The 72089-nt window shown below is 40.2% G+C and overlaps 6 protein-coding genes across 7 annotated transcripts; all 6 read right to left on the bottom strand.

Moving 5' to 3' along the window:
* Positions 1-18804: 18804 nt before the first annotated feature.
* LOC119800620 (small proline-rich protein 2G) lies at positions 18805-19089 on the bottom strand. Its single transcript, XM_038310770.1, has 2 exons — positions 19042-19089; positions 18805-18987 (listed from the first exon to the last, which is right to left on the bottom strand). Exons 1-2 carry the CDS (start codon positions 19087-19089, stop codon positions 18805-18807), a joined length of 231 nt encoding a protein of 76 aa, XP_038166698.1.
* Positions 19090-27726: 8637 nt separating this feature from the next.
* Positions 27727-27954, bottom strand: LOC119800624 (small proline-rich protein 2D-like). Its single transcript, XM_038310774.1, has one exon. The coding sequence runs from the start codon at positions 27952-27954 to the stop codon at positions 27727-27729; it is 228 nt and encodes a 75-aa protein (XP_038166702.1).
* A 6982-nt stretch (positions 27955-34936) lies between these two features.
* LOC119800642 (small proline-rich protein 2D-like) lies at positions 34937-35191 on the bottom strand. Its single transcript, XM_038310795.1, has one exon. It carries the CDS (start codon positions 35189-35191, stop codon positions 34937-34939), a length of 255 nt encoding a protein of 84 aa, XP_038166723.1.
* A 6800-nt stretch (positions 35192-41991) lies between these two features.
* On the bottom strand, positions 41992-42370 carry LOC119800608 (small proline-rich protein 2G-like). Of its 2 annotated transcripts, none has more exons than XM_038310757.1 (2): positions 42306-42370; positions 41992-42190 (listed from the first exon to the last, which is right to left on the bottom strand). In XM_038310757.1, the coding sequence occupies exons 1-2, from the start codon at positions 42368-42370 to the stop codon at positions 41992-41994; spliced, it is 264 nt and encodes an 87-aa protein (XP_038166685.1). The 2 variants fall into 2 exon arrangements, with proteins under 2 accessions (XP_038166685.1, XP_038166686.1); XM_038310758.1 differs by having other exon boundaries at positions 41992-42142; positions 42312-42370.
* A 12195-nt stretch (positions 42371-54565) lies between these two features.
* Positions 54566-55059, bottom strand: LOC119801161 (small proline-rich protein 2G-like). Its single transcript, XM_038311649.2, has 2 exons — positions 54818-55059; positions 54566-54752 (listed from the first exon to the last, which is right to left on the bottom strand). The coding sequence occupies exons 1-2, from the start codon at positions 55057-55059 to the stop codon at positions 54566-54568; spliced, it is 429 nt and encodes a 142-aa protein (XP_038167577.2).
* Positions 55060-65949: 10890 nt separating this feature from the next.
* On the bottom strand, positions 65950-66207 carry LOC119800625 (small proline-rich protein 2D). The gene has a single exon (XM_038310775.1). It carries the CDS (start codon positions 66205-66207, stop codon positions 65950-65952), a length of 258 nt encoding a protein of 85 aa, XP_038166703.1.
* Between the last annotated feature and the right edge of the window lie 5882 nt (positions 66208-72089).

Genomic DNA, 72089 nt, shown 5'->3' with positions numbered 1-72089 from the left:
GAAGCTGCTCAGCTTCAGGAGGTCCCATTTATTCAATGTTGCCCTTAATGTCTGTGCTGCTGGGGCTATACATAGGAAGCGGTTTCCTGTGCCCAAACGTTGTAGAGTACTTCCCACTTTCTCCTCTAACAGGTTCAGTGTGTTCAGATTGATATTGAGGTCTTTAATCCATTTGGACTTGAGTTTTGTGCATGGTGATAGACACGGATCTACTTTCATTCTTCTACAGGTTGACATCCAGTTCTTCCAGGACCATTTGTTGAATATGCTTTCTTTCTTCCATTGTGTGCTTTTAGCTCCTTTATCAAAAATCAGGTGTTCATAGGTTTGTGGGTTAAGATCTGGGTCTTCTATTCGATTCCATTGGTCAACTTCTCTATTTTTATGCCAATACCAAACTGTTTTCAATACTGTAGCTCTGTAATAGAGTTTGAAGTCAGGGATGGTAATGCCTCCAGAAGTTCCTTTATTGTATAAGATTGTTTTGGCTATCCTGGGTTTATTGTTCTTCCATATAAAGTTGATTATTGTCCTCTCAAGATCTGTGAAGAATTTTGATGGGATCTTTAAGGGGATTGCATTAAATCTATAGATTGCCTTTGGTAGTATTGCCATTTTTACTATGTTGATCCTCCCAATCCAAGAGCAAGGGAGATCCTTCCATTTTCTGGTATCCTCTTCAATTTCTTTCTTCAAAGACTTAAAGTTCTTGTCAAATAGGTCTTTCACTTCCTTGGTTAGAGTTACCCCAAGATATTTTATGCTATCGTGAAAGGTCAAGCTTCTCTGATTTCTTTCTCTGCTTCCTTATCCTTTGTATATAGGAGGGCGACTGATTTTTTGGAGTTGATCTTGTAACCTGCCACGATAATAAAGAAGTTTATCAGCTGTAGGAGATCTTTGGTGGAGTTTTTCGGGTCGCTTATGTACACTATCATATCATCTGCAAATAACGAAAGTTTAACTTCTTCCTTTCCAATTCGAATCCCTTGATCCCCTTGTTTTGTCTTATTGCTATTGCTAGAACTTCAAGCACTATATTGAAGAGATAAGGAGAGAGTGGACAGCCTTGTCACGTTCCTGAATTTAGTGGGATGGCCTTGAGTTTCTCACCATTTAATTTGATGTTAGCTGTCGGCTTGCTGTAAATAGCCTTTATTATATTTAGGAATGACCCCTGTGTCCCTAATCTCTCCAAGACCTTTATCATAAAGGGGTGCTGAATTTTGTCAAATGCTTATTCAGCATCTAATGAGATGATCATATGTTTTTTTTCCTTCAGTTTATTTATATGATGGATTACATTGATAGATTTTCTTATGTTGAATCAGCCCTGCATCTGTGGGATGAAGCCTACTTGATCATAGTGGATAATTTTTCTAATGTGTTCTAGGATTCTGTTTGCCAGTATTTTATTGAGAATTTTTGCATCGATGTTCATGAGTGAGATTGGCCTGTAATTCTCTTTCTTGGTTGGGTCTTTGTGTGGTTTATGTATCAGGGTAACTGTAGCTTCATAAAAGGAATTTGGCAATGACTGTTCTGTTTCTATATTATGAAATACCTTAAGGAGTATAGGTATTAGGTCTTCTTGGAAGTTCTGGTAGAATTCTGCATTGAACCGATCAGGTCCTGGGCTCTTTTTGGTAGGGAGATTTCTGATAACAGTTTCCAATTCTTCGCGACTAACAGGACTATTTAGATTGTTTACCTGGTCCTGGTTTAACTTTGGTATATGGTACTTATCTAAAAAAAAGTGTCCATTTCTTTTACATTTTCCAATTTTGTGGCATACAGGCTTTTGTAGTAAGATCTAATGATTCTTTGAATTTCCTCTGTGTCTGTGGTTATGTCCCCTTTTTCATTTCTGATCTTATTAATTTGTGTGTTTTCTCTCTGCCGTTTGATTAGTTTGGCTAGGGGTTTGTCAATTTTGTTGATTTTCTCCAAGAACCAGCTTTTTGTTTCATTGATTCTTTGGATTGTTTTCTGTGTTTCTATTTTGTTGATTTCAGCCCTCAGTTTGATTATTTCCAGTCTTCCACTCCTCCTAGGTGAGTCTGCTTCTTTCTTTTCTAAAGCTTTCAGGTGTGCTGTTAAGTCTCCAATGTGTGCTTTCTCCGTTTTTTTTTTAAGTGGGCACTTAGTGCTATGAATTTTCCTCTTAGCACTGCTTTCATAGTGTCCCATAAGTTTGAGTATGTTGTGTCTTTATTTTCATTAAATTCAAGAAAGACTTTAATTTCTTTCTTTATTTCTTCCTTGACTCAGGTGTGGTTCAGTAGTTGACTGTTCAGTTTCCATGAGTTTGTAGGCTTTCTGGGGGTAGCATTGTTGTTGAATTCTAATTTTAATCCATGGTGATCCGATAAGACACAGGTAGTTACTAATATGTTTTTGTAACTGTGGAAGTTTGCTTTGTTACCGAGAATGTGGTCAATTTTCGAAAAGGTTCCATGAGCCGCAGAGAAGAAGGTATATTCTTTCCTGTTTGGCTGGAATGTTCTATAGATGTCTGTTAAGTCCATTTGGTTTTACCTCTATTAAGTCTCTTAATTCTCTGATAGGTTTCTGTCGGATTGACCTGTCCATTGGTGAAAGAGGAGTGTTGAAGTCTCCCACATCAGTGTGTTTGGTTTGATGGCTGTCTTGAGTTCTAGTAATGTTTCTTTTATATAAGTGGGTGCTTTTGTATTAGGGGCATAGATATTCAGGATTGAGACTTCATTCTGATAGATTTTTCCTGTAATGAGTATAAAGTGTCCCTTTCCATCTCTTCTGATTGATTTTAGTTTGAAGTCAACTTTGTTAGAAATTAGTATGGCCACACCGGCTTATTTCTTATGTCCATTTGCTTGATAAACCTTTTCCCAACCCTTTACTCTGAGTAGATGTCTGCCTTTGTGGTTGAGGTGTGTTTCTTGTAAACAGCAGAATGTTGGATCTTGTTTTCATATCCAATCTCTTAGCCTGTGCCTTTTTATAGGTGAATTGAGTCCATTGATATTAAGTGATATTAATGACCAGTGGATGTTAACTCCGGTTGTCATTTTTTATTTGGTAGTAGAGATTGTGTGTTTCCTTTCTTTGCGATGTGCTGGTGAAGGGTCGCTAGATGTCTGAGTTATTTTGGGCAATGCTGGACTCCTTTGTTTGTGAATTTCCTTCTATTACTTTCTGTAAGGCTGGATTTGTGGCTATGTATTGTTTAAATTTGTTTTTATCCTGGAATATTTTGTTTTCTCCATTTATAGTGAATGAAAGCTTGGCTGGGTATAGTAATCTGGGTTGCATCCATGGTCTCTTAGTTTCTGCAAAACATCTATCCAAGACCTTCTGGCTTTCATGGTTTCCATAGAGAAGTCAGGTGTTAGTCTGATAGGTTTACCTTTATATGTTACTTGACCTTTTTCCTTTGCAGCTCTTCATATTCTTTCTTTATTCTGTATGTTTTGTGTTTTGATTATAATATGGCGAGGGGATTTTTTTTTTGATCCAGTCTATTTGGTGTTCTGTAAGCTTCTTGAACCTTAATAGGAATATCTGTTTTTAGGTTTGGGAAGTTTTCTTCTATAATTTTATTAAATATATTTTCTGAACCATTGAGCTGTATTTCTTCTCCTTCTTCTACGCCTATTATTCTTAGGTTTGTTCTTTTTATTGTGTCCCAGATTTCCTGAATGTTTTGTGATGAGAATTTGTTGGATTTGCTCATTTCTTTGATCAGTGCATTTATTTTCTCTATGGTATCTTCTGAATCTGAGATTCTTTCTTCTATCTCTTGTATTCTGTTGGTTATGCTTGTTTCTGTAGTCTCTGTTCGTTTGCATAGATTTTCCAAATCCAGTTGGCCCTTGGTTTGTGTTTTCTTCCTTGCCTACATTTCAGTTTTCAAGTCTTGCACTGTTTCCATTATCTGTTTGATTGTTTTTTCTTGGTTTCCTAGGATATCATTTACGGATTTACTCAATTCTTCAAACTTTTTGTTATTCTTCTTGTCCATTTCCTTAAGGGAGTTTTTCACCTCCTGTTTAAGGGACTCTATTACTTTCATAAAGTCAATTTTTTCTACTTCTTCTTGATTAGTGTGTTCAAGTCCTCCTGTTATAAGTTCGCTGGGTTCTGGTGCTTTCATGTTGTTTTTCAAATTGTTGGAGGAATTCTTGCATTGGCGCCTGCCCATTTGTTCCTCTGAATAATCCCCTTTGGGTCTTCTTTTAGAACTTCAATTCACCCCAATGAATTAAATTCACTCACCCCAATGAATGATGATCCTCTGGCAGACTTTCAGGTCTCCTTGCAGGCCAAACAGCTCACTGACAAAGGGCCTACCTTGCTGCAGGCAGACTAATGAAGGAGGGGACCTCCCACCGGCCTGGGTGCACTCAATTCCAGGTTCCCCCGGCGCCCAAACAGGCTGAGCCGTGGGATTTTGTGGCCCCCAAGACGGGAGGATGAGGCGGGGGGGGGGAGGGTATTCTGGGTGCAAGCTGGGAAGGGACAGGAAGAGAGAGGCAGTATCCCGGGAGAATAACCCCTGCAGGAAGAGCAGGAAGTAAGGCCCCAAAGATGGGAGGATGGGGGGGGGGGCTAGATAGTCTTGATGAATCCTGGAGGCAGACTCTTGATAGATTTTCTTATGTTAAACCATCCCTGTATCTCTGGAATGAAGCCAACTTGATCATGGTGGATGATTTTCTCAATGTGTTCTTGGACTAGGTTTGTCAGTATTTTATTGAGTATTTTTGTATCAATGTTCATGAGTGAGATTGATCTGTAATTTACTTTTTTGGCTGAGTCTTTGTGTGGTTTTGGTATCATGGTAACTGTAGCCAAAATAAAAGGAGTTCGGCAATGTTCTTTCTGTTTCTATTATGTGGAACACTTTACGGAGTATAAGTATTAGCTCTTCTTGGAAGTTCTGGTAGAATTTTGCACTGAAACCATCCAGCCCTCAGCTTTTTTCTGTTTGGGAGGCTTTTGATGACAGCTTCTATTTTCTTACAGTTTATACATCTATTTAAATTGTTCACCTGGTCTTGATGTAATTTTGGAATATGGTATCTATCCAGAAAATTGTCCATTTCTTTTACATTTTCCAATTTTGTGGAGTACAGGTTTTTCTAGTATGTATGACCTCATGATTATCTGGATTTCCTCAGAATGTGTTATTATGCCCCCTTTCCATTTCTGATTTTGTTAATTTGGATGTTCTCTCTCTGCCTTTTGATTAATTTGGATAAGGGTTTGTCTGTTTTGTTGATTTTCTCAAAGAACCAGCTCTTTGTTTCATTGATTCTTTGTATAATTTTCTTTGTTTCCGTTTTATTTATTTCAGCCCTTAATTTTATTATTTCCTGTCTTCTACTCCTCCTGGGTGTATCTACTTCTTTTTGTTCTGGAGCATTTAGGTGTGCTGTTAAGTCACTAGTGTGAGCTTTCTCCACTTTCTTTATGTGAGCACTTAGTGCTATGAACTTTCCTCTTAGCACAGCTTTCATAGTGTCCCATAGATTTGGTGTATTGTGCCTTCATTTTTATTGAATTCTAGAAAGTCATTAATTTCTTTCTTTATTTCTTCCTTGACCCAAGAGTGTTCAATAATTTACTGTTCAATTTCCATGAGTTTGTAGGTTTTCTGAGAGTAGAGCTGTTGTTAAATTCTAATTTTAAACCATGGTGATCCAATAAGATACAGGGGGCTACTCAAATTTTTTTGTACCTGTGGAGATTTGCTTTGTTATTGAGTATGTGATCAATTTTAGAGAAGGTTCCATGAGGGGGACATAACAACAGACACTGAGGAAATTCAGAGAATCATTAGATCTTACTACAAAAGCTTATATGCCACAAAGTTGGAAAATGTAAAAGAAATGGACTTGTTTTTAGATAAGTACCATTTACCAAAATTAAATCATGACCAGGTCAACAATTTAAATAGATCTATAAGTCTTGAAGAAATAGAAGCTGTCATAAAAAACCTCCCAACCAAAAAAAAGCCCAGGACCTGATGGTTTTAATGCAGAATTTCATTAGAACTTCCAAGAAGAGCTGATACATATACTTCTTCATGTGTTTCACATAATAGAATCAGAAGAGTCATTTCCAAACTCTTTTTATGAACTACAACTACAATGATTCCAAAACCACACAAAGACCCAACCAAGAAAGAGAATTACAGACCAATCTCACTCATGAACATTGATGCAAAAATTCTCAATAAAATTCTGGCAAACAGAATCCAAGAACATATTTAAAATATTATCCATTACAATCAAGTAGGCTTTATCCCAGAGATGCAGAGTTGGTTCAACATACAAAAATCTATCAATGTAATCCATCACATAAATAAACTGAAAGAAAAAACCATATGATCATCTCATTAGATGCGGAAATAGCATTTGACAAAATTCAACACCCCTTTATGATAAAGGTTTTGGAGAGGTTAGGGATACAAGGATCATACCTAAATATAATAAAAGCAATATATAGCAAGACAACAGCTAATATCAAATTAAATGGAGAGAAACTCAAAGCCATTCCACTAAAATCAGGAACAAGACAAGGCTGTCCACTCTCACCATATCTCCTCAACATAGTTCTTGAAGTTCTAGCAATAGCAATAAGACAACATAAGGAGATCAAGGGGATTCAAATTAAAAAGGAAGAAGTCAAACTTTTGTTATTTACAGATGATATGATAGTGTACATTAGTGACCCCAAAAACTCTACCAAAGAACTCCTACAGTCCTTTGGGAGGAGGTGGAAATATTTAATAAAATTTTTAATAAATTAAAAAAGAAAAAGTAAAAAGATTTTGTTGGATTTAATGTTTTCTTTGACCAATCAACCGATTTCCTCTATAGTATCTTTAACACTTGAGATTCTCTCTTCCATCTCTTGTTTTCTGTTAGTTATATTTGCCTCTGTAGTTCCTGTTTATTTACCCAGATTTTCCATATCCAGAGTTCCCTTAGTTTGTGTTTTCTTTATTGCCTCTATTTCAGTCTCTAGGTCTTGTACTGTTTACTTCACCTGTTTGATTGTTTTTCCTTTGTTTTCTGGGGTTTTTTGAGGGATTTATTAATTTCTTCCAATTTTTTGTTTGTCTTTTTCTCCATTTTTAAGGGAGTTTTCATTTCCTCTTTAAAGTTCTCCATCATCTTCATTAAGTTATGTTAAAGTTGTTTTCTTCTTCTTCTGGTTTAGGATAATTAAGTCTTTCTATTGTGTGAACATTGTGTTTTGGTATTACCATGTTGCATTTTAGGTTTTTGGATGAATTCTTGCATTGGCACTTACACATATCTTCCTTCAAATGATGCTGGCAGTGTCTTTCCAACTTGGCCCAATCCTTGCAGTGGCTGTTTGTGTCTTTGGGAATTATTTTTGGTCTGGTCTGCTCTGTACTGTCAATGTCTGTGTCTCAGGGAGCCACATAGGTATCCCTTAGCCTGCTCTCATGGTCTTCTCGGTTCACTCTCTTGGTCCACTCTGTGCAGTCACAGTTTGTGCTATAGAGTTTTTCTCTTGGTCCACTCTCTTGGTCATCTCAGCAGGAAACTCTCCTGCTGGTGACTAGATAAGCTGAGGCAGGTTGGGGAGGGACCCGGGGTTTTGCCCACTATGGAGGTCCAAGAGAGTAGGGCGTCCTGCCGGGTGACTGCTCACTCATCTCTATGTTCTCTCTGTGTTGTAGTAAGCTGTGTTTCAGAGTTCCACTGAGGTTGCAGGAAGATATACAAGTTTGGGGGCAGGATGGGGCTAGTAGCTTGCAGGGTCTGGTGGATGGGGCTGGGTATTGGGGCAGCCTACTTGTAAAAATGGCTAGAGAAAGCAAGGCAGTTGCAGAGGGGCCTGGGGTTTTGCCCCACTATGGAGGTCCTAGAGGGTGAGGTGTCCTGCTGGGTGGCTGCTCATTCACCTTGGTCCTCTCTGTATTGTAGCAAGCTGTGCTTCAGAGTTCCACTGAGGCTGTAGGAGGTTAGGTGAATTTGGGAAGAACTATTTAATTTTTTAAAACAATAAACACAGCAGGATGAAAAGTTAACTTTCCATAATCAGGAAGAGAAGATAAATATTGTGTAATTTCAATCATATTTTGACACTAAGAAGTTGATATCACAGGGATAGATAGGAAAATGTTGGTTTCCATGGAAACATTGTTGATGAGAGATAGATATGGAACGTTTTCTTATAGGGCACTAAGCTGCAAATGGATGCAAAAATAAGCTTCATGATTTATTTTGCATTATAAAAGCATCACAAGAAATAATTGTAAGTATTCTCACCATAAAAGATAGAAATTATTTTAGGTGAGAAACAATGACCTTGGTTTGAATGTTCAGCAATGTTTGCATTCATCATGGTACCCCTTGATATGTACAGTATAGTGTAAATTATGCTCACAAATTAGAAGGAAATCTTCAAATAAAAGGTTTCAGATGTCTATGTTGATGTTTTTGAAAAGACTTCACACACAATGATATCAACACACAGAGGTGAAAGAGTGAAAAAATGATACTCCAAACAAGTGGAATCAGAAGGAGTCCTCGAGTGGGTGACCAACATCTGCAGCAGAAACACAGAGGGTCCAAGGAGTCACTGCTAGTAACTAAAGGAAACAACCCACTAAGAAGTCACAGCTGCAAGTGTATGCACTGAGTGCTGGCTCACAAAATTTCATTAAGTAAACATTGATATGAAGAAAGAGATTCGACCACGGATAAGAATAAGTCTCTTGTATATATGACTGTCAACTATAGATAATATTTCAGACCAAAACACAAAAGGAGCAACAAGGAAAACCTTTCAGAATTTAATTGTGTCATGGAACTCATTTATGTAACAAACATCCACCTAATAAACTACACAACAACCATAAATTGCATTCCCTTCTCAGGTACCCATGTAGTTTTCCTAAAATACATAATATTTAAGGACACAGAACAAAACTAACAAACATAAAAAATAATATTCTCTGTGTTTTATCATTCTGTAATGAAAATAACCAGAAACCAACAGAAAGAGAAATATATTATAAATTATATAAACACATTGGTATTGAACATTTCACATTTAAATTATTAAAGATCAAAGCAAAGGATAAAACTTTAAGTTCCTAGAAATGAATCTGTCAGAACACATGAGATATAGTGCAGGGAGTTTATTGCTAGATATACCTACAACATCCAACAAGGGATTAATATCTAAAGCAAACAGAGGAGAACAACAACAAAAAAAACTTCAAACACTAAGAGAGATGGCTCAGTGGTTAAGAACATTTAACTGCTCATGTAGGGCATCCAAATTTACCTCCCAGGATGCACATCTACCAAACAGCAACTTCCTTGTCTCCACCACAGGAATCTGGTACCCTCTTATGGCCGCCTTAGGAACTGCACTAACATGCCTGAAAACACACAGGGACATATACAGATACACAAAATTAATGGAATAATAGGGAAGTATCACTGCTTGGGGAAGAGAGAGGGAGGTCAAAAAAGAAGAAGGAGGGACAACGGACAAACAACACCAAGGATTTTTACAAACCCTCAAGTAATCATATTAGTTTGTACTGCACAACTGTACAACTTACGCTGTGTGGTATCTATGCGTGTGTGTGTGTGTGTGTGTGTGTGTGTGTGTGTGTGTGTGAGTGTGTGTGTGTTACATCAAGGACACAAGAATCTCATGGTTCCAGCCATATCTGAAAGGAAAGCCTTGTGCCAGTGCAGGACACAGTATCTGCAAGGGAGCCTGGTTCTGCTTCATTTGAGCCCCTTGCTCCTTCCTGTCCATCTGACGCAGCAATGGGGAGAATCCATTCAGTCATATTCCTGTGGGACAGATCAGAGATGAGGACTTGGATGGAGGAGTTTCAGTTCACTTTTCAGAAGTCATTGCCCATAGCTCTGCTGGATTCTCTGGCATGAGCACCAGTAAGAAGCTCTGCAGACTGCGCAGCTCAAAGAGCCAGGATTTGTTTCTCCCACCTCAAAAGGTCACACAAAGTATGCACTGTGGCCCAGACATGACCATCTTTTCTTTGTCCCTCCCTTGAGTGTCCCATGTCTCTTTGTGCCTTACATTTCTCAGGTGGACAGCAGTCCAGCAGGATGGGTACCTGCCCATGTGACATCAGATTACACTAGTCTTCTCTCTGAAGACCACACCTCTAAGTACAGGTGCTTTCTAGAGATTTGGGGAAAATACCCTCAACATTCAAGTTTCTGAGGTAAACATGCCATCCCACAAGAAGTGTCCTTCATCTTAGGTTCAGTTTCTAGCACAAACTATAGAAAATCTGGAGACCATGATTTGATGACGTTTTTGCAAACTAGGGTTATTCCCTATGCTGTGCCAGCTGCTCTATGCTTCTCTCAGAGGGAGAAAAGTACAAGAGATGTGTACTTTTTCTCTGTATTAGGACCAACTAGGCTCTCTGAATGAATTCATGGGTGACATTTGTTTGTCTTGGGAAGTGTTTGGGGCCACTAGCAATGGGACTAGGATTTATCCCTAGTGTAGGGACTGGCTGTTTGGAGTTTCTATTACAATGAAAGTCATTAATTGACCTCAGAAACTTTATCAGTGGGTGTTTCCTTAGCTTCCTTCAGCAGAGTAGAATTTCATAGATCTTCTCAAATATTTGTTTCTGCTGTTCTCTACAAACATAAAAGGCAAATGGTTCTTTTGTGGTCTCAATTCAATTTAAAAATTAAGATGGCTTTGTAGTTGGATCATGGTTCTCTCCTTCTCTAAACCCATGCGTGCTTGCTAAAGGAAAATCCAAAATCTCTGGGACAAAAGAAAACAATTTTTTTCTATTGCCATTAATCTCATCATCCTTTGGTTTCTATTTCATTCTTTAAAATGTTTCTGAAGCTTTTGTTTCAATAGACTGCCTACAGCAAGGTAGACCCTTTGTCAGCAAGCTGCCTGGCCAGCAAGGAGACCTGATTGTCTACCAGAAGATCCATCATTCATTGGGGTGAGTGAGTGCCTGAACCGTGGCAGCTGCCTGGAGATGGACCACAGACATTCCCCAACCCCCTACAATTCCAGGTATTCCTGCAGGGGCTATTCTCCCGGAATACTGCCTCTCTCTTCCTGTCCCTTCCCAGCTTGCACCCAGGACCCCCCCCTTCATCCTCCCGACTTCAGGACCATAAAATCCCACAGCTCAGCCTGTTTGGGTGCTGGGACCAGGTATTGAGTGCAACCAGGCAGGTTGGAGGTCCTTTGTTTCAATAGCCTGCCTGCAGCAAGGTAGGCCTTTTGCTGCCTGGCCAGCAAGGAGAATTGAACTTGTAAAAGAAGACCTATAGGGGATTAGTCTAGTCAGAGGAAGAGATGGGCAGGTGCCAATGCAAGAATTCCTCCAACAATTTGAAAAACAACATGAAAGCACCAGAACCCAGCGAACTTGCAACAGGAGGACTTGAACACCCTAATCAAGAAGAAGTAGAAAAAACTGACTTTATGAAAGTAACTGTCCGTTAAACAGGAGGTAAAAAAACTCTCTTAAAGAAATGGATGAGAAGAATAACAAAAGTTTGAAGAATTGAGTAAATATGTAAATGATATCCTAGGAAACCAAGAAAAAACAATCAAACAGATAATGGAAACAGTGCAAGACTTGAAAACTGAAATGGAGGCAAGGAAGAAAACACAAACCGAGGGACGGCTGGATATGGAAAATCTACGTAAATGAATAGAGACTACAGAAACAAGCATAACCAACAGAATACAAGAGACAGAAGAAAGAATCTCAGATTCAGAAGATACCATAGAGAAAATAAATGCACTGATCAAAGAAAACAGCAAATCCAACAAATTCTCAGCACAAAACATCCAGGAAATCTGGGACAAAATAAAAAGAACAAACCTAAAAATAATAGGGGTAGAAGAAGGAGAAGAATTACAACTCAATGGTTCAGAAAATATATTTAATAAAATTATAGAAGAAAACTTTCCCAACCTAAAGGAAGATATTCCTATGAAGGTTCAAGAAGCTTACAGAACACCAAATAGACTGGATCAAAAAAAAAATCCCCTTGCCATATTATAATCAAAACACAAAACATACAGAATAAAGAAAGAATATGAAGAGCTGCAAAGGAAAAAGGTCAAGTAACATATAAAGGGAAACCTAACAGACTTACACCTGACTTCTCTACGGAAACCATGAAAGCCAGAAGGTCTTGGATAGAAGTTCTGAAGAAACTAAGAGACCATGGATGCAAGCCCAGATTACTATACCCAGCCAAGCTTTTGTTCACTATAAATGGAGAAAACAACATATTCCAGGATAAAAACAAATTTAAAAAATACATAGCCACAAATCCAGCCTTACAGAAAGTAATAGAAGGAAAATCACAAACCAAGGAATCCAACAATGCCCACAATAACTCAGACATCTAGCGACATTTCACCAGCACAACTCAAAGAAGGGAAACACACTATCTCTACTACCAAAAAGAAAAATAATGACCGGAGTTAAAAACCACTGGTCATTAATATCACTTAATATCAATGGACTCAATTCACCTATAAAAAGGCACAGGCTAAGAGATTGGATACGAAAACAGGATCCAACATTCTGCTGTTTACAAGAAACACACCTCAACCACAAAGGCAGACATCTACTAAGAGTAAAGGGTTGGGAAAAGGTTTATCAAGCAAATGGACATAAGAAACAAGCGGGTGTGGCCACACTAATTTCTAACAAAGTTGACTTCAAACTAAAATCAATCAGAAGAGATGGAAAGGGACATTTTATACTCATTACAGGAAAAATCAATCAGAATGAAGTCTCAATCCTGAATATCTATGCCCCTAATATAAAAGCACCCACTTATGTAAAAGAAACACTTCTAGAACTCAAGGCAGCCAGCAAACCACACACAGTAATAGTAGGAGACTTCAACACTCCTCTCTCACCAATGGACAGGTCAATCAGACAGAAACCTAGCAGAGAATTAAGAGACTTAATGGAGGTAATGAATCAAATAGACTTAACAGGCATCTATAGAACATTCCAGCCAAATAGAAAAGAATATACCTTCTTCTCTGCGGCTCATGGAACCTTTTCGAAAATTGACCACATACTCAGTAACAAAGCAAACTTCCACAGTTACAAAAACATATTAGTAACTACCTGTGTCTTATCGGATCACCATGGATTAAAATTAGAATTCAACAACAATGCTACCCCCAGAAAGCCTACAAACTTATGGAAACTGAACAGTCAACTACTGAACCACACCTGAGTCAAGGAAGAAATAAAGAAAGAAATTAAAGTCTTCCTTGAATTTAATGAAAATAAAGATACAACATACTCAAACCTATGGGACACTATGAAAGCAGTGCTAAGAGGAAAGTTCATAGCTCTAAGTACCCACATTTAAAAAATGGAGAAAGCTCACATTGGAGACTTAACAGCACACCTGAAAGCTCTAGAAATAAAAGAAGCAGACTCACCAAGGAGGAGTGGAAGACTGGAAATAATCAAACTGAGGGCAGAAATCAACAAAATAGAAACACAGAAAACAATCCAAAGAATCAATGAAACAAAACGCTGGTTCTTGGAGAAAATCAACAAGATTGACAAACCCCTAGCCAAACTAATCAAATGGCAGAGAGAGATCAAGCAAATTAATAAGATCAGAAATGAAAAGGGGGACATAACCACAGACACAGAGGAAATTCAGAGAATCATTAGATCTTACTACAAAAGGCTGTATGCCACAAAATTGGAAAATGTAAAAGAAATGGATTTTTTTTTAGATAAGTACCATATACCAAAGTTAAACCAGGACCAGGTAAACAATCTAAATAGTCCTGTTAGTCACGAAGAATTAGAAACTGTTATCAAAAACCTCCCTACCAAAAAATCACAGGACCAGATGGTTTCAATGCAGAATTCTACCAGAACTTCCAAGAAGACCTATTACCTATACTCCTTAAGGTATTTCATAATATAGAAACAGAACAGTCATTGCCAAATTCCTTTTATGAAGCTACAGTTATCCTGATACCTAAACCACACAAAGACTCAACCAAGAAAGAGAATTACAGGCCAATCTCACTCATGAACATTGACGCAAAAATTCTCAAAAAAATACTGGCAAACCGAATCCAAAAACACATGAGAAAAATTATCCACTATGATCAAGTAGGCTTCATCCCAGAGATACAGGGATGGTTTAACATAAGAAAATCTATCAATGAAATCCATCATATAAATAAACTGAAGGAAAAAAAACCATATGATCATCTCATTAGATGCTGAAAAAGCATTTGACAAAATTCAGCACCCCTTTATGATAAAGGTCTTGGAGAGATTAGGGATACAAGGGTAATTCCTAAATATAATAAAGGCTATTTACAGCAAGCAGACAGCTAACATCAAATTAAATGGAGAGAAACTCAAAACCATCCCATTAAATTCTGGAACACAACAAGGCTGTCCACTCTCTCTATATCTCTTCAATATAGTGCTTGAAGTTCTAGCAATAGCAATAAGACAACATAAGGGGATCAAGGGGATTCGAATTGGAAAGGAAGAAGTTAAACTTTCGTTATTTGCAGATGATATGATAGCGTACATAAGCGACCCCAAAAACTCCACCAAAGAACTCCTAGACCTGATAAACACCTTTAGTAACATGGCAGGATACCAGATCAACTCCAAAAAAATCAGTTGCCCTCCTATACACAAAGGATAAGGAAGCAGAGAAGGAAATCAGACAAGTGTCACCTTTCACGATAGCCACAAATAGCATAAAATATCTTGGGGGTAACTCTAACCAAGGAAGTGAAAGATCTATTTGACAAAAACTTTAAGTCTTTGAAGAAAGAAATTGAAGAGGATACCAGAAAATGGAAGGATCTCTCTTGCTCTTGGATTGGCAGGATCAACATAGTAAAAATGCAATTCTACCAAAGGCAATCTATAGATTCAATGCAATCTCCATCAAGGTCCCAACAAAATTCTTCACAGATCTTGAGAGGACAATAATCAACTTTATATGAAAAAAACAAAAACCCCAGGATAGCCAAAACAATCTTATACAATAAAGGAACTTCTGGAGGCATTACCATCCCTTACTTCAAACTCTATTACAGAGCTACAGTATTGAAAACAGCTTGGTACTGACATAAAACAGAGAAGTCAACCAATGGAATCAAATAGAAGACCCGGATCTTAACCCACAAACCTATGAACACCTGATTTTCGATAAAGGGGCCAAAAGTACACAATGGAAGAAAGAAAGCATCTTCAACAAATGGTCCTGGAAGAACTGGATGTCAACCTGTAGAAGAATGGAAGTAGATCCATATCTATCACGATGCACAAAACTCAAGTCCAAATGGATTAAAGACCTCAATATCAATCTGAACACACTGAACCTGATAGAGGAGAAAGTGGGAAGTAGTCTACAACATATGGGCACAGGAGACCATTTCCTACATATAACCCCAGCAGCACAGACATTAAGGGCAACATTGAATAAATGGGACCTCCTGAAGCTGAGCAGCTTCTGTAACGCAAAGGACACTGTCACTAAGACACAAAGGCAGCCTACTCACTGGGAAAAGATCTTCACCAACCCCGCAACAGACAAAGGTCTGATCTCCAAAATATATAAGGAACTCAAGAGACTAGACGGCAAAATGCTAATTAACCCAATTAAAAAATGGGGCACTGAACTGAACAGAGAAATCTCAACAGAAGAAGTTCAAATGGCCAAAAGACACTTAAGGTCCTGCTCAACCTCCTTAGCGATGAGGGAAATGCAATTCAAAACAACTTTGAGATACCATCTTATACCTGTCAGATTGGCTAAAATTAAAAACACCAATGATAGCCTTTGCTGGAGAGGTTGTGGGGTAAGGGGTACACTCATCCATTGCTGGTGGGAATGCACACTTGTGCAACCACTTTGGAAAGCAGTGTGGCAGTTTCTCAGGAAATTCGGGATCAACCTACCCCAGGACCCAGCAATTCCACTATTGGGAATCTACCCAAGAGATGCCTAATCATACTATATAAGCATTTGTTCAACTATATTCATAGCAGCATTATTTATAATAGCCAGAACCTGGAAACAACCTAGATGCCCTTCAGTGGAAGAATGGATGAAGAAACTGTGGAATATATACATGTTAGAATACTACTCAGCAGTAAAAAACAATGACATCTTGAATTTTGCATGCAAATAGATGTAAATAGAAAACACCATCCTGAGTGAGGTAACCCAGACCCAAAAAGATGAACATGGGATGTACTCACTCATAATTGGGTTCTAGCCATAAATAAAGGACATCGAGCCTATAATTCGTGATCCTAGAGAAGCTAAATAAGAAGGTGTACCCAAAGAAAAACATATAGTTATCCTCCTGGATATTGGAAGTAGACAAGATTGCCGGGCAAAAATTGGGAACTTGGGGGTGGGGTGGGATGGGGGTAAGGTGAGATGGGAAGAGTAAAGTGTGAAGGGAAGGATGGGGAGAGCTTGGGGGAATGGGATGGTTGGGCTATAGGAAAGGTGGATATGGGAACAGGAAAGTATATATCTTAATTAAGGGAGCCATTTTAGAGTTGGTAGAGACTTGACTCTAGAGGGGTTCGCAGGTGTCCAGGGAGATGCCCCCAGCTAGTTTTTTGGGCAGCTGAGGAGAGGGAGACGGAAATGGCCAGATCCTATAGTCATACTGATGAATATCTTGCACCATAGAACCTTCATCTGGCGATGGATGGAGATAGAGACAGAGACCCACATTGGAGCACCAGACTGAGCTCCCAAGTTCTAAATGAGGAGCAAAAGGAGGGAGATTATGAGCAAGGAAGTCAGGACAGCGAGGGGTACTCCCACCCACCGAGATGGTGGGGCTGATCTAATCAGAGCTCACCAAGGCCATCTGGATTGGAACTGAAAAAACACCGGACTCCCTGAACACGGACGACAATGAGGGCTGCTGAGAAGCCAAGGACAATGGCACTGGATTTTGATCCTACTACATATACTATCATTGAGGGGGGGGTGCTAGCCTGTTTGGATGCTTACCTTCCTAGACCTGGATGGAATGGGGAGGACCTTGGACTTCCCACAGGGCAAGGAACCGTTACTGCTCTTCGGACAGGAAAGGGAGGGGGAGTGGAGGGAGGAGAGGAAGGTAAATGGGAGGCAGCGAGGAGGCAGAATTTATAATAAAAAAAGAAAAGAAAATGATAATTTGAATCAGAGAACAAAGTTTCTGAAGATCTAAACATTATATCAACATTCATAAGATTGTGTATGTATATAAAACCTTTCTGTCGTCATATTAATGGCCATATACAGCATTAAGTGATTCTAGAAATAAGCTTCATCTAGCTTCCTGTACATAACTCCAGACTTTAAAATAAAGCAGTTGACTAGGAACAAATTTCTTGCACCCTGGATTTATTTAAGATTGTGGTCCTTTGACCTATGTTGATGATGATGTGGAGGTTGCAGATGGAAGTAAATGTAGTAGACAGGGTAGTATAAATGACGTGGATCAGCACCTTCTAAATTATCACTTACTTAGTGCTAATTAGGTGCCTCGGATTGTGTCAAATGGCATGCAGTAGTTCAGTTGTGACCAAAGGCAAGACTTTGGCAAGCAAGAGTTTCCACAAGTAACATTAACAAGAAAATGTTCGACATCTTTAGCCATGAGAGAACTGAAGACCAAATTCACTCCAGAAGACCATTCTGCCCATGTAAGAATGAGGACCATCAAAATAATAATAAGTCCTGGCAGAGGTTGGAGGAAAAAGAAGACAATGTCCCACAATGTAAGAGAATAGATTAACCCATCAAATATGGAAATCAGTGTGGGGTTTCCTCCAAAGAAATAACATTAAAGCAGAATGATCATATGATTCAGCATCATCACTTGGGTTCAAATGAAAAAAAAGTCAAATACAGCATAGAATATAGATGTCTGCATATCCATCTATATTTCAGAACTATTCCTAACATGCAAAGTAAATAAGTCAGTACAGCTGCACACCAGAAGTGGGTGGGATAAGAAAATGTGGCACTTACGTGGACTGGAGTAATACTAAGTCTTAAAGAACTGTGATATCATGCCCTCTGCAGGCAAATAAATGAAACTGCATGCCATCATATTAAGAGAACTAAATTCAGTCTTAAATACAAGGTTGGCACTGATCCTTCAAATAATGAAGGAGGAAAACGTAACAAGGGTTGGCTGACGTAGATGTGTAACTATTACATCAGATGAAGGGGACAACTGAGAGCAAAATGCATGGGGTGTGGGGAGAAAATGTGTCCTAAGTACCACACGATTATCTTAATATCACATAATCTTCTTAAATAGCATGAGTTAATAGAGAGATTGTAGTTGTGCAAAATAAAACTCGCAAGCAAACACTAAGAAATCTTTGTTATGACCCAAAATACAGTCAAAATATGCTTACAACAGCATGACCTAGAGATCAAAGAATAAAAAGAATGTAACAGGAGCAAATCAGGAAAGTAATAGAATCAGGTTTAAAAGAAATAAAAGAATTTCATGAATACTATCAACAAGAGTGTAGTTTATTTAGGAAATGAAGTCACAGAGAAAACAACCAAGGGGGAATGCCTTTCATATGATGGGTTATCACAGACACAAGGAGGATGAAGGGTGGAGAAGATCCTTCTGCATCTACAACAGGATTTGAAGTGAGATGGAAGTGTTTCTGTGGAAGTATGGGAGACAGATTTCCTCCTCTTCTCTTGGTCCTGGTGACTGCTGAAGCACTCACTTGCTCTTGGGTGGGCACTTCTGCTGGCAGGGTGAAGGAGGTTGCACAGGAGGGCATTTCTGTTGGCATGGCTCTGGGCACTGTGGAGGAGGACAAGGCTCTGGGCACTTTGGAGGAGGACAGGGCTCTGGGCACTTTGGAGGAGGACAAGGCTCTGGGCACTTTGGAGGAGGACAAGGCTCTGGGCACTTTGGAGGAGGACAAGGCTCTGGGCACTTTGTGGGTGGGCACACAGGAGGAGGCTGGCAGGGCTGCTTGCACTGCTGCTCTTGGTAAGACATCGCGCTGAAGGCTCAGGATCTGAAAGACATTACATGACAGTGTTAGGAGTGATCCACACAGAGAAGATAGATGAAGACCTCCATTTCTCTCCCCACACATGTACATCTTCCCCAATCCTGTCTTAGTTCAGCCTGGCCTTTCCCTTTCCTGTTAGCAATCTGTGATTCTAGTCTTGGGAGACGCCTTCTTTTCATACCTTATTCAAGCAAAAAAAAAAAAAAAAAATACTTTTTCAGTGAAACAAGTAAGGCTGATTTCACACGAAATTCCCTTGAGACAGACAGCCTCAAGTTCTGAAACCCTGAGCGATTTGAGAACCTGTCCTTGTCTCCCTTGTCACTTGTGACATCCCAGCACCTTGTCTGGGGTTGCAGAATAAAGGACAGCTCAGGAAAGTCCCAGGTTCTGATAGCTGCCAATGTATAGGGCTCTGAAAAGCACACCAAGCAATGCATATGAAAGAGAAAACTACTCTGTTCAACCACTGGCCAAATAAATGGAAAGGCCACCTTTCACAGTGGACCTGAGTATCCATTGCTGTATTTCTGATTGCTAAGACGTTGCTGTTCATCCCATGAATACAACTGGACTCATCACACTTAGTCCCTCAAAACTGACTGGAGCACAAAAGCAGACCACAGAGACAGACCAACCCAAGAAACACTCACCAGGGTCTCCAAACTCAGAGTCCAGGACGTGAGCACCAGGAGTCTGCAGTCACACAGTCAAGGGCCTCTTTATAGGACAGGCTGCCCCGCCCAGAGGGAGTGGAGCTGTGATAATGGGCAAGTCCAAGAATTTCCCAAGCAAAATGCAAATCCATGTATGACTGTCTGACTGGGACTCCACAAAATAGGAAATATCCTGTTCCTGGACACCATCGCTGTGAGCCCTGTGACTCAGTGGGCCCTCCTGTCTTTTCAGTTTCAGCAAGACCTCCCCAGTTATCTCAGTTGTTTTTCTTGATTCAAGACAATATCATATTTCTTTACTTTGTTACACCTCCCTTGTATCCTGTTTGCTCTGCTTTGGCTCACTGATAGTCTTTGGTGCGCCGTCATATTTATATTCCTGTGTTCTAGCTATATTCACCTGTGTGCTGAAAAGAGGACAGGATTACAGGGGACCTCAGCTGTGCTTTCAGCTGCATCTTTGACAAACCTCTTCCCAGAGACAGCTCAAGATTCCCGCCTAGGTTTAATTCTTTTCTGTAACCATACAAAATTAAATATGCTGATCATAGGGGAGGCTGTCGGGCTTAGGACTTACCCTGATGCACTTCATAACTGCTATCTCCAACAACATATTTGGGGTATATATTTAGAATCCCCTCTAATTATTTTCATAAGGCTGCTTATCATGACAATAAAGGAAATAAAACCACTTGTGCCCTAAGCATGTTCTTGCTTAGGTGGTCAGCATGAAGACCCATAATATCCCACACTTCTCTTGTGTGAAGAGCTGTTGAGCCCACCTTGGCTTGGTACACACCAGCTGGAGCTCTGGGATCTTCCAAAACACATAGTGTCCTGACTCCTTCATACATAGCACAGTGCTCATTCTTATACATGCACACAGACAGACAGACACGCAGAGAGACAGATAGACAGAGCATAAATCTTACATTTTTATCTACCACATAGCTACATTTATAACTGAACTGATTTTCTAATGTATATTAATGGTTCATTTTTGCATGAAAACTGACAGAAGGAATTAAAATTGGGTGTTTCACAATTCTTGATTGACTTTGAACATTTTGAGGGAGTGTAAGGCTCTGTTTGTGTTGGGGGAGGACAAGGCTCTGGGCACTTTGTGGGTGGGCACACAGGAGGAGGCTGGCAGGGCTGCTTGCACTGCTGCTGTTGGTAAGATTGTGCTGAAATTTCAGGATCTGAAATATGCTATGCGTCAATTCTCAGAATAGATGATCCCCACAAAGAAAAAAATCTCAAGTTTATGAAATATCAAACTCTTCCTCAATCCCACTCCTCCTCCAGACTCCTGACTTCCCTTCCACGTCACCATTCTGTTTCATTAACCCAGAAAACCAACCTTTATCTTCACATTTTCTGTGAGAAAACATCTTTCTTCCAAAGGACAGAGTAAGTGAACTTGCAGAAATCATCATTTTCAAGAAAGATAATCGGAAGTTTAAGTTCTAAAATACTGAGCAACCTCAGTGATGACTGTAACCGGTGCCATGATTATACTAGGGATGTCCCACGACGTAGACAAGGGTATAAATCAAGACCCAGAGTTCAAGAACCTAGAACCTCCTAAGAGGGAGAAATAAAAGAGTTCATAGAACAGAAAAATACTCTCTTTGGTCCAAACAAGGTGCTTCATAATTGGAGAAGAAAGAAGAGAATGAGGACCATGAAGCAAAGCCATTAACTAGTCCCAGCTCTGCTCTGAGAAGCACACGGGTACTGAATCAAACTCAGTGAAGCATGTCACCTTCCTGTGACTGTCAGTGCCTTTCAGAGTGAGGAACAATTAACTGAGAACATAATTATTCATGTACCTGAAGGGAAAGAGTCATCAGTTCTGAGGCCAGGTGCCAAGAAACACACCACCAGTGGATGGCTCATAAAGGTTAGGACACATACCATAGGGCAAGGTCAGTAGGAGACTCAGTACTCTCCATGTTTGCATATCACATCTAAAGAATGATCTTAGGCAATGTCTGGCTTCAGCCTTGCCAAATTACAAAATTGCACACTGACCCAGGATGTCAGTATAACACAGGGCCGGTTAACTAGAGGTTCTTCCTCTGAATATAGCCCACTCAGAAGGTACAAAGGGATAAAGGGAAATAATGCAAAGGATGACTTACATTGTGATAGGACATGACAGAGCAGTGTAGATCAGGGCATAGAGGGATGATTAACATTAAAGACCTTTTGAAAAAGCCGTATGGAAATCTACTACTCTGAAAGCTTACAAGAATGTATATATATATATATATATATATATATATATGTATGTATATGTATATATGTGTGTGTGTATGTATGTATATATACATATATATATATGGCATATATAAAATGTTTAATCCAGTGACCTTACTACTGGAAGGGGTACAAAACCATAAGTAGATACCTCATACCAGCAAATGCAAACCTGTGTAGCAGTAATACTTTACCTCCTTTCGTTTCTAGCCAGTGGGGTCCTATGGACTAACTCAGCTTACAGACTAGTGCTTGTAACTTGTCTACTTTCTATGGTTTCATGGTAAGACCTTGTTTCTCCAGACACCAATGTTTAAGTTAAAGAGCATGGAGAATTCTAGAAGGTGCTCACCCAGACACACCAACCCTACTGCCCAGCGCTAGTGATAATAGAAAGTGCAACGCCCTCTGCTAAAGGAGAAAAGTACTCACCAACCTCACCCATGTCAGAACACTGCAAGTTACAACAAACACTGACTTGATAAGATATGGCCACTGGTGTGATAGTGGCATAAGCCAATGGAGCAACTGACCACTTCCTACTTGACTTTAATGTCCTTCTCTATGAGACAAAGGGTGTACCTAACACTGGTAAAGGGGAGAGAGACTCTATAGCTAGATAGGACATAGGCCTAGGGGATAAACCAATAGTACTATTATTCTGCTAATGGATACAGCACCACAGCAACCCCACAGGGTATTTAAGCTTAAGTCCAAAAGAGAAATAAGTGGTTTGGGGTTTGCATGTGTGCGCCCTCTGTCTTTCCCTCACCACGCTCTCCCAGCCACCTGGGAGTGTGCCTTCTATTAAGCATGGGCATTTAATGTGGCTTAATCTGATCTGATTGGAGTTCTTTTGTGTCGGCAGAGTGGCTCATCTTAAGATTTTTTCTAACAGTTGGAGTGTCCCACTGTAAGGGTCCGTTTTTTTCCCATGGGCCCACAGCCTGGGGCAGTACTGGAAAACACCCATCCCTCACATGCCCTCTGCCAGGCAAGATCGGCTCCAGGTAAGTTCCTCTTTAAAAGTGCATACCCGGCAGGGTTTGGGGTGAACCATTCACTTTTCGGGTTCTCCAATAAAGCTGCAGGCTCATGCCAGAAACCTGACCCACGAGGTGAAAGCCAGACACTTTTGCTGAGGTGAATTTTGATTGATCCGGGACACAAGACATTAAATTTTTCACAGCCCCGTCTTCGGCTCAAGAATTGTCTGGCCGACATGCTGTGACAGACTTGAGTCACTCAGGCATGTGCTTAAAATGGATTTCTTGCAATTCCAAGCTGATTTCAAATGCCCTTAAAAGCCCTTTTACCAAAAAAAAAAAAAATCCCTTTAAATTGGGGCTATCTAACTTAAAGCAAACAAAACTCCAAAAGCCGGCCGTTTTTAGATGCATGGTCCCCACTTCCTCCCACCTCCACCCCCCACTTCTCTAAACTGTCTACTGTGCTTTTCTGGCCTTTGCCCCTACCTTCTCTTACAGTGTTTGCTCTAAAAGTGCTTTATTTGTCTGTCTGTTAGAATGATGTGGCCACAATATGTTTACATACATAAGTGTGTAAATGTGTTTTCATGATGTGCTTAATTTAAGTTTCTGTGTGCATGTGTGCTTCCAGATTGCTTCTTATTGGCTAACTCTTACATCTTACTTTAATTTCTATTAATCTGTATCACCATGTGGCTGTGGTTTACCGGCTAAAGTTTTGGCATCTGTCTCCGGCAGGGCTACATGACTTCTCTCTGACTCTGCCTTCCTTCTCTCAGCATTCAGTTTAGTTTTCCCTGCCTAGCTCTGTTCCCCTATAGCTCTGCTATAAGCACAAAGCAATTTCTTTATTCATTAACCAATAAAAGCAAGACATAGACAGAAGGACCTCCCACACCAGATAATAGTACCTGGTTCTCAAGTGCCTTTACAGATCTGAAGGCATGGCATTTTAACAAGAGCTTCTAACGCAGACTTGCAGCTTTCACAGCATCCTTTAGCTCCTCCAAGAAGACAGGAGACCTTCTGTCTCCATGCCTTGCTTCTGGGTTTGGCAAAGCAACCCACAGAGCAAAAGTGGCCTTTTACCTCTCCAGCTTTCTGGATGCTTCACCTGGGAATTAATCTTCTCATCCTGCCAAGCCAGGTAGACTAAACCTTCCCCACACAAAAATCTTTGGGCCTCTCATACTCAGCAGCTAACAGCAAGCACTGCTTCCAAGACTGGTGTTCTCCAAGGACAAGGCGAGGATTTGGGTTTGCCTGCATAGCTAAAAAGCTGTCTCATTTTTGCTCATTTATCCCTCCCAGATCTGTCTAAGGGCAATTGACAACTTAAGGTACTGTTTTTTTTAACAGGATTCATAGTCCAAGATTAACAGGTTTCAGGTGTATCTTAAATATCCAGGGTTCCCAATTACTTTAATTGTCTTAACCAAAGCAATAGCCTTTTGCTATGACACCAAGATGTAAAACTGTTCCAGTTCTCTTACAGGTTCCTGGAAAAGTTCTACTATTGTATCAAAATCAGATCTGGAAAAAAAAAAACAAACAAAAACAAAACCTACTAGTCTCCAAAGCCTTTTGCTATTCCAGCCAATTTTCTTTTTTTCTTTTTTTGGTTTTTTCTTTTTTTTCTTTTTTCTTTTTTTGGTTTTTCGAGACAGGGTTTCTCTGCAGCTTTTTTGGAGCCTGTCCTGGAACTAGCTCTTGTAGACCAGGCTGGCCTCGAACTCACAGAGATCCGCCTGCCTCTGCCTCCCGAGTGCTGGGATTAAAGGCATGCACCACCACTGCCCGGCTATTCCAGCCAATTTTAAGCTTATTTTACAGCTCACTCTTGCTGCCTGGGCCAAGACCAACTCACAAAGTGCTCTCCAGATAATGCCAAGCACCTGCACCAACTCCTGGAACTTCACCATTGGTACCAACTCTCCTGGATCAAGGACACCTGCCAACTGAAATCTGGCTCTTCTGGAGCAAGGACACCTCCAACTGAAATCTGGTTTCATCTGCTGTTGTGTCCTATCCTATGGCTAGCCCCATTTCAGAGGGCCGAACATAATTTTTTTTCTTCCAGCTACCTGCCTTTTCATCTCCCTCAAAAAGAAGCTGCCTGAAGACTTCAAAATGACAGCAAACAGGATGCCACTCCAGCCATACCTCTCACTGAAAATGAGCCCAACTCCCAGCTTCCCCCGCCCCTGCCCCCACGATCCCACATGGCCTCATGCGCGCAGGAAGCAGCCAGACTTGAACTGACACCCCTATATCCAAGGACTCTAGGATGTTTGGTCAAAAATGAGACCCCAGTTCTCTAACACCCCTATATCCAAAGAGGTTGGAATGTAATATTAAGTTGGAAGTGTAATCCCAGCCTGCCAAATGCTTTGCACTTGGACTCCAACTCCCAGCCTGTCAAGTGCTTTGTGCTTGGACTCCAACTCCCAGCCTGTCAAGTGCTTTGCTCTTGGACTCCAACTCCCAGCCTGTCAAGTGCTTTGTGCTTGGACTCCAACTCCCAGCCTGCCAAAGCACTGACCCCACAGGGTATTTAATCTCACTCCAAAAAGAGAAACATGTGGTTTTGGGTTTGCCTGTGTGCTCCCTCTGCCTTCACCTCACCATGCTCTCCCAGCCAACCAGGAGTGTGCTGTCTATTAAACATAGACCTTTAATTTGGTTTGATGTGGTTTGATTGGAGTTCTTTTGTTTTGGTAGAGTGGCTTTACTTAAGATTTTTCCTAACAAGCTATGATTGAGTTAAACATTTAATTCCCTTAGTGTTATGATCTTGTAAGGTCAGATAACCCTAAGATCAACCTGCATATTTTTAAGGACTTTTAGGAGTCAATCACAGGCCTGAACATGAAGTTAAAATATTTTTCTAGTTATTCATTTAATTTTTTACTATGATATAATTTATGCCATTAAGAAAAAGTCCCTGAAAAAAAATTAAAATCTATACTAACATATGGAGGAAACAGTAACAGGCAACAGAAGATTCCATGTAGGCCTCGCATTCCTTGCCTGGAATCCCTTTCCCACACATTTCTACATTTAACAATATTTTACTTGGTTTCTTTGATGATGCTCTTGGTGCTGGAGATATTGGGATCTTGGTCATGGCAATGGTGATGGACAAGAATATGCTGTTCTAGTGGGGTAATGGTAGAGAGGGTGGCAATGATAGCGGAGGTGGGCAGTGCTAGCTGGTGTCATGGCTTGTAGGGATTGGGATGATGATTCTGGTACTGATAATGATGATGGGTGTTGCAGATGAAAGAGGGGAGGGTAGTGGAAATGATGTGCATCAGCAGCTTCTAAACCTATGATTCACTTAGCATTAATTAGGTGCCTCAGATTGTGCCAATGAAATGGCATGCATTAGTTCAATTATGACCAAATGCATACCTAAGAGTTTCCACAAGTAACATTAACAAGACAATGTTTAACATCGCTAGACAATAGAGAACTTGAACCCAAACTGACACCAGAAGACCATTCTTTTTATGTAAGAATGAAGACAATCAAAATAATAACATGTCCTGGCAGAGGAGTGGAGGAAATAGAATAGAAACTGTCAGACTGTGAGAGAGTAGATAACCCATGAAATATGAAATCAGTGTGGGGTTTCCTCAAAAGAAATAACACTAAAGTAGAACTATCATGTGATTCACCAGCATTATGTGGGTTCATATGAAAAGAAGTCAAATATAATATACATAGAGATGCCTACATATCCATCTATCTTTTAAAACTACACCTAATAATGAAAGTTAAATAATCGGTCTCATGGCTCAACAGTAAATGAATGGGATAAGAAAATATGGCACTAAAATGAATCACAAGGAACAATGATATCATATCCTCTGCAGGCAAATAAATGCAACTGCATGCCATTGTGTTCAGGGAAATCAATCCAATCTTAAATATGAGGTTGGCACCAATGTTTCAAATACTGAAGGAGGAAAACATACCAAGGATAGGTTGATGTAGATGTGTAACTATTACATCAGATAAAGGGGACAAGTGAAAGCAAAATACATGGGGTGTAGGGAGAAATTGTTTCCTAAGTGATGTGTGTGTGTGCATATCTGAGTATAGCATAATCTTAAAATATCACAGGCTAAAAGAGAAATCATAGGTGTGTAAAATAAAATTATGGTTCTCTCAAGCAAACAAACACTAAGTAATCATAACAAAGATTATGAAGCAAAATTCAATCAAAATCAGATTACCAAAAATAACCTGGGGAATCAAAGAATAAAAATAAAGGAACAGGAGCATATCAGAAAGAAATAGAGTCAGTTTTAAGAAAAAAGATCACATGAGTACTATCAACCAGAGTGTACTTTATTCAGGAAATGAAACCGCAGTAACAACACAAAGAAGGAGACTGAGAGTTTTGGAAACATCTTCTAAGCACACAGGCTAGAAAGCTGCTGTTTTCCTCCCTCAGAATCTGAGACACAATTAACAAGCCAGGAAAGACCATTCTCAGTAGAAACACAACCACCTCACAGGAATGCCCTCCTTATGAGGGGACATCACAGACACGTGGAGAACAAAAGGTGTAGAAGATTCTTCTGCATCCATAATAGACTTGAAGTGAGATGGAATTGTTTCTATGAAAGAATGGGAGACAGATTTCCTCCTCTTCTCTTGATCCTGGTGACTGCTGAAGCACTCACTTGCTCTTGGGTGGGCACTTCTGCTGGCAGGGTGGAGGTTGCACAGGAGGGCATTTCTGTTGGCATGGCTCTGGGCACTGAGAAGGAGGACAAGGCTCAGGGCACTTTGGGGGAGGACAAGGCTCAGGAAACTTTGGGGGAGGACAAGGCTCTGGGCACTTTGTGGGTGGGCACACAGGAGGAGGCTGGCAGGGCTGCTTGCACTGCTGCTCTTGATAAGACATCGTGCTGAAGGCTCAGGATCTGAAAGACATTACATGACAGTGTTAGGGGATGATCATCACAGAGAAGATAGATGGAGACATGGAACATCACATCCATTTCTCTCTCCACACATGCACATCTCCCCAACTCCTCTTTTAGGACAGCCTGGCTTTTCCCTTTCCTGCCAGCAATCTGTAGTACTAGCCTTGGGAAATAACCTTCATTTCATGCCTTTTTCCAGGTGAGATTATTTGTTCCAATAAAACAAATGTATTTCACACAGAAACATCTTCAATACAGGAAGTCTCAAGGTCTGATATTCTGGGCACCCTCAGAACCAATCCATCATTCCCCTTTCACTGTGACATTTTGGAAGATTGTCTTGGTTGTAGAGAGAGGAAAACTCAGGAAAGTTGCAGCTTCTAATACCTGGTAAGTAGTAGCATTATTAGAAGACACCAAAGATGCGCATGAAAGAGAAATACACTGTGCTCAATTGCATACTAAAGAAAAGGACAAACCACCACACACCATCCCTAAAACTTGACTGCAGTACATAAGCAGACCATAAAGACAGCCAACTTAAGAAATAACACTCACCAGGTCTCCAAAGTAGTCTAGGACTTGAGCACCAGGAGTCTGCAGTCATGCAGCCAAGGACCTCTTTATAGGGCTGACTGCCCCGCCCAGAGGGAGTAGAGCTGACTGACAGTGGGCAGGTCCAAGAATTTCCCCAACAAAATGCAAATCCATGCATGACTCACTTGACTGGGACTCTACATCATGTGAAATATCCTGTGTCTGGACATCATCACTGTAGAGTGCTGTGACTCAGTGGGCCATCCTGTCTCTTTGGTTTCAGCCAGCCTTCCCTGGCTGTCTACATTGTGTTTCTTGATTGAAGACAGTATTTCTTTTCCCTGTTACAACTCTCTTGTGTTCTGGATTTTGCCTCAGTTCACTGATACTATTTGGTTCATGGCCCATATTTTTAACCAAAATTTGCCTATGTACTGTAGGACAGTATTACAAAGGTCTTTAACTGTGCTTTCAACTTCATCCTTGACAACCTTGTTCCCAGAGATGGGTCTGGTCTGCTGTATAGGTTTAAGTCTTTTCTGTAACAATAGAAAATCAAATATGCTGTTTATAAGGGAAGCTGCTTGGCTTGGACCTTAACCTCACCCTTGTCAGGACTGCCGTCTCCAACAACATATTTGGGGTATATGCTTAGAACCCCTCTAATGATTATTATAAGGCTGCTTAGCATGATGAAAGAGGAACTAAAATCATACCTGTCCTAAGCACGTGCTTGCTTTGGTGGTTAGCATGAAGACTCATAGGGGTTGGTCCACCCACTGAGACAGTGTGCCTGCTCTAATGGGAGCTCACCAAATCCAGCTGTACCAGGACTGAATGAGCATGTGATCAAACCAGACTCTCAGAATGTGGCTGAAAATGGGGAGCTGACTGAGAAGCCATTGATAAAGGCACTGGGACTTGTTTCTACTGCATGTACTGGGTTTTTTGGGACCCTAGTCTATTTGGATGCAAAGCTTCCTAGGCCTGGATGTGGGGGGGGTGGGGGGGCTTGGACTTCCCACAAGGCAGGGTTCCCTGCCCTCTCTTAAGGAGGGAGGGGGAAAAAGAGAGGGAGTGGGATGCAGGAAGGAAATAGGAGTAGGGGAGGAAGAGTATTTAATGGAAAAATAAATAAAAAAGAAAGGGAAAAAGACTCAATCTCCCATACTTCTCTTGTGTGAAGAGCTGTTGAGTCCACTTTTGCTGGGATATTCCAAAACACATAGAATACTGACTCCTTCATCCGTAACACAGGTGTTCATTCTTTTTTTCTTAAGTTTTCTCTTTCATGGATTTCAGTAAGATTATTTTATAGAAGCTCCATTAGTTATTAATGAAAATTAACCATGCTTCAGAATATTGGAGAAAAAAGGGGAAAGCTATCAGATGTTTGATTGATATCACCCAGACTTTTATTGTGCTTATTTTTATTCATCTTTTCCCTTCCGAGCCCAATTCAGCCCCATGTTAATCACTCTTCACACTTGTATGCACACTCTTCTGCTCAGCCTAAGTCCAAGCATTCATCTGTTTTCCAAAACCATTACTCCTCCTCATCATGATCATTGCTGCCTCTGAAACTCTACTCAGCTCCTCCCTTTACTTAAATGTTCTGTTGGCAACCATGCCTCCAGTCAAGACAACAGGTGCTCATTCTTGCACATGCACACAGAGATACACAGACAGAGAGAGACATAAAAAGCATCAGTCTTATATTTTTATCTGCCACATTGCTACATTTATCACTTCCCGATCTTCTAATGTATATTAATGATTCATTTCTGCATGAAAACTGACAGAAGGAATTAAAATTGGGTGTTTCACAATTCTTGATTGACTTTTGAACACTTTGAGGGAGTCCAAGGCTCTAGGCTGCTTGCACTGCTGCTGTTGGTAAGACATGGTTCTGAAATATCAGGATGTGGAAGACACTGTGTGAAAATTCTCAGAAGAGATGATACCCACAGAGAAAGAATCTCAAGATTATGAAATATCAAACTCTTCCTCAATCCCACTCCTCCTCCAGACTTCCTGACTTCCCTTCCACGTCACCATTCTGTTTCATTAACCCAGAAAGCCAACCTTTATCTTCACATTTTCTGTGAGAAAACATCTTTCTTCCAAAGGACAGAGTAAGTGAACTTGCAGAAAACATCATCTTCAAGAAAGGCAGTCTGAAGTTTAAGTTCTAAAATACTGAGCAACCTCAGTGATGACTGTAACTGCTGCCATGACTATACTAGGGATGTCCCTGGAAATTGACAAGGGTATAAATCAACACCGAGAATTCAAGAATCTAGAACCTTCTAAGAAGGAGGAAAATAAGAATTCATAAAAGAGAAAAGTGTTCTCTTCAGTCCTCAAAAGTTGCTTTATAATTGGAGAAGAAAGAAGAGAATGAGGACCATGAAGCAAAGCCATTAACTAGTCCCAGCTCTGCTCTGAGAAGCACACGTGTACTGAATCAAACTCAGTGAAGCATGTCAGCTTCCTGTGATTGCCAGTGCCTTTCAGAGTGAGAATTTCCAGCTGAGGATGTAATTGTCCATGTACCTGAAGGGAAAGAGTCATCAGTTCTGAGGCCAGGTGCCAAGAAACACACCACCAGTGGATGGCTCATAAAGGTTAGGACACATACCATAGGGCTAGGTCAGTAGGAGACTCAGTACTCTCCATGTTTGCATATCACATGTAAAGAATGATCTTAGGCAATGTCTGGCTTCAGCCTTGCCAAATTACAAAATTGCACACTGACCCAGGATGTCAGTATAACACAGGGCCGGTTAACCAGAGGTTCTTCCTCTGAATATAGCCCACTCAGAAGGTACGAAGGGATAAAGGGAAATAATGTGAAGGCAAGACTTACATTGTGATAGGACACAAGGGGGCAGGGGAGATGAGGGCATAGAGGGGTGGTTAACTTTAAAGACCTTTTGAAAAAGCCGTATGGAAATCTACTACTCTAAAAGCTTACTAGAATATATACGTATATAAAATGTTTAATGCAGTTACATTACTAATGGAGGGGTGCAAAGCCAAAGTAGATAACTCGTACTTGCAAGTGCAAACCTCAGTAACCGTAATACCTTACCTCATTTTAGTTTCTACCCAGTGAGGGCCCATAGACTGACTTCACTACCTTACAGACTGTTGCTGGTAACTTGTCTACTTTCCAGAGCTTCATGATAAAGCCCTATTTCTGTGTGCATCAAAGCTTAAGTCAGAGAACATGGAGAAATCTAGAAGGTGCTTACCTAGACACCTCATCCCTACTGGCCAGCCCTCATGATACTGGGAGGTGCTATGTGCACTGCTGAAGGAGAAAAGTACTCACCAGCCTCATCCAGTTCTGAACACTGCAACCTACAACAAACCCTGGCTTGACAAGGTATGCCCACTGGTGTGATTGTGGCACAAATGGAGTGGCACAAACTGCCCACTTTCTGTTTGGATTTAAGGTCCTTCTTTATGGGGCAAAGTCCATTCCTAGAACTGGTGGAAAGGAGAGAATGTGTAGCTAGATAGTACTACTGTTTTGCTAAATGGACAAAGTAACACAGCAATAACCAATGGCTTATGCTATACTCATAGCAATATATCATCATTCCTCATCTGAGAAGCTTCTCACTGTAGATTATTAACAAAGAGACCTGCAAGTGATAAATGGTGCTGTGAGTAGGAAACTAGTGTTTGCTCAGCCTTACCTCACACGGGAGATAGAAACTGTTTTCTTCACATAACCAGGCTTTAAACACTTGAACTCATAACTGCTGACACAGCATGCACAGTCATGGGAAAGTTCAAACCAGACTGAAATCCCACCACTATCTGAGAAGTTATTGGCAGTTGCTAGCTTCTAAGAGAAGGAATGTCAGTGTTCTTCAATGTTACCACACTCCATTGTCTAGAGTAGCTGGAATACACAAAATGGAAATGATGGCAGTAAGAAGAAAATAAAAAAACAAATCAAAGTTGTGTGCAAATGTGGGTGGGAGTAGAAGGAGAGGCACAGTGGATTAATGACAGATGTTGCTAAGCCTCTGAGTGAGGATCATTGAAATGCATTGGATAAACTTTTCAAAGAATTACTAAAGAAGATATTTTGAAGAAGGCATAATATTGAAAGACAAGCAAGTCTGCAGAGACAGGGTATCATGTGTTTGCTCTCCTCTGCTGATACAATGGATGAAGATGAATACACTCTATATGCATATATTTAAATATTTAACAAAATGATAAAACCATTCACTTTTTACAATATATATGTCAGTTGCACTATTTTCAAAATTGCGGCTACTAATTCTGAAACCACTGGCACCAGATTCAGACCACCCAAATTTCATTCCTGGCTGAGACACCAAAGGTGAGTTCCTTCCACAGAAGGTCCATGAAGAACAGCCACATATGAACAGGGTGCAGGACACATTCTTAAGTGTGAACCTTCAAGACCAAAGACATGGAACACATGTGCACAGACATGAATGCACACATATTGATTCTCTCTAGACATCATCTATTATTATTATATTTGATTCTCTTAGTTTTATGATCTTTTAAAGTAGATGACCCTGGATACAGGTTGCATATTTTTATCCTAACATTTAAGGATTTTTATGAGTCATATGACAGGCTTGAACATGAAATTCTAATATTTTCAAGATCTTCAGTTGATTTAATATTTTAATGTAATATAATCTATGCCATTAGAAAAAGTTCCTAAAAAAATCAAAATCTATATAACAAAATCAAAAACATATAACAGGAGGTTCCATGCATGCCTCTCATTCCTTTCCTGGAATCCCTTTCCCATACATTTCTACATTTAACAATATTTTGCTTGGATTTTTTGATGATGTTGTTGGTACTGGAGATATTGTGATATTGATTACGGAAATAGTGATAAACATGAATATGATGTTCTTAGTGGGGTAATGGTAAAGAGGGTGGCAATTATAGTGGAGGTAGGCAGTGCCAGCTGATGTTGTAGCTTGTGGTGGTTGTGATAATGATTCTGGTACTGGTAATGATGTAGTGATGCTGCAGATGGAAGTGGGGATGGAAATGCGTGCAGTGGAAATGATGTAGATCAGCAGATTCTAAACCTATCACTTACTTAATTAGTAATAATTATGTGCCTCAGATTATGACACTCAAATAGCATTCATTAGTTCAATTATCACCAAAGACAAGATGTTAGCATACTTAAAAAGTTTCTACAAGTAATATTAACAGGAAAATGTTCAACTCTCTAGCTAGGAGAGAACAGAAAACTAAACATAAGAAAAGACCATTCTACCCATGTAAGATTGAGTGCAATCAAAATAATAACATGTCACAGTCAGACTGTGATAGAGGAGAATAACCCACCAAGTATGGAAATCAGTGTGGGGTTTCCACCAAAGAAATAACGCTAAAGTAGAACTATCATATGATTCACCAGCATGACGTGGGTTCATATGAAAAGAAGTAAATATAGTATACAATAGAGATGCCTACATATCCATCTATATATCAGAACTACACCTAATAATGAAAGTTAAATAATCGGTCTCATGGCTCAACAGTGAATAAATGGGATAAGAAAATATGGCACCAAAATGAATCATAAGGAACAATGATATCATGTACTCAGCAGGTAAATAAATGAAACTGCATGTCATCATGTTAAGAGAAACATTAAAGGTTGGCACTGATGTTTTAAATGTTCAAGAGGAAAAATGTAATAAAGATAGGTTTATGTAGATGTGTAACTATTACATCAGATGAAGGGAAAAGTAATGGGAAATACATGTGGGTGTAGGGAGAAGATATGTAATAAGTGACGCATGCATATCTGAGTATAGACTAATCTTCTTAAGATAGCTCGTGTTAAAGAGAGATCATAGTTGTGAAAAATGAAATTATGTCTCTCTCAATCAAGCAGACTCTAAGTAATCTTTGTTATGACCCAAAAATGCAGTCAAAATCTGATATAAAAAAATAACCTGGTGATCAAAGAATGAAAGTAAAGGAACAGTAGCATATCAGGAATATCATAGATTCAGTTTTAGGAAAAAAGATCACACGAATACTATCAACAACAGTGTAGTTTATTCAGGAAATGAAGCCACAGTGACAACAACACAAACAAGGAGACTGAGAGTTTGGGAAACATCCTCTCAGTGCACAGGGTGGAAAGATGCTGCTCATCACTGAGCATCTGGGACACTGAACCAGTGAGGAAGGACCATTCTCAACTGCCCCTTATAGCAGAAACAGAACAACCTCAGGGGAAATCCTTCACAGAAACATGAGAAGAGAAGGGTGGACAAGATTCTTGTGTATCCATGGCAGGCTTTGAAGTGCATTGGAAGTGTTTCTGTGGCAGAATGGAAGACAGGTTTCCTCCTCTTCTCTTTGTCCTGGTGACTGCTGAAGCACTCACTTGCTCTTGGGTGGGCACTTCTGCTGGCAGGGTGGAGGTTGCACAGGAGGGCATTTCTGCTGGCATGGCTCTGGGCACTTCGGAGGAGGACAAGGCTCTGGGCACTTTGAAGGAGGACAAGGCTCTGGGCACTTTGTGGGAGGACAAGGCTCTGGGCACTTTGGAGGAGGACAAGGCTCTGGGCACTTTGTGGGTGGGCACACAGGAGGAGGCTGGCAGGGCTGCTTGCACTGCTGCTCTTGATAAGACATCGTGCTGAAGGCTCAGGATCTGAAAGACATTACATGACAGTGTTAGGGGATGATCATCACAGAGAAGATAGATGGAGACGTGGAACATCACATCCATTTCTCTCTCCACACATGCACATCTCCCCAACTCCTCTTTTAGGACAGCCTGGCTTTTCCCTTTCCTGCCAGCAATCTGTAGTACTAGCCTTGGGAAATAACCTTCATTTCATGCCTTTTTCCAGGTGAGATTATTTGTTCCAATAAAACAAATGTATTTCACACAGAAGCATCTTCAATACAGGAGGTCTCAAGGTCTGATATTCTGGGCACCCTCAGAACCAATCCATCATTCCCCTTTCACTGTGACATTTTGGAAGATTGTCTTGGTTGTAGAGAGAGGAAAACTCAGGAAAGTTGCAGCTTCTAATACCTGGTAAGTAGTAGCATTATTAGAAGACACCAAAGATGCGCATGAAAGAGAAATACACTGTGCTCAATTGCATACTAAAGAAAAGGACAAACCACCACACACCATCCCTAAAACTTGACTGCAGTACATAAGCAGACCATAAAGACAGCCAACTTAAGAAATAACACTCACCAGGTCTCCAAAGTAGTCTAGGACTTGAGCACCAGGAGTCTGCAGTCATGCAGCCAAGGACCTCTTTATAGGGCTGACTGCCCCGCCCAGAGGGAGTAGAGCTGACTGACAGTGGGCAGGTCCAAGAATTTCCCAAACAAAATGTAAATCCATGCATGACTCGCTTGACTGGGACTCTACATCATGCGAAATATCCTGTGTCTGGACATCATCACTGTAGAGTGCTGTGACTCAGTGGGCCCTCCTGTCTCTTTGGTTTCAGCCAGACTTCCCTGATTGTCTAAGTTGTCTTTCTTGATTGAAGACAGTATTTCTTTCCCCTGTTATACCTCTTGTGTCCTGTTTGTTCTTTCTCAGCTCACTGATACTCTTTGGTTCATGGCCCATTTTGATTCCTGTCTTGGGGCAAAATTTGCCTGAAAATTGTGCTGACAGGACAATCTTACAGAGGACTTTAGCTGTGCTTTCAGATTCATCTTTTACAAACCTGTTCTGAGGGACATGTCTAGTCTGTTGGATAGGTTTAAATCTTTTCTGTACCAATAGAAAATTGAATGTTGTTCATAGGGAAGGGTGTTGGGCTTGAACCTTATCCTGACCCTAGTCAGGACTGCTGTCTCCAATGACATATTTGTGGTATATGCTTAGACTCTCCTCTAATGATTTTCATAAGGCTGCTTATCACAACAATAGAGGAACTAAAATCGTATCTACCCTAACACCTTCCCTAAGCATGTTCCTGCTTTGGCGGTCAGCATGGAGACTAATAATGTCCCACACTTCTCTTGTGTGAAGAGCTGTTGAGCCCACCTTGACTGTGGTACACACCAACTGGAGCTCTGAAATCTCCCAAAACACATAGAATACTGAATCCTTCATACACAGGTGCTCATTCTTCCACATACACAGACAGACAGACAAGCAGGCAGGCAGGCAGGCAGGCAGACAGACAGACAGACAGACAGACAGACAAAAAAAAGACAAAAACAGACACAGATAGGCAGAGCATAAGTCTTACATTTTTATCTACCACATAGCTACATTTATAACTTATTGATTTTTCTAATGTATATTAATGATTCGTTTCTGCATGAAAACTGACAGAAGGAATTAAAATAGGGTGTGTTATAGTTCTTGATTGACTTTTGAACACTTCGAGGGAGTCCAAGGCTCTGTTCATGTTGGAGGAGGACAAGGCTCAGAGCACTTTGAGAGTGTACAGAGCTATGGGCACTTTTTGGTGGGCACACATGAGGAAGCTGGTTGAACTGTTTTCACTGCTGCTGTTGGTTAGACTTTCTGAAATCTCAGGATCTGAAAGACACTATTGAACAGTTCTCATAAGAGATGATCCCCACAGCGAAAGAATCTCAAGTTTATGAAATATCAGATCTCTTCCTCAATCCCATCTCCTCCTCCAGACTTCCCGACTTTCCCTTCCATGTCATTCTTTTGTTTCATTAACCTAGGAAACCAACCTTTATCCTCACATTTTTCACAAGAAAACATCTTTCTTCCAAAGGATGAAGTGATTTTACAGAAAACATGATCTTCAAGAAAGGCAGTCTGAAGTTTAAGTTCTAAAATACTGAGCAACCCCAGAGATAACAGTAACTGATGCCATCACTATTACTTGAGATTCCCAGAAAGTTGGCTAGGCTATAAAACAACAGCCAGAATTCACGAATCTGGAACCTCCTAAGAAGGAAGAGAAAAAAGAGTCCAGAAAAGAGAAAACTATTCTCTTTAGTCCTGGAAAGTTGCTTTGTAATTGGAGGAGAAAGAATAGATGAAGAACATGAAGCAAAGTTATTAACTATTCACAGCTCTGCTTTGAGATACACGGGCATGGAATCAACATCAGTGAAGCATGTCAGCTTCCTGTGACTGCCAGTGCTTCTGACAGTAAGGAAGGGATTAGCCAAGACTGCCCTTGTCCATTTCCCTAGAGGGAAAGAGTCATCAGTTCAGCACCTGAGCCCAGAGGCTGACCAACACATGACCAGAGGATGATTCACAAAGGTTAGTACCCATACTACCAGTCAGGCCAGTAAGAGACTTATTACTCTCCATATTTGCATATCCAACATAAAGGATTATCTTAGGTCATGACTGACTTCTGCTGTCTCAATTACAGCATTGCCTACTGAGCTGGGAAACCAGTATAACACAGAGTCTGTTACACCTAGGTTCTTCCTTTGAATATAGTCCACTTAGAAGGGTATAAAGTGTTAAGGGGAAGTAATGAAAAAGGAAGACATGCTTTGTGATGGGACATGGGAGAGCGGTGTAGATTAGAATATATTGAGAAGGATGATTAACAGTAAAACCTTTTGAAAAAGCACCATGCAGTGGTGGCGCATGCCTTTGATCCCAACACTCAGAAGGCAGAGGCAGGTGGATCTCTGACTTTGATGCCAGCTTTGTCTACCACAGCTAGTTCCAGGACAGGCTCCAAAGCTACAGAGAAACCCTGCCTCAAAAAAAAAACAATTAAAAAAAAGCCATATGGAAATCTACTACTCAAAACTTACTAAAATATATACTTTGTAATTAGAGGAGAAAGAATAGATGAGGAACATGAAGCAAAGTTATTAACTATTCACAGCTCTGCTTTGAGAAATACACGGACATGGAATCAACATCAGTGAAGATTGTCAGCTTCCTGTGACTGCCAGTGCTTCTGAAAGTAAGGACATTAACATAAAAATATGTTAATGGAGTTACCTTACAACTGGAGGGGTACAATACCACCAGTACATACCTCATACTGGCAACTGCAAACTTCAGTAACAGTAATACCTTTTTTAGTTGTTGGTCAGTAGGTTACAATAGACAATCTCTACTAGCTTACAGACTATTGCCTGTAACTTGTCTACCCTCCAGAACATCAAGTAAAACCCTATTTCTATAGACATCAAAGCTTAAATCTAGGAGGTGCTCACCTGGACATTTCATCCCTACTGGCCAGCCCACGTGATATAGAAAATGCTGTGCACACTGCTGAAGGAGAAAAGTATTCACCAACCTCAGACAGTACTGAACACTGCAAGGTATAAAAATTGTTGGCTTGACAGGATATGCCCACTGGTGTGACAGTAGCACAACTAGATGGGAGCAACCAACCACTTCCTTTTTTGGATTTAAGGTCCTTCCCAATGAGACAAGGTAAACACCCAGCACTGGTAAAGGGGTGAGAATCTACTGCTAGATAGGACATAGGCCCTGGAGGATAGTCCAATCAATATTATAATTCTCCTAAATGGAAAAATCAAACCAGTCATTTCTAATGATTTATTGCTATACTAGTATTAATATCTCTCAATTCTTATCTGAGAAGCCTCTCGTTGCAGTATATTATAATGCAGAGACCCTCAACTGATCTACAGTGGATAGAATGAGAGACTATGTGTGCTCAGCATTCCCTTCACAAAGGAGTTGGCAGAAAGAGAATAAGAACTAGAGGTAGAAACTCTTTTCTTCACATAACTGGGCCATTAAATGTTTGAACTCATAACTATTGACAAAGTATGCACAAGTCATGTAAAACCTTACACCAGATGAAAGCTCAGCCTGTATGAGAAGGGAAGTATGTAATTCCACCACTAGATGTTGAGCTATTAGCAGTTGATAGCTTGTAAGAGAAGGAGTGAGTTTTTAGTGATGTGAGCCTTGCTATGTTACCACACTCCAGGATAGACCCCCACTGTCTAGAGCAGTTGGACTACACAAACTGGAAATGATGGGGCACAAAGAAACAAATAGACACAAAATCAAATTTAGGTGGGAAGAGAAGGAAAGGCACAGTGAGTGGATAAGGACAGTTTTTGGTATCCCACTAAGTGAATATCATTGAAGTGCACTATGAAATTCTCAAAGAATTAATAAATATGACGATTTAAAGAAGGCATGCCATTAAAGGACACAAACAAGTCTCCAATGACAAGAATCACATGCTTGCTCTCATATGTTGAATGCAGAGATGAGGGTGAATACAGTCCATCTGCATATATTTAAATATCGTGATGAAACCCTTCATGCTTACAATGTATATGCTAATTACTCTATTTTCAAAATAGCAGCTACTAATTCTGACAGCACTGGCACCAGAGTCAGAGCAGCTGAATCTCAGTCCAGGAAGATACACCAAAGGGGAGTTCTTTCCACAGAAGCTCCATGAGGAGTGGCCACAGAGGAACAGAGTGCATTTTCTCAAGTGTGAACCTTCAAGACCAGAGACATGGAAGACATGTGTGCAAAGACCTGAATACATACACAATGGTCCTTTCTAGATGTCATCTACTGTTGAGCTAAACATTTGATTCCCATAGTTTTATAATCTTTTAAGGCCAGATGACCCTGAGTTCAACATTTTTGTCCTAACTTTCTATAGGTTCTATGAGTCAAATGGCAGGCACGAACATGAAATTCTAATATTTTCTGATTCTTACTAATTTAATGCTTTAATATAACCTAAACCATTAGAAAAAATGTCCCTGGAAAAAGCCAAGATATACATTAACAAATGAAAGAAATAATAACAAACAGCAGGAGGTTCAATGCAGGACTAACTATCCTGGACTGGAAAGCCTTTCCCACACATTTCTACAGTTATTAATATTTTACTTAGTATTTTTGATGGCATTGTGAAGCTGGAGATAGCATAATGGTCATGGAAATGGTGATGGATATGGTGCTCTCAGTGGGGTAATAATAAAGAGGGTGGCAATGATAGCGGAAGTAGGCAGTGCTAGCTGGCGCCATAGTTGGGGTGGTTGTGATAATGATTCTGGTACTGGTGAAAATGATGGGGATGTTGCAGATGGAAGTAAGTGCAGTGGAAATGATGGGTATCCGCAGCTTCTAAACCTATCACTTAGTACTAATTAGGTGCCTCGGATTGTGCCAATCAAATGGCATACATTAGTTTAATTATGACCAAAGACAAGACTTTAGCATACTTAGGAGTTTCCACAAGTAACATTAACAATGTTCAACAACGTTAGCCATTAAAAAACTGAAAATCAAATCTACACCAGAAGACCATTCTAGTCATGTAAGAATAAGAACAATAAAAATAATAAGTCCTAGCACAGGAGTGGAGGAAAGAGAAGACAAACTCCCAGAGTGTGAGAGAGCAGATTAATCTATCAAACATGGAAATCAGTGTGGGTTTTCTTCCAAGGAAATAACACTAAAGCAGAACAATCATATGATGCATGAGCATCACCTGAGTTCTTATGAAAAGAAATAAAATAAATTATACAATAGAGATGCCTGCATATCCATCTGCAATTCAAAATTATTCCTTATGTGCAAGGTAAATAAGTCAGCACAGCTGCTCACAGATAAACTAAGGGGTTAAGAAAATGTGGCACTTATGTATCCTGGAGCAATAATCAGTCATAAAGAACAGTGATATCATTTAGTCTTCAGGAAATAGAATGAAACTCCATGTCATCTAGTTAAGAAACATAAATGCACTCTTAAACACAAGGGTGGTTAGATGTTTCAAGTGTGGAAGGAGGAAAAAGTTAATGTAGATGTGTAACTATTGCATCAGATGAAGGGGAAAAGAGAAAAATGGGTGAGGTGTAGGGAGAAAATATGGCCTAGGTGAAATAGCATAACTTTCTTAAGATAGCATGTTAAAAGAGAGTTGAGTTTCACAAAATGTGATGATGTGTCTCTCAAGCAAACAAGCACTAAGTAATCTTTGTTATGACCCAAAATCCAGTCAAAAGCTGATCACAGAAGAATAACTTGGGGAATAAAGAAATTAAAAATAAAAGAACACGAGCTTATCAGGTAGGTCATAGAGTAAATTTTAGAAAAAGGAATTCATGAACGCTATCAACCAGAGTGAACTTTATTCAGAAAAGGAAGCCAGAGTAGCAATCTCTCAACCAAAGTGACTGATGGTTTTCAAAACATCCTCTGAGAGTGCAGGATGGAAAACTGCTGCTCGAAACGCTGAGGATCTGGGACATTGCACCTGTGAGAAGGAGCCATTCTCAGCAGCCCCTTGACAGCAGGAGCAGAACAACCTCAAAGAAATGCCTCTCCTATCAACGGTCATCACAGACCCGTGGAGAATGAAGGGTAGACAAGATTCTTCTGCATCCATGGCAGGCTTTGAAGTGAGGATGGAAGTGTTTCTGTGGAAGAATGGGAGACAGATTTCCTCCTCTTCTCTTGGTCCTGGTGACTGCTGAAGCACTCACTTGCTCTTGGGTGGGCACTTCTGCTGGCAGGGTGAAGGAGGTTGCACAGGAGGGCATTTCTGCTGGCATGGCTGAGTGGAGCATGGCTCAGGGCACTTTGGAGGAGGACAAGGCTCAGGGCACTTTGGAGGAGGACAAGGCTCAGGGCACTTTGGAGGAGGACAAGGCTCAGGGCACTTGGGGGAGGACAAGGCTCTGGGCACTTGGGGGAGGACAAGGCTCTGGGCACTTTGGAGGAGGACAAGGCTCAGGGCACTTTGCGGGAGGACAAGGCTCAGGGCACTTTGGAGGAGGACAAGGCTCTGGGCACTTTGTGGGTGGGCACTCAGGAGGAGGCTGGCAGGGCTGCTTGCACTGCTGCTCTTGGTAAGACATCGTGCTGAAGGCTCAGGATCTGAAAGGCATTGCATGAGAGAGTTAGGGGTGATCCACACGGAGAAGACAGATGGAGACATGGAACATCACATCCATTTCTCTCTCCACACATGCACATCTCCCCAACTCCTGTTCTAAGGTAACCTGGCTTTTCCCTTTCCTGTCCGCAATCTGTGCCGCCTGCCTTGGGAAATCCCTTTGTTCCATGCCTTCTTCCAGGGTAGATTATTTTGTTCTACTGAAACAAGTAAGGCGGCTTGCACACAGAAATGTCTTCATGTCAGAGTCTCATGTTCTGAAACCCAGAGCAGCTTGAGAACCCAGTCCTGTCCTCAGAGAGCAAGATGGGGGTGAAAGGGTTCATTTGGCTTACACTTCCGCTTTGCAGTTCAACTGTGATGGAAGCCAGAGCCTGAACTCAAACAGGAGAGGAACCTGGTGGCAGGAGCTAAGGCAGAGGCCATGGAGTGGTGCTGCTTAATGGTTTGCTCCTCATGATTTGTTCAGCCTGCTTTCTAACAGAATGCAAGACCACCAGCCCAGGGATGGCACCACCAACAGTGGGCTGAGCCCTCCCATATCCATCACTGCTGTGGAAAAGGCTCAACATGCTAGCCTCAGCCTGATCTTATGGGGCTATTTCCTCCATCCAGGCTTCCTCCTCTCAGATGACTTTAGTTTGAGTAAAATGTCATAAATCTAGCCAGCACAAGAGTAGAGGACCTTTTATCACACCCACTGAATTAACCATGGTCTTTCTTAGGTGCTTAACATGAAGACTCAAAAACCTCTCATAGTTGATTTACAGGGAGAATTGTTGGTACTACATTACAACTGAAGATTTCATGAGAACTTCCAAAGCACACAGAGCACTGAACCTTTTGTAAACATCACGTGCATATGAAGACACACACACACACACAGAGAGAGAGAGAGAGAGAGAGAGAGAGAGAGAGAGAGAGAGAGACAGAGAGAGAGAGAGACAGAGACAGACACAGAGAGAGGGAGGGAGTCCTCAGTCTTGAACTGACTTCACCTAGCTACAAATCAGTTACTGATTTTCTGAGAATCTAATAATGAATTATAAGTGCATAAAAGCTGACAGAATGAATGAAAGCAGTGTTTTTATAATTCCTGATTGGGTTTTCCTCATATTTTACCATACATAGCATACACTATAGAAAAAAACCCATTCTTAGCAATATAATGTTTTAAAACAATATCATATAAATCATATAAAACATGCATTTTAATTTGAAGGACATTGTTGAAAATATCTGAATATTTATTCACAACATTAAAAAACTCTCAGTGTAATAAAATATATTTCAGCATACTAAAATTTCATTTCTCAGTACATTCTTAAAAGGATAGGACATGTGCAGAGAAATTTTCTAAAAGTTACTTTTGTTTACTAGTCTCCATCGTAAAAACTCTCCATGCAAATGTCCATCAGCAGAGGACTAATTTAAACACTAATACACCTCTTGTATGGCTGCTTGTCCATTTAAAGAATGGAACTATATAATTTCAATACATAAATACAGCAGGACAAAAAGTTAGCTCCCACAGTCAGGGAGAGAAGACAAATCCTGCATCCTTTTACTCATATTTTAACACTAAGAAGTTGATATCATGAGGATGGATAGGAAAATGTTTGTTTCCATGGGAGCATTGTGAGAGATGTTGATATCATGAGGATGAATAGGAAAATGCTGGTTTCCATGGGAGCATTGTGAGAGATGGATATGGAACACTTTCTGAGAGGACACTAAGCTACAGTTGGATGCAAAAATAAGTTCCATGATGTATTTTGCATTGTAAAAACTCCACAAGAAAGAACGGTAAGTATTCTCACCATAAAATTTGGAAAGTATTTTAGGTGAGATATATAATGACCTTGGTTTGAATGTTCAGCAATGTTTGTATGCATCATGGTACCCCTCAATATGTACAGTATAGTGTAAATTATGCTCACAAATTGAAAGGAAATCTTCAAAAAAGGTTTCAGATGTCTATGTTGATACTTTTGAAAAGACTTCACACACAATGATATCAACACACAGAGGTGAAAGAGTGAAAAAATGATACTCCAAACAAATGGAATCAGAAGGAGTCCTCGAGTAGGTGACCAACATCTGCAGCAGAAACACGGAGGGTCTAAGGAGTCACTGCTAGTAACTAAAGGAAACAACCCACTGAGAAGTCACAGCTGCAAGTTTATGCACTGAGTGCTGGCTCACAAAATTTCATTAAATAAACACTGATATGAAGAAAGAGATTTGACCAGGGATAAGAATAAGTCTCTTGTATATCCCACTGTCAACCATAGATAATATTTCAGACCAAAACACAAAAGGAGCAACAAGAAAAACCCTTCAGAATTCAATTGTGTCATAGATCTCATTTATGTGACAAACATCTACAGGATAAGATAAAAACTATACATTGCTTTGCATTCTCAAGAACCCATATACTTCACTAAGAAATATCATATTTTAGGACACAGAGCAAAACTTAGAAACATAAAAATTAATGATGTCTGTGCTTTATCATTCCATAATGGAAAAAATAGGAAGAGGAATACTTTGAAATGATACAAACATATGGGGATTGAACAGTACACTTTTAAATGCTTAAAAATCAAAACAAGAGATAAAAATTTAAGTTCTTAGAATTGAACCTACCAGAGCACATGAGATATAGCAAGGGAGTTTGTTGTTAGAAATGTGTAAAACATCCAACAAGAGACTAATATCTAAAGAACATAGAAAACAAAACAAAATCACCCAAGAGAACAGAGAGATGGCTCAGTGCTTAAGAGCATTTAACTGCTTTTGTAGGGCATCCAAATTCACCTCCCAGCATGCACACCTACCAGATAGCACCTTTCCTGTCTCCATCACAGGAATCTGGTACCCTCTTATGGCATCCTTAGGAACTGTATGAACATGCCTGAAACCACATAGGGACACATACAGATACAAATAATTAATGGAAAAATAGGGAAGTATGACTGATTGGGGAAGAAAGAGGGAGGTCAGTAAAGAAGAAGAAAGAGGGACAGGGGGAAAAACACCAAGAATTTTTATAAACCTTCAAGCAATCATATTAGTTTGTACTGCACACAGTATATATACACATTCTCTCTCTCTCTCTCTCTCTCTCTCTCTCTCTCTCTCTCTCTCTCTCTCTCTCTGTGTGTGTGTGTGTGTGTGTGTGTGTGTGTGTGTGTGTGTGTGTGTTACACTAAGGACACAAGAATCTCATGGCTCCAGCCATATCTGAAAGGAAAGCCTTGTGCCAATGCAGGACACAGTATCTGCAAGGGAGCCTGGTTCTGTTTTACTTGAGCCCCTTGCTCCTCCCTGTCCATCTGACGCAGCAATGGGGAGAATCCATTCAGTCATATTCCTGTGGGACAGATCAGAGATGAGGACTTGGATGGAGGAGTTTCAGTTCACTTTTCAGAACAGTCATTGCCCATAGCTCTGCTGGATTCTCTGGCATGAGCGCCAGTAAGAAGCTCTGCAGACTGCACAGCTCAAAGAGCCAGGATTCATTTCTCCCAGCTCCAAAGGACACACATGAGAGAGCATGCTTTAGACGCTCTCCTCTGCACTGTGGCCCAGACATGACCATCTTTCCTTTGTCCCTCCCTTGAGTGCCCCATGTCTTTCTGTGCCTTACCTTTCTCAGGTGGACAGCAGTCCAGCAGGATGAGGATCTGCCCATGTGACATCAGATTACACTAGTCTTCTCTCTGAAGACCACACCTCTAAGTACAGGTGCTTTCTAGAGATTCGGAGAAAGTACCCTCAACATTCAAGTTTCTGAGGTAAACATGCCACCCCACAAGAAGTGTCCTTCATCTTAGGTTCAGTTTCTAACACAAACTACAGAAAATCTGGAGACCATGATTTGATGACATTTTTGCAAACTAGGGTTATTCCCTATGCTGTGCCAGCTGCTCTATGCTTCTCTCAGAGGGAGAAAACTACAGGAGATGTGTAGATTGGAACCCGACGTGAGTAACGGTGCTTACAGTTGATGACTCTAGTACTGATAAAGAATCTTTCTTCATCCTTATATCCACATACATAATTATTTGACTTTAAGTATTCATACAGATACATTTTTCCCTAAAGATCTGCCAGCTTCATCTCAGTGCCAGGAGCTCTAATGGTTTTTTTTTTTTAACTCTTATTTTTTAAAACCGTTTTTCTCATTTTAAATACCAATCCCAGGTCCCACATCCTTCCTTCCTCCTGTTCCCCCTACCTTCCCACCCCCATCCACACCTCAGAGAGGATAAGGCTTCCCATGGGGTGTCAGCAAAGTCTGACACATCACTTTTAGGTCGGACCAACACCTTTGCCCCAGTATCTAAGGTGAACCTGTGTAGTACCAAACCAGGCCCTGTGATGTGGGTGACAGTTGTGTGGCTTGGGAAGTCTGTGGGGCCTCTAGTAGTGAGGCTAGGATTTATCCCGTGTGCATGAACTAAATTTTTTGAGTTTCTTTTGTAATGAAAGTCATTCATGGCTTTAAAACCTTGATCACTGGGTGTTTCCTTGAACATCCACAGTAACAATCTAATCCCCCTATGAATTCTGCTGCACAATTTCAACAGGGTAGAATTCCATAGGTCTTCCCAGATGTATGCTCTCTACATATATAAAGGGCAAATGCTGCTTTTGTGGTCCCAATTCAATTAAAAATTGAAACTGGCTTAGGAGTTGGAGCATGACTCTCTCCTTCTCAAAACCCACACATATTTGTTGAAGGAAAATCCAAAACCTTAGTCTCATGTTAGAAGAGCCACAAGGGATGGGACAAATGGAAACAAAAACTTTTTCAATTGCCATTATAATCTCCTTATCTTTTGGTTTCCATTTAATTCTTTAAAACTTTTCTGAATATCTAAATATATCTCAAATTTTCTAATATTTTTAGTATATATATATATACATATATATCTTTGTCATGATATCAATAGTCTTATACAATACTCACTATTTTAGAAATAAGCTGCATCTAACTTCCTGTACATCATTTCAGACTTTAGACTAAAACAGGTAACTAGGAACTAAGTTTTTGTAGCCTGGCTATATTTTAAAATTGTAGTTCTTTACCTGTTGGAGATCTGCTGCCCACGACCTTTACCATGTTGACATTTTCTACAGTGAACTGTGCTCATTCCTGATAGTGACCTCTGATCTCTAAGGAAATGATAGGGCCCAGCAACAACAAAATCTGAAAGGATGCTTTAAGCTGGTAATACAAGCTATGACAGAAGAGGTCTATGTATAAAACTTTGGATTCATCAAGATACCTATCCGATAATAGAGTATTTTCTCTGAATGTGCCCAATGTAAAATTCTGGATATGGTAAATTTAATTCTTACCTAATAATTGTATTTATTGTATATTGTTTATGGATTAAAAGATAAAATATCCCATGTGCATGAACTAAATTTTTTGAGTTTCTTTTGTAATGAAAGTTATTCATGGCTTTAAAACCTTGATCACTGGGTGTTTCCTTGAACATTTAGATGAAACAGGGTGAATGTTGCAGGATACTTGATCACACTCTGACACTCAAAGACTGTGTTAATACAGTTTACCTTGAGTCAGGGGGCAGAACCAGCGACCAGTTGACAAAATTAGACATTGAGAATACAGCGGACTTAGGAGTCCAGTAGAAAGGCACAGAACAGAGTAGGAAGAGACCTGGAGATTTTCAGCCTTTTCTTCTGTGCATTTGGGTCTAGGAAGTGTGCCGAGGAGGTCAACTGGTCTCTCCTCTGCTATTTCTTTGATCTATAAGGTTTTTACCCTAATATCCGACTCCCAAGTCTTTGTTTATGAGAGAAAAATCAAGAAACTATAACATCAAACCTTCCATATTATCCTGTCTTTAGATTCTACCTACCCTCAAAGAAATAAAAGCCAATATACACAATTCCTCATTGTATTCCACTTCGAATTTTCTGACTGCTAACATTCATTCTGTGGTCATCAAACTTACTCTATCCAAATTATATTCAATACATGAAAAACCATAAGGAGCAACCACCAAAAATCAGATTGACAAGTTGTCATAAGTAGTTCAGTACATGACAAGTAAGTGTGTTATATTCAAGTATCCAAGGATGTCTTTAGAGCACCAATTTACTAAACAAAATGCCAATCATACATAGCTGTCTGAACAGAGTATAGCCTACTCATGGACACCATTGCTTGCGAAGATTTGTGACTCAGAGGCTCTTCCTTGCTGCACAAGTTCAGTAATTGCTGGTAGCTGGGGAAATAGATGAATCTTCTAACTGGTTTTGAAAAAATTTATTTCCTCTTTGAATATACTGTTACATTCTGTTCTTCATCTTTACTGGGGATAAAAATTGTCAGTTTCAGTGATGTGTCATTTTGTACAATGCGGACATAACTACCCACATCACTGCATTTTTTATAAAATTTTTTAGTATGCTAGAAGAAGGAAAAAATCAGAAGAAACCTCTTTTATAATCCTATATCCTTCTCTGGCAAGTCTCGGCTGGTTATTTCTACTCCCTGGGTTTAAGTCATTTTCCTGAACAAACGAAATATTTAAAAGCACCTGCCTCACATAATGACAGATAATAACCTCATTAAGCAATTTCTCTACCATGTGTGAGTCTGACAATTTCCAAAGTTGACCTGTGTGCCCTGCATCATGGGTTCTTTCCTCTTACCCCTGACACAGCAGTGCTGCCCTCTCATGAGACAGTGTGATTTCAGAGTGGCCCTCAGGCCCTTCAGCTTTTGTCTCCTTACCCTCAGAGAAGTATCCTTGTACTCTTTAATATTTACAATGATTACATTAATTGCCTCTTGATGAAAACATGGAATATCAAACAAAAATCACAAATTCTCATAAAAGTTGACTTATAGATCATAACTCTGTCGTCCTTTGTGAGGCTCTACACTGCCAGGAACATCTGTGTATGATTCAGAGAAAAGCTGAGGGCCCAAGAGCTTCAGAGAAGGAAAAAAATCTCAGATGAGTAGGACAGAGATATGTAGTTACACAGTTATTACTTATAGTTCTATGTCATTCTTTATACAAATACTTACCCAACTTTGGAAAAAAGTATTTTTAATATCTGTTCCTATACAGGGTAACACTGTTTTACTCAATACACTACCTAGCTTACGACTCCACATCAGAGATTTCCTAGACTGAGCCGTGCTGTACCTCTGAGCTGAGTGATTAGTAGGAGTTCCCCCACTGAAGACATGCTCTCAGTACATATGCAGGCCTTGTGCTTCCCTAGCCCTTCTGCCTTCTCTCAGTCAGGGGCCTGGTTGGAAACAGCACAGGTGATGTTTAAACTGAGGTCACTAGAGCTTCCTTGACTGGAAAAGGCAATTGTGAAGGCTCCTGAAAAGATGCTTTTACTTAGAGGGGAAAGAATAGAAAGAGGAAGATGAAACAGAGTCTTTGACTGGCCCCATTCTGCTCTGAGAAGCACACAGGCACAGAATCAACATCAGTGGAGCATGTCAGCTTCCTGTGCCTGCCAGTGCTTCTGACAGTAAGGAAGGGTTTAGCCGAGACTGCCCTTGTCCATGTCCCTAGAGGGAAAGAGTTATCAGTTCAGCACCTGAGCCCAGAGGCTGACCAACACATGACCAGAGGATGATTCACAAAGGTTAGTACCCATACTACCAGTCCAGGTCAGTAAGAGAATTACTACTCTCCATCTTTTCATATCAAACATAAAGGATCATCTTAGGCCATGCCTGACTTCTGCTGTGTCAGTTATGGCATTGCCTACTGAGCTGGGAAGCCAGTATAACACAGAGTCTGTTACACCTAGGTTCTTCCTTTGAATATAGTCCACTTAGAAGTGTATAAAGTATCAAAGGGAAGTAATGCAAAGAGAAGACATGCTTTGTGATGGGACATGGGAGGGCAGGGTAGATAAGGTATAGAAAGAAGGATGATTATCATTAAAGACCTTTCAAAAAAGCCATATGTCATATGTAAATCTACTACACTGAAGCTTACTGAAGATATACATATATAAAATGTTTTAATGGAGTTACCTTACTGCTGCAGTTGGTGCAATACCTCGAGTAGATAGATCATCTTAATAAATGGGAAGCAGACAAGACTACCTGACAAAATTTGAGAGCATGGTTTGGGGGATAGAAGGAATTGGAGAAGGGAAAGAAGAGGGGAGAAGGGGAGGGTTGGGGAGACCTTGAGGGAATGGGATAGTCGAGATGATGGAAGGACAGATATGAGATCAAGGAAAAACATATCTTCATTGAAGGAGCCATTTTGGGGTAGCAAGAAACCAAGCTCTAGAAAAAAATCCCAGGAATCCACAAGGATGACTCTAAGCAATAGAGGAGAGGGTGCCTGAACTAGCCTTGCCCTGTAGTCAAACTGAGAATTATCTTAAATATCACCATAGAACCTTGGTTCAACAACTTATGGAAACAGAGGCAGAGACCCACATCGGAGCACTGGACTGAGCTCTTAAGGTCCAGTTGAAGAGTGGAAGGAGGGAGAATATGAGCAAGGAGGTCAAGACCATGAGGGGTTCACCCATTGAGACAATTTGCCTGAGCTAATGGGAGCTCACAGACTCAAACTAGACTGGGAATGAAAGAGCATGGGATCAAACTAGTCCCACTGAATGTGGTTGACAGTTGGGGCAGACTGAGGGGCCAATGACAATGGCACTGGAATTTGTCTTTACTGTATCTACTGAATTTTTGGGATCCTATACTCTTTGGATGTATACCTTACTCAACATGGATGTAGTGGGAAAGGCCTTGGACTTTCCACAAGGCTGGATACCTTGCCCTCTATTAACATTGGAGGGGGTGGGAGAAAAGCGTGTATGGGGAGAGTGGAAGGGGAGTGGGAGGAGGGCAGAAAGTGGGAATTTGGATTGATATTTTTTTAAAGTAATGAAATAAAATAATAATAATAATAAAAAACAAATGCAAATTTCATTACCACTCATAGCTAACCTCTCTTTAGTTGTTAGCCAGTGGGGTCTCATAGACTGAATCCACTACCTTACACACTATTGCCTGTAACTTGTCCACACTCCAGAACAACATGCTAAGACCCCTTTTCAATAGACACCAATGCTTAAGACAGACAACATGGAGAAATCTAACAGGTGCTCATGAACAATCCATGTCTATTGGTCAGCCCTCATGATACTGTAAGGTGCTATGTACACTGCTAGGAGAAAAGTACTCCTCAACCTCACCCAGTTCTGAACACTGTAACCTACGACAGTGACTGGCTTGATTAGATAGGACCACTGCTGTGACCATGGCACAAGCAAATGGGTGCAACCAACCACTTTTTAATTGGATTTAAGGTCCTTCTCTGAGACAAAGTGCATACCTAGCACCATTAAAGTGGAGAGAGACTCTGTAGCTAGATAGGACATAGACCCACAAGGATTAATATTGTATTAATATGGTATTATTCTGCTAAATGAACAAATCAACCCAGCAATTCCTAATAAGATTGCCACAGTCATATCACTATATCTCGTTCCTCATCGGAGGAGTTTCTCCTTGCAGTGAATACATAACACAGAGACTCAAAATCGATAAATGGTGCAAAGAATGAGAAACTTGTGTATGTTCAACATTACATCACAGAAGAGGTAGAAACTGTTTTATTCATATAACCAGACTATTAAACGTTTGAACACATAACTATTGACACCGCATGCACAGTCATGGGAAAGCTCAAACCAGACCAAACGCATCACACAAGAGAGGGGAAGAATGAAATACCACCACTTAAACTCCATTGGCAGTTGACAACTTCTGAAAGGGGTGTGTCCGTTTTTAATTATGTGAACCCTGATATATTGACTAAACTCCCAGGAGGACCTACTGTCTAGGGCAGTTAGACTTCAAAACCGGAAGTGGTAGGGCAAGGAGAAGCAAATGGAAAAGTAATCAAGGTTGTGTGGGAAGAGAAGGAAAGGCACAGCATGTGGATAAGGACATTGTTGGTAAGGAACTGAGTCAATATCTTTAAAACACAGTGAATAAAATTCTCAGAGAATTAATAAAGATGATATATTAAAAGACACAAGTGAGTCTGCAAAGACAAGTATCACGAGTTTGCTGTTTTATATCTAATGCAGTGGATGAGGGTGAATGCAGTCCATCTGCATATATTTAAATACCATGATTAAACCCTTTACCTTTTACAATGATATAAGCAATAATATTATTTATAAAATAGAGTTCATGAATTCTCTCAGCACCGGCAGCAGAGTCAGAGAAGCCCAGTCTCTTTACAGACTGATCTAAGTTTGAACTGCTTCCACAGAAGCTCCTTGAAGAGTAGCTACAGATGAACAGGACCTAGAGCAAAACTTCTCCAAGTGTGAACCTTCATACCAAAGATTAGAAACACACGTGTCCACACACATGAATACACACACAAGGATACTTTATAGTTGTCATCTATTACTGAGCTCAACATTTGGTTCTTTTCATTTTAAGGATTTTTACATTCATAAAGCCCTAGGTTCAATGTGCATATTTTATCCCTATTTTCTAGGGATTTATGAACCAAATGACCAGCCTGAATGTGAAGTTCTAATATTTTTCTAGTTCTTCATTTAATTTAATATTTAACTATCGAAAATCTAAGCCATTAAGAAAAAGTCACTGAAGAAAATCAAGATTCTCCACTAGCAAATGAACGAAACAATAACAAGCAACAGGAGGATCTATGCTGGCTTCACATTCCTAGACCAGAATCCCTTTCCCACACAATTCTACAATTATCAATATTTCACTTAGTTTTTTTTGATGATGATGTTGGTGGTGGAAGGTTGGTCATGGAAATGGTGATGGACATGGTGCTCTTGCAGAAGTAATAGTAATGAGGATGCCAATGATAGTGAAGGTAGGCAGTGCTAGCTGGTATGATAGCTTGTAGTGGTTGACATGATCATGGTGGTATTGTTGGTGATAATAAAATGTTGTACATGGAAGAGGATATAGAAGGGAAGGTAACAGAAATGATGTGCACAGAGCTTCTAAATTATCAGGTGCTTAGTGCTAATTAGGATCCTCAGACTGTCAATCAAATGACATGCATTAGCTCAACTGTGACCAAAGGCAAGACTTTGGCAAACAGGAGTTTCTACTAGTAAAATTAGCAAGAAAATATTTAACATATTTAGCCATTACAGAACAGAAAACCAAGCCTCCACATCCATGAAAGGATGAGGACCACTAAAATAATAACAAGTCCTGGCAGAGGAGTGGAGGAAAAAGAACACAAACTCTCAGAGTTGAGAGAGGAGACTAACCCATCAAATATGGAAATCAGTATGGGTTTTCCTCAAAAAAAAAGCACTAAAGTAGAATTATCACATGATCCCACACCATTGGGTTTTTAATAATAGAAGTCACATACAGCATAGAATAGAGATGCCTGCATATCCATCTATATTTCAGAACTGCTCCTAACATGCAAGGTAAATTAGTCAGTACAACTGCACACCAGAAGTGGATGGGATAAGAATATGCAGCACTTAGATGGACTGGAGTAATGATCAGTCATATAAAACAATGATATCATGTCCTCTGCAGGCAAATAAATGAAACTGCATATCATCATGTACAGGGAAATAAATCTAGTTTTAAATACAAGGCTGGCACCGATGTTTCAAATAGTGAAGAAGGAAAACATAACAAGGGTAAGCTGATGTAGATGTGTAACTATTACATAAAATAAAGGGGACAAGTGAGAGCAAAATTCATGGGGGTGTAGGGAGAAATTTGTGCTAAGTGATGCATGCATATTGGAGTAACACATGATCTCCTTAAAATGGCATGTGATAACAGGTAACTTGTTGTTGTGCAAAATAAAACTCTTTCTCTCAAGCAAACAAACACTAAGAAATTTTTGTTATGACCCAAAATACAGTCAAAATCTGCTTACAATAGGATGTCCATGGCATAAAAAAATAAACATAATGTAACAGGAGAATATCTGGAAGGTCATAGAGTGAGTTATAGAAGAAAAAAGAACTCATGAGTACAAACAGCCATATTGTACTTTATTCAGGAAATAACAACACAAACAACACTGAGAGTTTTGGAAACATCCTCTGAGTGCACAGGGTGGAAAGATGCTGCTCATCACTGAGCATCTGGGACACTGAACAAGTGAGCAAGGACCATTCTCAGCCTCTCCTTATAGCAGAAGCAGAACAATCTCAGGAGAATGCTCTTCCTATCAGGGGTCATCACAGTCACATGGAGGGTGAAGGCTGGAGATGATGCTTCTGCATCCATGGCAGGCTTTGAAGCAAAGACAGAAGTGTCTCTATGGAAGAATGGGAGACAGATTTCCTCTTCTTCTCTTGGTCCTGGTGTCCAAGGAGCACTCACATGTTCTTCTGTGGGCACTTCTGCTGGCAGGATGAAGGAGGTTGTACAGGAGGGCATTTCTGTTGGCATGGCTGAGAAGGGTATGGCTCAGGGCACTTTGGAGGAGGAGAAGGCTCAGGGCACTTTGGAGGAGGACAAGGATCAGGGCACTTTGGGGGAGGACAAGGCTCTGGGCACTTTGTGGGTGGGCACTCAGGAGGAGGCTGGCAGGGCTGCTTGCACTGCTGCTCTTGGTAAGACATCGTGCTGAAGGCTCAGGATCTGAAAGACATTACATGACAGTGTTAGGGGTGATCCGTAGAGAGAGGGGAGAGACAGGAACATGGAACATCACATCCACTTCTTTGTCCACATATGTGCCTATTTCCCAACTCCTGTTTTAGGACAGCCTGGTTTTTCCTTGTCTTTCAGCAATCTGTGACACTAGCTTTGGGAAGTAACCTTCATTTTATAACTTCTTCCAGGAAATGAATACTTTATTTTAGCAAAATAAGTAAGGCTGCTTTCACACAGAAATTCATTTGAGACAGAGAGCCTCAAGTTCTAGAACCCTGTGCAATTTGAGAACACATCCCTGACTCCCTTGTCACTTGTGACATCCCAGCACCTTGTCTGAAGTTGCAGAATAAAGGATAGCTCAGGAAAGTCACAGGAGATTCAAGCACAGCAAAAGATGCACATGAAAGAAAAACTACTCTGTTCAACCTCCGACTAAATAAAAGAAAAAGCCACTTTTCACAGTGGACCTTAGTATCCATTGCTATATTTCTGATTGCTAAGATGTTGCTGTTCATCTCATGAATACAAATGGACTCATCACACTTAGTCCCTCAAAACTGACTGGAGCACATAAGCAGACCATAGAGACAGACCAACCCAAGAAACACTCACCAGGGTCTCCAAACTCAGAGTCCAGGACGTGAGCACCAGGAGTCTGCAGTCACACAGTCAAGGGCCTCTTTATAGGACAGGCTGCCCCGCCCAGAGAGAGTGGAGCTGTGATAATGGGCAAGTCCAAGAATTTCCCAACCAAAATGCAAATCCATGTATGACTGTCTGACTAGGTCTCTACAAAATAGGAAATATCCTGTTCCTGGACACCATCGCTGTGAGCCCTGTGACTCAGTGGGCCCTCCTGTCTTTTCAGTTTCAGCAAGATCTCCCCGGTTATTTAAGTTGTCTTTCTTGATTGAAGACAATATTTCTTTCTTTGTTACACCTCTCTGTGTCCTGTTTGCTCTGCTTCGGCTCACTGATATTCTTTGCTGCACTGGCACATTCATATTCCTGTTTTCTGGTTTTTATTCACCTGTGTGCTGAAAGGAGGACAGTATTACAGGGGACCTCAGCTGTGCTCTCAGCCACATCTTTGACAAACCTCTTCCCAGAGACAGCTCAAGATTCCCGCCTAGGTTTAATTCTTTTCTGTAACCATGGAAAATCTAATATGTTGTTCATAGTGGATGCCGCTGAGTTTGGGCCATAATTTGACCCTCTTCTGGAGCGCCATCTCAAATAACATATTTGTGGTATATATTTAGACTGCCCTCTAATGATAACTATAAAGCTGCTTATCGGGGCTGGAGAGATGGCTCAGTGGTTAAGAGCATTGCCTGCTCTTCCGAAGGTCCTGAGTTCAATTCCCTGCAACCACCTGGTGACACAACTATCTGTAATGAGATCTGGTGCCCTCTTCTGGCCTGCAGACATATATGCAGACAGAATACTGAGAATACTGCATACATAATAAACAACTCTTTTTTTTTAAAGCTGCTTATCATGAAGATCACACTTGTTTTAAGTTAGCATGCTCTTGCTTGGATAGTTAGAACGAAGACTGACAATCCCTCCCATTCTCTTGCGTAAGGCACTGTTGAGCCTACCTTAGCGGTGATACACAACTACTTGAGTTTCTATTAGAATTCTCAAACATATACTGAATCCTTAATGTACAATACATGTGCTCATTCTTGCAAATGTACACAGACAGACACGCATGCATGCACACTCACACACACAAACACACACAGAAACACACACAGTATCAGTCTTACATTTTTACCTGCCACATAACTACACATATCATGTCTCAATTTTCTAATATTTGTTAATGACATATTGCTGCATGAAAACTGGCAGAATTAATTAAAAGTTTGGTGTTTGTCATTGTTGGTTGACTTTATAACACTTTGAAGGAGGCCTAGGGTCTGGGCACTTTGGAGGAGGACAAGGATCAGGACACTTTGTCAGTGGGCACACAGGAGGAGGCTGGGAGGGCAGCTTGCACTACTGCTGTTGCTAAGACATCGTGCTGAAATCTCAGGATCTGAAAGACACATTTGTCACAAAAGGTGTTTCCTCACAACGAAAGAAACTCCTGTTTATGAAATATCAGAACTCTTCCTCAATCCCAATTTCTGCTCCAGACTCCTGACTTCCCTTCCATGTCACCCTTTTGTGTCATTAGCCTAGAAAAGCAACCTTTTTCTTCACATTTTCTGTAAGAAAGCATCTTTCTTCCAAAGGACAGAATACTGATACTTGCAGAAAACAGCACCTTCAAGAAGGCACTGTGCATTTTAAGTAGTGACATACTGGTTTTCTCAGTAATGACAGTAACCTCTGTCATTGCTATCACTTGTGATGTTCCAGGAACTTGGTTAGAGTATAAAAAAACACCCAGATCAATTTAAGAATCTAGAACCTCCTTAAAAGAAGACCAAAGGAGTTCAGAAAAGAGAAAAGTATTCTCTTCAGTCCTGGAGAGCTGAGTTGTAATTAGAGGAGAAAGAATAAACTGAGGAACATGAAGCAAAGCCATTGAGTCCCAGCTGTGCTCTGGGAAGCACATGGGCGCTGAATCTGCCTGGGTGAAGCATGTCAGCTTCCTGTGACTGACAGTGCTTCTGACAGTAAGGAAGGATTCGGCTGAGAATGCCATTGTCCATGTCCCTGAAGGGGAAGAGTCATCAGTTCCACACCTGAGGCCACGAGTCAAGAGTCGCACCTCCAGTGGATGGCTCATAAAGGTTAGGACACAGCCCATAGGGCCAGGTCAGTAGGAGACTCACTGCTCTCCAAGTTTGCATATCACACCTAAGAATGATCTCAGGGAAACTCTGTGGTCGTCATACAAGATAGAAATAGGCTCACGTTTTTTGGCTGCCACAGTGAACAAGGGCGTGTATATGGGAGAACTAGTGCCACTATTCTTCTGTGCCTTGCTATTTATTAAATAAGGTAAAATACCCAGGATTCTCTCCATTGATTTTGACAGGAGCTGAACCAGTTTTCATTCAACGTAAGAAAACATGTACAACCCTTTCCCTGTATCTTTACTAGCCTGGAATGTCATTTCTTTCATTGATCTTGGTCATTCTGACTGAAGTAAGACATAATCTCTGAATAGTACTTTTTTTTATTTCCCAGATGGCTGAGGATGTTAACACATCTAAGACTTCTCAGTCATTTGTCTTTCGTTTCTACAAACATGCATTTCAGTTCTATAAGTCATTGCTTTGAAATAGACTCATTTGTTTTCTTGCTGTTCATTTTTCTGGGAAGGCAGAGAAAGGAGGATCCCTGGGCAGTGGTAAATTGTGAAACTTGAACTTTTGGCTTCAGGCTCTTATGAGGACACATCTAGAAAAAAAACACATTCTGTGATTTGAAACAGGAAGATTATCATCCCTGGTCACAATGAGAGGACTACCAACTAAGATTGGTAATTACATCATCTCTCTAGTATTTTAATTAAGAAGCTATCATTTAGCCAGCCCATGCCCGATGTCCCCTGAAGCCAGTAGGCAAGAAAAGGCAGGCCATGCATGCCCAACCACCATCAGAGCCAGCTGGCAAGGAAGTTCCTCCCACTGGCACCCAATCTCCCCCCATAGCTAGTAGGCAAGGAAAACCTGCCTGCATGTGTCCAACCTCAGATCTGCCTGCTGAGCAACATTTATTGTGACCTGAACAATGGCCCTGACTCAACCATCTGAGCCTATGATCCACTGGAGCCTGGAAGGTTGATCACTGGAGACACAACCCCAACTACACCAATTACAAAAACGATTTGTAGACAACAAGGTAAGAACACACTGAACAGCAAAAAAGCAACACAGTACCACCAAAAACATAGAGGATCTACAGCAGGAAGACTTGAAACCCACAACACAGGTGAAACAGAAGAAGACAACATAAAAAATGACTATAAGAAATGTTTCATTTCCTTAAAGAGGAAATGAAAAATTCCCACAAAGAAGTGGAGGAAAAGCAAACAATATATTGGAAGAAATCAACAAATTCCTAAAGAAAACCAAGAAAAAATAACCAAACAGATGAAAGAAATGATCCAAGACTTTATAATCAAAATAGAGACAATAAAGAAAACACAAACCAAGGAAATTCTGGAAATGATGATTATGGGTAAACCATCGGGAACCACAACTGCAAAACATCGGAATAAAAGAGATGAAAGAAATAATCTGAGGCATTGAAGATATAATAGAGGAAACAGACTCAACGATTAAATAAAATGTTAAATCTAACAAAAGCTTAACACAAAATATCCAGAAAATATCGGACACCATGAAAAGACCAAATCTAAAATAATAGGGATAAAATAAGCCCAAGTCAAGGCACAGAAAATATATTCAACAAAATCATAGAAGAAAACTTTCACAACCAAAGAAAAGTATGCTTATGAAGGTACCAGATACTTACAGAACACAAAACAGACAGAACCAAAAAAAAGTCCCCTCACCATATAAAAATCATACAGAATAAAAAAAAGAATATTAAGAGTGGCAAAGAAAAAAGACCAAGGAAAATATAAAGGCAGACATATTAGAATAATGGCTAAATTCTCAGTGGAAAAAATGAAAGCCAGAAGGTCTTGGTCAAGTGTTATGCAAACATTAAGAGACCACGGATAATATATCCAGAAAAATTTTCAGTGACCATAGATGAAGAAACCAAGACATTCCATGACAGAACCAGATTTAAACAATACCTAGCCCAAACCCAGACATACACAGAGTACTAGAAAGAAAACTCCAACCCACAGAAGTCAGCTGCACCCACAAAAACACCCACAATAAATAATCTCACAGCAGCAAACCCCCAAAAAGAGAAGAGCACACACAATAACATCACCTACAACGAAAACTAAAATGACAGGAGCTACCAATCACTGGTCATTAATATCCCTTAATATAAATGGACTCAACTCACCTATAAAAAGACTCAGGCTTAGAAGTTGGATACAAAAACAGAATCCATCCTTCTGCTGCATACAAGAAACACACCTCAGTCTCAAAGACAGACAGGTTGGGAAAAAATTTTCCAGTCAAATTGACCAAAGAAAGAAGCTGGAATATCTATCCATTATAAAATAGACTTCAAACTAAGATCAATCAAAAGATACTAAGAAGGACATTTTCATTATTGTAACAGGAAAAAAAAGCCGTCAAGAAGAAATATCAATACTGAACACCTATCCCCCAAATACAAGGGCACCCTCATATGTAAAAGAAACACTTCTAAATATTAAATCACACATTAAGACCCACACACTAACAGTGGGAGACTTCAACACCCCACTCTCACCACTGGACAAATCTGCCTGATAGAAACTTAACAGAGAAATGAGGGAATTAATAGATGTTATGATACAAATGATCTTAACAAACATCTATAGAACATTCCACCCAAACACAAAAGAATATAGCTTCTTCTCAGCACCCACATTGAACCTTCTTAAAAACTGACCACATACTCAGTAACAAAGCAAACCTCAACAGATACAAAAAATTGGAATAACCCCATGTATCTTATCGGATCGCCATGGCTTAAAGCTAGAATTCAACCGCAACTCTAATTCCAGAAAGCCCACAAACACATGGAAATTGAATAATGCTCACCTGAATCACCAGTGTGTCAAGGAAAAAATAAAGAAACTAAAGACTTCCTAAGATTCCATTAAAATGAACACACAACATACCCAAGCTTATGGGATACAATGAAAGCAGTGTTAGCAGGAAAGTTCATAGCTTTAAATTCCTACCAAAAAAAAAAAAAAAACTGGAAAAAAATCCCACACTAGTGAGTTAACAGAATACCTGAAAGTTCTAGAACAAAAAGAAGCAAACTCTCCCAAAAGGACTAGACAACAAGAAATAATCAAATTGAGAGCTGAAAACAACAAAATAGAAACAAAGAAAACAATACAAAGAATAAATGAGACAAAGAGATTGTTCTTCAAGAAAATCAACAAAACACATTAATCTTTATACAAATTAACCAAAAAGCAGAGAGAAGATATTCAAATGAAGCATATCAGAGACTCATCAGGTCATACGTCAAAAGCCTGTACACCACAAAATTTAAAAAATTTAAGGAAATTGACAACTTTCTGGAAAAACATCACTTGCCAAATTTAAATCAAGACCAGATAAACAAATTAAATTGAACTATAACTCCTAAGGAAATAGAAGCAGTCATCAAAAGTCTCCCAACCAAGAAAGGCTGGGACCAGATGGTTTCAGTGCAGAAATCTACAAGATTTTCAAAGAACTAACACCAATACTCCTCAAGCTGTTCCACACAATAAAAACAGAAGGAATATTGCTAAACTCTTTTTAGAGGTGGCAATTACCCTGATAGCCAAACCACACAAAGACACAACTAAGAAAGAGAATTACAGACCAATCTCACTCATGAACATTGATGCAAAAATATTCAATAAAATACTGACAAACCAAATCTAGAAGCACATCAGAAAAATCAACTACCATACTAAGTAGTCTTCATCTCAGAGTTGCAGGGATGGTTCAGCATATGAAAATCTGTCAAGGTAAACCCCCATATAAACAAACTGAAAGAAAAAACACATGACCATCTCATTAGATGCTGAAAAAGGCTTTCACAAAATTTAACACCTGTGCATGAAAAAAGTCTTGGAGAGAGCAAGGATATAAGAACCATACCTAATCATAATAAAAACAATATATAGCCAGCCAATAGCCAACATCAAACTAATGAAAGAGAAATTCAAAGTTCTCCCACTGAAATCAGGAACAAGACAAGGTTGTCCACTCTCTTCATATCTACTCAATATAGTCCTTCAAGTCCTAGCTAGAGCAATAAGACAACAACAAAATGAAATCAAGGGGATACAAATCAAAAGAGAAGAAATCAAACTCTCACTATTTGCAGACGATATGATAGTATACTTAAGTGACCCCAAAAATTCTACCAGAGAACTCCTATAACTTGAAAACACCTTCAGTGATGTAGCAGGATATAAGATTAACTAAAAAAGAATCAGTAGCCCTCCTTTATACAAATGATAAATGGGCTAAAAAAAATAAATCAGAGAAGCATCACCCTTTACAGTATCTGCAAAGAACGTAAAATACTTTGGGGTAATGCTACCCAAGTAAGTGAAAGACTTATATGACAAAAACATTTAAACTTTGAAGAAAGAAAGTGAAAAAGACACCAGAAAATGGAAAGATCTCCCATGCTGTTCAGTAGGTAGAATTAGTATAGTTTAAAAAATAGAATCTTTCCAAAAGCAAGCTACAGATTCAATACAATGCCCATCAAAAACCCAGCAAATTCTTCCCAGATCTCAAAATAATAATAATCAACTTCACATGGAAAAACAAACAAACAAAAAACCCAGGATAGCAAAACCAATCCTGTACAACAAAAAAAAATTCTGGAGGCATCACAATCCCAAACTTCAAACTCTATTATAGAGCTACAGTAATGAAAACAGCCTGGTATTGTCATAAAAACAGAAAAGAGGAAGGATAGAATTGACTTGAAGAACAGGAAATCAATCCACACACCTATGAACACCTGATTTCTGACAAAGAAGCTAAAAATATAAATTAGAAAAAAGAAAGCATCTTCAAAAAATGATGCTGGCATAACTGGATATCCACATGTAGAAGAATGCAAATGATTCATTTCTAGAGCCATGTACAAAACTCAAGTCCAAACTGATCAAAGACATCAACATAACATAAACCACACTGAACCTCACAAAAGAGAATGTGAGAAGAATACTTGAACACATTGGTACAGGACACCACTTCCTAAATATAACTGCAGTAGCACAGACATTGAGAGCAACAATTAATAAATGGGACCTCCTGAAACAGAGAAGCTTCTGTAATTCATAGGACACAGTCAATAAGACAAAAAGGCAGCCTAATAAAGGGAAAAGGATCTTTAGCAACCCCATATCAGACAGAGAACTGATCTCCAAAACATACTAAGAACTCAAGAAATTAGACATCAAAATTCCAAATAACCCAATTTAGAAATGGGGTACAGAGCTAAACAGAGAATTCTCAACAGAACAATCTCAAATGGCCAAAAGACACTTAAGGAAAAGTTCAGCATCCTTAGCCATTAGAGAAATGCAAATCGAAATGACTCTAGATACTACCTTATACCAGTCAGAATGGCTAAGATCAAAATCACCAATGATAACTTATGCTTGGAGAGGATGTGGAGTAAGGGGACCACACCTCCATTGCTGGTGGAAATTCAAACTTGTACAACCACTCTGGAAATCAGTATGGCAGTTTCTCACAAAATTGGGAATCACCCTACCCCAGGACCAAGCAATACCACTCAGGCATGTACCAAAAAACTACTCAATCATACTACAAGGACATTTCTTCAACTATGTTCATAGCAGCATTGTTTATTTGTAGTAGCCCGAACGTGGAAACAACCTAGATGTTCCTCAACCAAAGAATGGATAAAGAAAATGTGGCACATTTACATATTGGAGCACTAGTCCACAGTAAAAAACAATGACATCTTGAAATTTGCAGGCAAATGGATGGAATTAGGAAAAAACATCCTGAGTGAAGTAACCCAGACCCAGAAAGATGAACATGGTATGTACTCACTCATAAGTGGAAACTATCTGTAAGCAAAGGATATTGAGCCTATAGTTCCTGGCCCTAGAAAAGCTACTCCTAACATGCAAAATAATTAAGTCAGTACAGCTACTCACAAATGAATGAAAGGCTTAAAAAAATGTGACACTTAGGTGGACTGCAGTAATGATCAGTCATGTAATCCAATAATATCATGTCCTCTGCAGGTAAATAAATGAAACTCATATCATCATGTTAAGGGAAATAAATCCAGTCTTAAATACAAGGTTGGCACGGATGTTGCAAATATTGAAGAAGGAAAAAATAACAAGGGTAGGTTGATGTAGATGTGTAACTATTACATAGGACAAAGGGGGGGAAAGTGATGGGAAAATACATGGGGGATAGTGTGCTAAGTGACGCATGCGTATCTGAATACCACATGATCTTCTTAAATGGCATGTGCTGACAAATAGCTTGTAGTTGTGCAAAATCAAACTCTTTCTCTCAAGCAAACAAACACTAAGAAATCTATGTTATGACCCCAAATACACTCAACATCTGATTACAATGGAATGACCCGGGCAATAAAGAATAAAAGAAATCTTGTTGATTTTCTCCAAGACCAGCTTTTTGTTTCATTGATTCTTTGGATTGTTTTCTGTGTTTCTATTTTGTTGTTTTCAGCCCTCAGTGTGATTATTTCAAGTCTTCTACTCCTCCCGGGTGAGTCTGCTTCTTTTTTTTCTAGAGCTTTCAGATGTGCTGTTAAGTCTCTAATGTGAGCTTTCTCCGTTGTTTTTTATATAGGCACTTAGTGCTAAGAACTTTCCTCTTAGCACTGCTTTCATAGTGTCCCATAGGTTTGGATATGTTGTGTCTTTATTTTCATTGAATTCAAGGAAGACTATAATTTCTTTCTTTACTTCTTCCCTGACCCAGGGGTGTGGTTCAGTAGTTGACTGTTCAGTTTCCATGAGTTTTTAAGATTTCTAGGGGTAGAATTGTTGTTGAATTCTAATTTTATTCCATGGTGATCCAATAGTACATAGGTGGTTACTATAATTTTTTGTATCTGTGGATGTTTGCTTTGTTAACAATTATGTGATCAATTTTTGAGGATGTTCCATGAGATGCTGAGAAGAAGGTATATTCTTTTCTGTTTGGGTGGAATGTTCAATAGATGTCAGTTAAGTCCATTTGGTTCATTGCAGCTCTTATTTCCCTGTTAAGTTTCTGTCTGATTGACCTGTCAATTGTTGAGAGAAGAGTGTTGAAACTAAATGAACATGTGATCAGACTGGACTCTCTGAATGTGGCTAACAATGAGGGAGGACTGAAAAGCCAATGATAATGGCACTGGGTTTTGATTCTACTACATGTACTGGCTTTTGGGGAGCCTAGTCTGTTTGTATGCACACCTTCCTAGACCTGGATGGAGGGGGAAAGGCCTTGGACTTCCCACAGGGCTGGGCACCCTGACTTCTCTTAGGACTGGAGAGGGAGTAGGAGGAGGAGTGGGGAGAGGGGGAGGGAAATGTGAAGAGAGGAAGAGGTGGAAATTTTTAATAAATAAATTAATAGAGTAACAATAGCCGGGCGGTGGTGGCGCACGCTTTAATCCCAGCACTTGGGAGGCAGAGGCAGGCGGATCTCTGAGTTCGAGGCCAGCCTGGTCTACAAGAGTTAGTTCCAGGACAGGTTCTAGAAACTACAGGGAAACCCTGTCTTGAAAAACAAAAAAAAATAGAGTAACAATAAAAAGGAAATAAATTAAAATAAAAAATAAAATGAATAAATAAAAGAATAAAAGCAATATAACAGGAGCATATCAGGAAGGTCATAGTGTCAGTTTTAGAAGAAAAAAAGAACTCATGAGTATGAACAGCCATATTGTACTTTATTCATGAAATGAACCACAGTGACAACAACACAAACAAGGAGACTGAGAGTTTTGGAAACATCCTCTGAGTGCACAGGGTGGAAAGATGCTGCTCATCACTGAGCATCTGGACACTGAACCAGTGAGGAAGGACCATTCTCAGCCACTCCTTATAGCAGAAGCAGAACAACCTCAGGGGAAATCCTTCACAGAAACATGGAAAAAGAAGGGTAGACAAGATTCTTGTGTATCCATGGCAGGCTTTGAAGTGCATTGGAAGTGTTTCTGTGGAAGAATGGGAGACAGATTTCCTCCTCTTCTCTTGGTCCTGGTGACTGCTGAAGCACTCACTTGCTCTTGGGTGGGCACTTCTGCTGGCAGGGTGAAGGAGGTTGCACAGGAGGGCATTTCTGCTGGCATGGCTCTGGGCACTTCGGAGGAGGACAAGGCTCTGGGCACTTTGGAGGAGGACAAGGCTCTGGGCACTTTGGGGGAGGACAAGGCTCTGGGCACTGAGAAGGAGGACAAGGCTCTGGGCACTTTGTGGGTGGGCACACAGGAGGGGGCTGGCAGGGCTGCTTGCACTGCTGCTCTTGATAAGACATCGTGCTGAAGGCTCAGGATCTGAAAGACATTACATGACAGTGTTAGGGGATGATCATCACAGAGAAGGTAGATGAAGCCATGGAACATCACATCCATTTCCCCCCACACATTCACATCTCCCCAAGTCCTGTTTTAGGACAGCCTGGCTCTTCCCTTTCCTGTCAGCAATCTGTGCCACCTGCCTTGGGAAATCCCCATTGTTTGATGTTTTTTTCCAGGAGAAAATATTTGTTCCAAGGAAACAAAAGTGTTTCACAGAGAAACATCTTCAACACAGGAAGTCTCAAGGACTGATGCCCTGGGCACCCTCAGAACAAATCCCTGACTCTCCTGTCACTGTGACACCCCAGCAGGTTGTCTGGTGGCAGAGTAGACGACAGCTCAGGAGAACCAGATCCTAGTACCTGCTAAGTCATAGGACTCTGAAAAGACACCAAAGATGTGCATGGAAGAGAATACACTGTGCTCAATCGCACATTAAAGAGGAGAAATACACTGTGCTCAATCGCACACTAAAGAAGAGAAATACACTGTGCTCAAACGCACACTAAAGAAGAGAAATACACTGTGCTCAATCGCACACTAAAGAAGAGAAATACACTGTGCTCAATCGCACACTAAAGAAGAGAATACACTGTGCTCAATCGCACACTAAAGAAGAGAATACACTGTGCTCAATCGCACACTAAAGAAGAGAAATACACTGTGCTCAATCGCACACTAAAGAAGAGAATACACTGTGCTCAATCGCACACTAAAGAAGAGAAAAACCACCACACACCGTCCCTAAAACTTGACTGCAGTACATAAGCAGACCATAAAGACAGACCAACTCAAGAAATAGCACTCACCACGTCTCCAAAGTAGTCTAGAACTTGAGCACCAGGAGTCTGCAGTCATGCAGCCAAGGACCTCTTTATAGGGCTGACTGCCCCGCCCAGAGGGAGTAGAGCTGACTGACAGTGGGCAGGTCCAAGAATTTCCCAAACAAAATGCAAATCCATGCATGACTGGCTTGACTGGGACTCTACATCATGCGAAATATCCTGTGTCTGGACATCATCACTGTAGAGTGCTGTGACTCAGTGGGCCCTCCTGTCTCACTGGTTTCAGCCAGACATCCCTGGCTAAGTTGTCTTTCTTGATTGAAGACAGTATTTCTTTCCCCTGTTATACCTCTTGTGTCCTGTTTGTTCTGACTCCGCTCACTGATACTCTTTGGTGTACTGGCCCATTTATATTCTTGCTTTTAGGCAAAATTTGCCTGTGTACTGAAAGGACAGAATTATAGGGAACTTCAGCTGTGCTTTCAGTGTCTTCTTTGACAAACCTGTTTTCGAGACAGGTGTGGTCTGCTGCATAGGTTTAAGCCTTTTCTGTAACCATAGAAAATCAAATATGCTCTTCATAGACGAGGTTTCTGGGCTTGAACCTTATCCTTACCCTCGTCAGAACTGCCATCTCCAATGACATATTTGGTGTATATGCTTAGAATCCCCTCTAATAATTTTAATATGGCTGCTTATCATGATGATAAAGGAAATAAAATCATACCTACCCTAACACCTGCCATAAGCATGTTCTTGCTTAGGTGGTCAGCATGAAGACTCATAATCTCCCACACTTCTCTTCTGTGAAGACTTGTTGAATACACCTTGGCTGTGGTGCACACCAACTGGAGCTCTGGGATCTCACAAAACACATAGTGCACTGATTCTTTCATACATAACACAGATGCTCATTCTTGTACATGCACACAGACAGACAGAAGACAGACATAGACAAAAAAGCATCAAACTTACATTTTTATCTGTCACGTAGCTATATTTATTACTTACCCATTTTGTAATGTATATTTCTAATTCATTGCCTCATGAAAACTAACAAAAGGAACTAAAAATTGGTTGTTTGTTTAGTGATTGATTGACTTAAATGACTTTTGAACATTTGAGGGAGTCCTAGGCTCTAGGAACATTGGAGAAAGTCAAGGCTCAGAGCAATTTGTGAGTAGACGATGCTCTGAGCACTCTGTGTGTTGGCACACAGGAAGAGGCTGTCAAGGCTGAATCTTAGAATCTGTTAGACACTATGCAACAGTTCTCACAAGAGTTGATCCCCACAGAAAAAGAATCTCAAGTTTATGAAATATCAGAACTCTTCCTCAATTCCAACTCCTCCTCCAGACTTCCTGACTTTCCCTTCCATGTCACCATTTTGTTTTGTTAACCTAGAAAACCAAATTTTTCTTCACATTTATTGTAAGAAAACATCTTTCCTTCAAAGGAAAGAGTAAGTGATCGTACAGAAAACCTGATCTTCAAGAAAGGCAGTCTGAAGTTTAATTTCTAAAATACTGAGCAGTCTTAGTGATGACAGTAACTGCTGCCATCACTATTACTTGAGATGTTTCAGGAAGTTACTAGGCTATAAAACAAACCCAGAATTCAAGAATCTAGAACCTCCTAAGAAGGAGGGGGGAAAAGTTCATAAAAGAGGAAAATATTTTCTCTAGTCCTGGAAAGATTTTTGTGTTTGGAGAAGAAAGAACAGAATGAGGAATATGAAACAGAGCCATTAATTAGTACCAACACTGCTCTGAGAAGCACATGGGTACTGAATCAAACTCAGTGGGGTATGTCAGCTTCCTGAGACTGTCAGTGCCTTTGAGAGGGAGGAACAATTTAGCTGAGGATGCGTTTGCCTATGTCCCTGAGGGGAAAGTGTCATCAGTTTGAAGCCAGGTGCCAAGAAACAGCACCAGTGGATGGCTCATAAAGTTTAGTAAACATTCCATAGGGCCAGGTCAGTAGGAGAATCACTACTCTCCATGTTTGCATATCACATCTAAAGAATGGTCTTAGGCAATGTCTGGCTTCAGTCATGTCAAATTACAAAATTGCACGCTGACCTGGGATGCCAGTGTAACAAAGGGTCAGTTAACCAGAGGTTCTTCCTCTGAATATAGCCCAGTCAGAAGTTAAAAAAGGATAAAGGGAAATAATGCAAATGGGTTAGTTACAATGTGATAGGACATGACAGGGCAAGGTAAATAAGGGCATAGAGAGATGATTAAGTTAAAAGAGCTTTTGAAAAAGCCATATGGAAATCTACTACTTTAAAAGCTTGCTAGAATATATACGTATATAAAATGTTTAATGCAGTTACCTTACAACTGGAAGGGGTGCAATATCACAAGTAGATACCTCATACTAGGAAGCGCAAACCTCAGTAACAGTAACATCTTCCCTCTTTTTAGTTTCTAGACAGTGAAGGCGATAGTCTGACTCCACTAGCTTGCAGATATTGCCTGTAACTTGTCTACCCTCCAAAACTTCATTGTAAGACCCTATTTCTGTAGACACCAATCCTTAAGTCATAGAACATGGAGATATCCAGGAGGTGTTTACCTAGACATTCCAAGCCTACGGGCCAGCCCTCGTGGTAGTTGAAGGTGCTGTGTAAACTGCTGAAGGAAAAAGTACTCACTGACCTCAACCAGTTCAGAACACTGCAAGATACACTGGCTTGATAAGATATGCCCTCTGGTGTGATAATGGTATATCTATAAGGGAGCAACTACCACATTCTGATTGGATTTAACATCCTTCTCTGTGAGACAAAGTGCATTCCTAGCACTGGTAAAGGGGGAGAGAATCTGTAACTAGATAGGACAGGTCCTGGTGGATAATAAAACTAGTACTATTATTATGCTAATAAAGCAACGCAGTAATTCCTAATGATTTATTGCTGTTCTCATACCAATATATCTCTTATTCCTCCTCTGAGAAGCTTCTCCTCACACTATATAATTAACAAGGAGACCTGCAACTGATAAATGGTGCTGGGAGGAAGAAACCAGTGTTTTCTCAGCCTTGCCCTCACAGGGGAGTTGGCAGAGGGGTATAGGAACTACAGGTAGAAACTCTTTTCTTCACATAAACAGGCCATTAAACGTTGGAACTCATAACAATTGACACAGCATGCACAATTGTGTGAAAACTCAAACCAGACCAAAACTCATCATGAAAGAGAAGGGAAGTATGAAATCCCACTAGGTGAGGTGCTATTAGCAACTGCTAGCTTCTGAGAGAAGGAATGGCAGTTTTCTTCCATGTTACCCTTGCTGTGTTGACCACACTCCAGGGTAGGCCCCATTGTCTGGAGTAGCTGGACTACACAAAATGCAATGATGTCATTAAGGAGAAGCAAATACAAAATATATCCAAGTTGGTTGCAAATGTGGGTGGGAATAAAAGTTGAGGCACGATGGATGAATGACAGATGTTGCTAAGCCTCTGAGTGAAGATCATTGAAATGAATTGGATAAACATTTCCAAGAATTAATAAAGTGGATATGTTGAAGAAGGCATCATATTGAAAGACATAAGAAGTCTGCAAAGACAAGTATCATGTGTTTTTCTCCTTTGTTGATGCAATAGTTAAAGGCAAATATAATCTATTTGCATATATTTAAATATTTAATGAAATGATGAAACCATGCACTTTTTACAATGATATATGTTAATGATAATATTTTTAAAAATAGCAGCTACTAATTCCTGCAGCACTGACATGGGAGTTAGAGCAGCTGAATCTCATACCAGGCTCAGACACTGAAGGGAGCTCCTTCCACAGAAGCTCCATGAGGAGCAGCCACAGATGAACAGGGCGCACAGCCCACTTTCTCAAGTGTGAACCTTCAAGACCAGAGACATGGAAGACATGTGTGCACAGACATGGATACACACATATTGGTCCTTTCTAGATGTCATCTGTCATTGAGGTAAACATTTGTATCTCTGAATTTTGTGATCTTTTAAAGTAGATAACCCTGAATTCAGCCTGGTTAGTTTTATCCTGGCATCTAAGGATCTTTATTGGTCATATGACAGGCCTGGACATGAAGTTCTAATATTTCCTAGTTCTTCATTTAATTTAATATTTTAAGGTAATGTAATCTATGCCATTAGAAAAAAAAGTCCTCGAAAAACTGAAGACACTATATTAACATATGAAAAAACAATAACAACCAACCAGAAGTTCAGTGCAGGCTTCACATGTCTTGGCTTGAACCCCTTGCCCACACATTTCTGCAATTACCAATATTTTACTTAGTTTTTTGAAGCTGTTGGTGGTACTGGAGATAATGGTCATGGAAATGGTGATGGAATAGTAGAGAGAATGGCAATGGTAGTGGAGATTGGCAGTGCTAGCTGGTGTCATAGCTTACAGCGGTTATGATTGATGACTCCTCTGGTATTGATGACAATGATAGCGATGTTGCAGATGGAAGTGGGGAGGGAAGTGAATGCAGTGGAAATGATGTGAATCATCAGCTTCTAAACCTATTACTTACTTAGTACTAATTAGGTAACTCAGATTCTGGAAATCAAATAGCATGCGGTAGTTCAATTATGACCAAAGACAAGACTTTAGCAAAATTAGTCGTTTCTACAAGTATTATTAACAGGAAAATTTTCAACTCTGTAGCTAATAGAGAACTGTAAACCAAACCTACACCAGAAGACCATTCTATCCATGTAAGATTGAGGAAATCAAAATAAAAACATGTCCTGGCAGAGGAGTAGGGGAAAATGAACATAAACTATCAGACTGTGAGAGAGTAGATTAACCCATCAAATATGGAAATTGGTGTGGGGTTTCTTCCAAGGAACTACGCTAGCGTAGAGCTGTGATAGAATTCACCAGGACCACTTGTGTTCTAAAGGAAAAAAGTCAAATAGAGCACAAAAGAGGCGCCTGCATATACATCTATATTTCAAAAATGCACCTATTTATGCAGGTTTAATAATCGGTATAGTGGCACACCAGTAAATGAATGGGATAAAAAATGTGGCATTAATGTGTACTGGAGTAATAG

The sequence above is a fragment of the Arvicola amphibius genome, chromosome 14, assembly GCF_903992535.2.
Source record: "Arvicola amphibius chromosome 14, mArvAmp1.2, whole genome shotgun sequence".
In the NCBI taxonomy this organism is placed as follows: Eukaryota; Metazoa; Chordata; class Mammalia; order Rodentia; family Cricetidae; genus Arvicola; species Arvicola amphibius.
This window is presented reverse-complemented; position numbering and strand designations above follow the sequence as displayed.

Bases quoted from the DNA above. Each gene is read 5' to 3' on its own strand.
- LOC119800620 (XM_038310770.1), bottom strand. From the start codon at position 19,089: ATGTCTTACCAAGAGCAGCAGTGCAAGCAGCCCTGCCAGCCTCCTCCT. The intron at 18,988-19,041 runs GTGTGCCCACCC...AAGTGCCCAGAG, and splicing joins AGCCCTGCCAGCCTCCTCCT to CCTTGTCCTCCTCCAAAGTG.
- LOC119800624 (XM_038310774.1), bottom strand. From the start codon at position 27,954: ATGTCTTATCAAGAGCAGCAGTGCAAGCAGCCCTGCCAGCCTCCTCCT.
- LOC119800642 (XM_038310795.1), bottom strand. From the start codon at position 35,191: ATGTCTTATCAAGAGCAGCAGTGCAAGCAGCCCTGCCAGCCTCCTCCT.
- LOC119800608 (XM_038310757.1), bottom strand. From the start codon at position 42,370: ATGTCTTACCAAGAGCAGCAGTGCAAGCAGCCCTGCCAGCCTCCTCCT. The intron at 42,191-42,305 runs GTGCCCAGAGCC...CCAAGTGCCCAG, and splicing joins CCTGAGTGCCCACCCACAAA to AGCCTTGTCCTCCCCCAAGT.
- LOC119801161 (XM_038311649.2), bottom strand. From the start codon at position 55,059: ATGTCTTACCAAGAGCAGCAGTGCAAGCAGCCCTGCCAGCCTCCTCCT. The intron at 54,753-54,817 runs GTGAGTGCTCCT...ATTCTTCCATAG, and splicing joins AAGTGCCCACAGAAGAACAT to AGACACTTCTGTCTTTGCTT.
- LOC119800625 (XM_038310775.1), bottom strand. From the start codon at position 66,207: ATGTCTTATCAAGAGCAGCAGTGCAAGCAGCCCTGCCAGCCCCCTCCT.